A 72,089-nucleotide genomic window follows, 5' to 3' on the forward strand; every position below is an offset into this window, starting at 1 on the left:
TTATGGTTTTGTTTGCCACATCTGGAACAGTGCTGAAATGTGTTGTTGAATCTGACTCTGTCTTCTGGAAGGTAAGTAGTTAAATATTTCTAATTTAAGATCTTTTAAGGTGAGTAACAAGTGTGAAAATATAGAAAATGGAGTAAAATTCCTCTAGGTTTCAACAGACCCACTTAGACTCCTTTATTAGTCTTGATGGTGAGATGTAAATAGAATTAGGGTCATGAGCACTTGTGATCATTAAAGACGATTCAGCAGGTTATACTCATCAAATCTAATTAGGATAATTATTAACATCCTGCTCAAATGTTTTTTCATTATTTAAGACAATTTTTTTTTTTCATCCTATATTACTGTTGTGATACATATAGAGCTTGAGAAGTTTCACCTCAGATAAGCCTAAGGAGCTATTTCAGTTATTGACATCCTTCATGATGAAAGACTAGAGTGAAATAGTGTTACTCATTTCGTATATGTTATTGAACTGCTGTCAGTTGTTATTGAAATTAGGTCTTCAATAACCTATGCTGGAAGCTGCAGTCACCCACAATGAAACACGCAAAACCTCCTCATTACAGTTTCAGTAATGGCTTTCCCATGAATTAATTACTTTTATATGCTCTTTCTCCATCAAGGTTATTTCTAAAATAGTGGAACTTTCTTTCAAAAACAACTTTTTTTTTTTTTTTTTTAGTTTGTCAAGCAGAACAAATATACAGCTTCCTTATGAAAACTAGGCACTTCAGATGATAAAACAAGAAAATGAGAAACAGCTGAAGTTATTTCACAACACAGTACAAATATCAATAAAAGGAATAAGTGGCAAACCAATTTAAATACAACTGAATTTAACTAATATGACTCAGCTCACAGAAGGATAAGTCAAGGCCATGCTGTACTCATTATTAATACTCAAGGTCCAAGACTTGTAAGTGGTTTCACTAGTTCATCAAACAAAATGAAAAAAAATAAAACCGAAAGAGGATTAATTGTTGTAATATCAAAAAGTTCCCTTGGGAAGACCAAAGCAACCTGAAAATAATATTGAAGTGTTCCAAAGATGTACCGGTTCAAACACCAGAGATTATTTTGATGAAAAACTCTTAAAAATTAAATATAACTTTAATGAATAAAACTACTTTTTCATTTTTGTACTTCAATGGTTTGCAAAATGTGATGTTGCCCTACTTAAGGAAAGTTTCTTTTTAAGCACATTCTGTTAAACATAGGACCCACCTGGGAAGCACTTGGAACAAAAATACGCTGCTCTCAAAGACATTGAAAGGTAATTTTCAAAGTTTTATGTTGAATTTTTTAACAAAATAAAATGAAATAAATGATTTATATAACAATATTCCTTTCATATCTGCATACTAATCATTGCTATTACACGTACACTTCTTAAGAAAATTGATGGAAGTTTCTGGACATTCTTTTTAAATATTCCTGGAAAAAAAATGCTTGTGAAGACAATATAGATCTCTTTCTTTTTCTCCTGCTCCTCTTATATGAGATAATCTTACATACAAAGGAACCCTGGTGGAGCTGGGAGAGAGGGAATTTCATTTAACTGGGTGCTACAAATTGCTCTATAAATGTCTCCATTGGTGACCTTGGCAACAAAGGGTGATTTCAATCACTCGTTGAAAATGCCTATTTCTTTCTGATAATAAGAACTTCTCAGACCTAAAAATCCAATTTTTTAGTGTCTAAGATGGGATAGAAGTATCCCTTACTGTATTGACTCATACTGCCCTGCATTGTTAGATGTGCATGAGTGAAATGGCTGTTGGTTACCGTGTTCCCTGATTCTGCTCCCCCAGAAACATGGTTGGCTTAGCATGCAGACATTTCTCAGTGTCCACTCTACCCCAGCTTGGCACATAAGAAGAAGCTTCAGTTGGTTCCTGTTTACTTCATTGGACTAAATTGTAAACTGCATCAGCTTTGGAACTTGGAGAGGATGAACATGGACAGGTCAAGGTGATAAATGATTTAGCAATCCCAGTTTCAGCTGCTGCCTTATGTTAGTCAACATGGGAAGTTACAGGCTTGTAATAGCTGGAGTAAATAATGTGCATCTGTATGATCCTTCAAGTCCATGCAGATTATCCCTGCAAAAAATACAGACTTGTCTGTTAAACCGTATTTTCACTCTTGTACTGAGACCCAAAGCACTCCTGGGCATCCATCTGAATCCTGGCAATGTGCTAATAGTGACTGACCTGTTACCTGAGATCACATCAAGTAATCCTTCAAAGCAGGTACAGTAGTCTTGACTGCAGTTACCCCCACTATCCTCACATGAATGCTATCAGTCACTAGGCTATCCTCTGGATTACCTGGAAAGACGATCTTTTTCCAGTGAAGAAGGAAAAAGCAGATCTTATGCTGAGCACTGAGCCCTGGGCTAGTCCCTTCAAACAGTTATGGTTCAAGAGATGAACCTGAACATTAAGTCCTGCCTCGTGCTCTGTTTGACAATGTACAGAACTGCATGAGTGGACAGACTCTACCTTTTACAAAATAAAGTTATTTAAAGAAGAGAAGACACATTTCTGATCCAGATAGGTGATATGTTGCACCACCAGCGGACTGTCTGTTACCCAGTGCTAACGAGAGAGAAGCTTTTCTGCATCTCAGGAAATCCCTGCTTCTATATGCTTCAATGGGGAAGAAGAGGGGAAAGATTTGTCATGGTCTTATGGTTACCTCATGATAATAAATGAATGGCATATAAGTTCAATGTTCCTTATACACTTTTGTATTGTACAGGGAGGCTTATCTTTTTTATTATTATTATTATTTTTATTCTTTATCTCTCATGCCATCTTATTTGGACATACATGATTCCCCCCTCTCTTCCTTTGTAAGTTCAGGTATCTTCTGTTAGTGAGACTTGCATCAGTATTAAGAGCAATGATAAAGCTATCTCCTGAATCAATCTCAGTGTAGCCTGTCTCGGATTTGCTGAGGGAAGTAATTTAAAAGGAGCAAGTGTATACTGTTGGAGTGACTTGCCATTCAGATTTTAGAGCTTGAAAGACACAGAACATGGGGTAAGTCTTTTTATGTCTGAGCTTGGATCTAGCAGCCTTCCCCTCCACTTTGATTATTAGCAGTGATACATGATTTAAGTTTCCCAGAGAGATGAACATGGGGAAAAAAGGAAATTCCTTGATCCTTTTTTTCTTTATCCTTGGTAAAAGCCTTTCATTATGGAAAACACTGTGGAGAATAAACACAGGAAAAATGAAAAAAAAAATGTATACAACTTCTCTCTATTTTTCAAAATTGTCTTAAGCACTGTTGTCTTGTCCAAAGATCTCAATACTCCACAGCAGCTCAGCAGAGAAAAAGTAGATAAGTGAACAGTGTGGTCAATTTGAGGCTCTTCTGGTGAGAAAAGTAACTGGGCAGCTGTCAACATTTCTACCCTGGGATCTGTATTTCTAAGAGACAGAAAACATGCACTGCCAAAACAATGTTGAATACAAGGAAAGGAGTAAAGTGCTGAGATACCATTCATCTTGTCTAACTTGAACTTCCTAAAAGCAGGTATTTAGCCTAACCAAAAGCTTCCACAGCTGACAGAGGAAAATAAGGGTGCACCCCAGAGGTCGAGTCATTTCATCCAAGGGTATTTATACACAGGAATAAACTACCTTCTGGAATTGCCTGTTTGCACTAACTACAGACCCAATGATAATGTGCAAAATGCTTAGCTTCTAGATGGTTAAATTTAAGTGAGATTAATGTCTTTTTCAGTATTCCTTCAGATTGTCTAATTTGCCAGTCTTCATATTTAGGTATAAGAATAAATTACTTAGTCTTTCAAAAACTACTTAATTTGAATTATAAATTTATGTCCATGTTATAGTCTTGATACAGGTGACAAGTTTGGCATAGTAAATCTAATCCTGATTATAAATGTGATAGCATACCTAATTGGAAATATTCAACTGAATATTATTTACATGTAACTGTTGTGAAAAACACCCAATAGCTATGGCTATTGTTATGGTTATGGAAGGCAACACTAAAATAGAAAGACTTTTAAATAAGAATAACTTTTTGCAGAGTAGGGAAGATTATTCTGATGAATCGCCCATTCCATTCAAGATAGTCACAGAACTGATCAAGAGATTTATTTAGAAGATGTTTAAAGGTTAAGATCAAAATTGACCATGAAATTATCCAAGCTGATCCTAATATACCACATGTCCTGTAATCAGCTTTTTCCTAGCTGGTTTTCACTAAAGCAAACCCTCCTGAAAGGCACTTTTCATGATTTGATGTCATGAAGATAAATAAATCCACTACTTTAATTTCTTCCAGTTGTTAACCACTCTTATTGTTAAAAAAAAAAAAAAAAAAGTTGGCCTAATCTGTTTTCTGTGCATAAAACTCCAATATGTAGCTCTTGGGTAATTTTTTTTTTTTTAACCAATTTAAAGAGCCCTTCAGTATTCACTATTTCATGTCTTCAGAGATACTCTAATTGCTATAATCATGACATTTCTCTTATCTTTGCTCAGCTAAAAAGAATGAGTTCTTTAACTTTTTCACTGTATGGAACAGTTCTCCAACCCATGAATAATTTTTAATGCTATTTCTTCCTTCTTTTCAGCCTTTGACTTTTTTTTTCTTTTTTTATTTTTTTTTTTTCCCAAATGTGCTTCTTGCCTAACTTATCAGCTGAGAGCAGAGTTTTTGATTCATTCTGTCAAATGAATGAATATCCTCAAGCATTTTCTGGTGATTATTTATAAGTATTGCCACGTGAACTGCAAATCACTAAAGCATGCATGAGTAATTAATGCCCATTTTATATGAAATATGAAGTGTAAACATCATTAATTTGCTATGCATAAAAATATTTTTAAAGCGGATATGTATTTAATATATTTTCATGCAGATAGCATTTCTCTAAGCTTCTCACCTCTATATTTAGTCTTTCTACTATCTGTGCATAATAGAGCTATCAATAAAACAGTGACCACTCTTATTTTTTTCTTTTGCATTTGTAGTAATGGATTATTCCTCTGTAATCCTAATCTAGTAGAGGAAGAAACACTGCTGTTTTTCACAAAATCTGTTGATATTAGGCATATTTCATTTCAGAAACAATCAACAACACCCTTATAAAATAGAAGACAGTAGGTATAAAATAGTATGAGAAAATAACATTAGCAGAAAGATGGATGAAAATACAGAATCATGTTTTTCTTCAATTTTGAGAACAAGTAAAAAGATTTTCACTGTTTGCAGGTTATTTTAAAAGACATTACAAAAGTCCGGATATCTGTAGAATTGTTCTGAGAAAACCATTCCCAGTAGGCCTACACCTTTTATTCATGTTAAAAATCATATTGAAATGTTACAAATAGAGTTGATTATTGCCATCCTTGAAGAGCTGTAGGATAGGAACTATATTTCCTTTCTTTCTGATTACTTCTTTCAATGCTCCACCAGAAAAAGCAACATCCTTGAAGTGGGGAAGCAAACTAATCAGTAAGTTAGAATGATAAGTACTTGTACAAAATAAGAATGTTAGTATCTTTACTTACTTTCTCTCAGATCTAAAATACAATGGGATTTTCTGAAGCGTGGACAGTTTTTATAACTTCAGGGAGGTCGAAGACAGATCAGTTCTGCACATTTTGAAAACTGCAGATTCTTCAAGACTCTTAGCCACATTGAATCTTTTCTGCCTACCAGGTTAGGTAGGTATACAATATGATCTAAATGCTTGAACTTCAAGCCTTTTTAACTTCACTTTAACAAACTTATTTTTTGAGTGTGGTAGAAATATCACAGGAGCCTTGGACCTCAGTATCATTTCAGCCCTATAAGTAAAAATATGGATTAAATGTGGACTTCCCTATATGGACTGTTAAGTTGAAAGATGGTGGAAAAGGAAAGTAAAAACGAAGTTCAAAAAATAGCTTGAAGTTGGAGAGTGTTTCCTAAAAAAAATAATAAAAACCCCCTGTTTTCAGTGATAGTAGCTGTATTTTGCGGGAGTCTCTGCCTTTGATTATTTCTCAGCTACAGCCAGTAGTTCACCAGAGATGTAGATTTTGATTCTAATTGACACAGTATGCAAACGTATTAGCTTCAAATTTAATTGGAACTCCTATAGAATAAAGTCCAAAAATTAATACCATTCAGGGTTTTTCCAAGGTATGATAATGTCAGTCTAATTTCCATCACATCTAGACCTGTCTTACCCTCTCTTGGTAGCTGCAAAGGGACCAAATACTGAAGAAACCACTCAACCTTTTGACTTCATAAGCACGAAATCTGTTGAGTTCTTTAAGTGAATTACAGCCTTGTGTAGGTATGGTGGTCATCTCTTATTCCAAATACTGCATCCCTTTATTGCAGGATGCTGAATAAAATCCTGAAATAATAAGCTTAAAAATAGGTCATTTTAGTCTAAAATATGAAAAAGCCACAAGTATTGCTCTTCAGTCATTTACAGATAAATTTATTGACTAATATGTAAATGTATTCTCAATTTTATAATCTGCATATCAGTGCTCTAAATATTGATTTCCTAGCTGTTTTGTGTGCATGTGTGTGTTGTTTTGAAGCACATATAATTTCATCTTTTTTCTGTTTGTATTTCTGGTAAATGTCTGAATGTACTAATTGAACTGTGGAACTCAATGCTGCTGACTCAGTGCCTGGAGCACAAAATAGAGCCAATAACGGAAGAAACTAATGCATACCAAGGACTGGATGGGTAAGAGAATGTTTAGAATATTTATCTTTTGTTTCTGAAGTCCTTCAAAGGGCTAAGTGGCTATCTGAAGAACAGAATTTGTGAATGACCTACTTCAGACGATCTCATAAAGGTCATCAATCTGTCATGGTCAGGATATAATAGAACCCATCACAGCTCCATAAAGAACACTCTCTCCTCTCCAACTCTAATTTCACACATTTTGCTAGTGAGTTATTTATTTTTTCAGTCTTCTGAAACATCTGTTGTAAGAAGTTGCTGGAGAAAGTATCCTAGTTTTGATAGACCTTTCATCTGTTCTGATATTACTCATTTTATGCTCCACCTGCTCTGTCATACTGAATCACATTTAGAATCTCTTTGAAATGTTGCTTAAAAAAAAACATCCAAACGTTAAGCAAAATGTGTGCAATTAAGGTGTTTTCCTCACATAAAAGCAAACCTTTAAAAATGTTGTTATGCAAGATCTGGAAAGTCTTTTGTTAGATTTGAGAATGGTATATTTGTCTCCTTCTGACATATCCAATGGAGACTGCATGTTTTTCAAATAAGCAAATTCTAGTTGATATGTGGGGACATATCAGTATGCTAACTTTTTTTGTCCTGAAATAGGTAGAAATCAGGTGTAAATATCAGAGAATACAACAATGAGAAGGAGTTTTCTATGTAATTAACCAGTGGAATGATGCTTCCATTTATTCCAAAGAGTTACTAGCTCCTCAAGTTATTCTGACTTAATGGATTTCTTTTCAATGTAGACTTCTACTAAGTTGGAATAAGTACATCAGAAGTCAGCTCTAAATGTTTTGATCATTTTTGAAATGGAAGGGCATTCATTGTTGCAGGGTTATACTGAGTCATACACTGGAATAAAATGTCAGATCTGTACATGTGTATTTATAGACATTTTTATCCACGTTGACAGTATTTTTCATGTATCCTGTCTTCTTGTAAATTCTTTCTGGTACTATTAATGTAAGTGCCTGGTATTTATTTTTGCCTCTTGCCATATCTAGTGTCATATGTCTACATTGTTCATGTTCTGAACTAAGAAGGGAAGGAATGTAAAGAATTTAAATCAAAACTGAAAAAACAGACACAGAGAAGCAAAGCCAAGAATGAATCCTTTGTTGTTTTATTGTCAAGTAACAAATTATCACGTTGTTTTTTCCCCTCATTAGCTGGGCTAAATGGTGTTACTTTGCTGTCAATGGGTAAGTGAGAATGTAGTCCCACTTTTCTGTGAAGATAAAAAAGTAAACCCACTTTTTCATGACCCAAGACTTGCATCACACCGAATAAAGGATGAGATAAATAATGCAAGCCACCTAAAGTAGGATTTTTTATTCACCACATTTAAATATTCTTTGGTCTTGCAATCTGACTTCTGCTCTCAGCACAACATGAGTGGCTGTTTGGGAATAAAGCTGAAGCCATCCTCCTGAACAAATAGATTGCCATCTATGATTGTGGAATAAATTAGCAAACATAGTACTAACGTGAAAGCTTGCATGCCCTTTAGTCTACAAACTGCCACTGCTTACATGAAGAGCAGAGTGAACTGTGGCAGCTACAGTATAAATGCTGGATAGAAGAAAACAAAGAAGATGCAAATTGTTTCACTAAAGGTTTGGGTTTCCTTAAGTTGACCAGTCATGAAAATCTCTGTGGTGGGGTGGTTGAATAATTTTCTGGCTTGCTCATTAGTATGTGTTTACAACAGCTCAGTTTCTCACCTGTTTCTTAGTGGTTGGCCCTTCGGTTCTTACTGTTAGAAGATCTGTGCCATGAATCTGCTTGCAGGTTGGGCATTTTCTTACTTGCATCTGTAGGAACAATAGCAGCACATGATCCATATCTTCCAAGACCCGGGTAGCTTCATGTTCTCTTATTCTTCTGTAGATGATGGACATGCTGCTAAGTATACGGAGATGATTGTCTCAAGGAATATTCTTACAGGGTGAAATTTCACATTCTTTTCTCATGTTACCTCTTGTTTTGTAGACAGCATTTATATTTAGACTGGTGGACTGTTACAGAGATTATTGCGTTGAAGTGTGGTATAATGACAACAACTTGTATGAAAGGCTGAAAGAAATGAAGCTGTCATGGTTTCAGATGTTATATCCTCTCATGGATAAAAAAACTAGTTAAAAGATAAGAAAGAAGGATAAGGAAAAAAATGAGCTGCTCCCGAAATACTTTTTTCCTCGTCCTGTTAGATCTATTCATAAGTGACCTGTAGAAGGGAGTAAGTAGTAAAATGATAAAAATTAATAATGATACCAAATTATTCAGAATGTATTAATATTTGGTTTTTACTAGCAGTAAATTGTCTCTTGAAGCATCTACAATATTGAATAGCTGGAAGATAAAATGACAGATGAAACTTCAGTGTTGATAACCCCAAAATAATGTATATATGGGTAAAAAAGTAATTGACTATACATACACAAAGCTGAGACCTGAATTAGCTACTACCGTTCAGGAAAGAGATCTTGCTGTCATGGTGAATAGTTCTTTGTGAATGTTAGCTCTGTGCTCACTGACACTCAGAAAAGCATGCTAAGAATTATTGTAAAAAGATTAAAGAATACAAGAGAAAACAACAGTAGATCAGTGCATAATCCTATGATGAGTCCACATCTACAACTGTTTGTGAAGGTCTATTCAGGCTTCCTCTTCCTCAACTTCAAAATACATGAAACTTAGAAAAGGTACTTTGGCAAGGATGATAGGAGATATGAAAAGCTTCTTTATGCCAAGCAACTGAACAGACGAGGAGTTTGTAGCCTGGAGAAGAGAAGACTGAACAGATTGTCATGATGAAGACTTGTAAAATTGTGAATGGTATGAAAGCAGTGAATAGCACAAGAATTGGGGGCAATTATTATTTCATCAAATGAAATTAACTGACAGTTTTTGAACAGAGATCAGGAATTACTTTTCCATATAATCAATAATTACACTGTGCAAGTCATTGTCACCAGATGTGGATGTCAAAACCCTCAATGGAGTTCAAATGAAATATTAGACAAATTAATTGAAGAGTTATTACATACAAAGAGACCAAGACACATCAATCTCAGAAAATCTCCTCTTCTTTGCAGAAACTGACATTGTTAACGGAGGTGGTATACCAGGTTAAAAACAACCAAACCAAACCAACCCAAACCAAAATGAAAACAAAACAAAATAAAACAAAGCAAAACTCTATATTTGTCTCATTCTTATGCTTTTTTTTTTTTCCACAGGTATCTGCTATGTTGGTACTATGAGACAAAGCATTAGACTACAAGGATATTTACTTGAATCAGTACATACATTTCAGCATTTCGTAGTCTCATATGCCCAGTCAAATTTTTCTGACACTGCCTGCATGACAAACGTCTCTTGGAGACTCAGTATTTTGGGGTGGAATTTGTATATACTAATTCTCTTCACAAATGAAATGTATAACCCTATGACAAGTAAAGGCTTTGTGAGGCATACAGTGTTTCCAGGAAGAGATTAAAGCATCTCTTCTTGGCCTAGGAGAGAGCATTTCTTATCTCCTGTACTCTCTTCTATTTCTCTTCAGCATTCTGATATGACTTCACAACAGCTTGGGATAAATCTTTTGTTTATTTTGAGCTTAGTACTCATTACATTTTTCATGACAGTCTCTTGCCTCCTCTAAATTAAGGACAAATTAATTACCTTAGTATTTCAGAAGAACATTATATGTCCTTTAAGGATAGCATTAAGAGCCACCTCTTCTACTCCTGCAGGTTGACTATGTTGAATTTATTATGAATTTTTTTCAGAGGGACAGAGGAATTAGAAAGACGTCCTGGGTTTTGGAGCCCAGTCTGTTAAATCTCAGCAAAGGGAGGTCATTTATGCCAGAAGATACCACAAAATAAATGCTGGTGGCATTGCTTGGAGTACAACCCCCCAGAAACCTTCAGATCAGATTCACATCACGTAAGTTTACACTTGCAGTCATCTCAGGTTTCTGACAAAATCAGCCAAGAGTGATAAACTGCAGAGTTTGACTGAGTCCACCAAAGATGTGGACTTTCTCTGGAAGTACTTCTATCTTTACAGTGATTAGTGATGATGCCTTGTCAGTGACATCCTTAAAACAATTTTCTTAACTGCCAGAGCTCTTGGTGCATATATAGGCCTTAATAGCCCTGACCAGTCTCACGATGGACCGTGAGGTTCAGGATCCCACTTCAGCTCAGGTCTAGGACTCCAGTCCTTGGCTGAAGTATGTCATGTGTCTGTCTTCTATTCTCTGCCCTAATTTACTGAATTTTCTTCCTGGACTTACCTTATGGGTAACTTTGCATCCAGTCCTATCTCTGCCCTTACCTCATGGATGGATCTCCGAATTAGAGCACAGATAGGCTTGTACTATAGTACTCTGGCCCTGTAACCAACTGTTCCCGACTAGCCACCCTGGATGGCCCCTGGACGTGTGTCATGGAGGCACCCCGCAGGTCAATTTAAGGGACAACAAGGTCCAAAAACAACTTTTATTGAACTGGTGGAAAACAGGGTTTTAGCACTCCAAGAGTGACTTAAATACAGGTTCAGATATCAGTTGAGGAAAATTATTGAGAGGGACAGCCACTAATACAACAGGAGGTCCACAGAATGCATGCATGTGGCTTCACCAAAACAATGCCGGAGCCGTCCCTGAGTCCCAGAGGAATATACACTTGCCTGAACATGGTGCGGGATTATTTTTAAAGAGATACACGTACTCGTAGTGAGTACGGAAAGTGTGCACTCGCGATTCCGTGAGAGTAAATTTATAATACGCTCGCAGTCCTGCGAGAGTTATTTTACACGTGCAAATGTGCACGGAATCCTACAGGTGCTTATGTGGAAGCACGGGAGGAAAATACACTCGCGATTGTGCAAGGGGCTCTCGGCGGCCACTCGCGATTGTGCGAGGAAATAAAGTACTTGTGCAAATGTGCACGGAAAGAAAATACACCCGCGATTCTGCGAGGATTAATTTTACACACGCTCATATGGAGCGAGGAAAGTTATACGTGCATATGTGCACGAAAAGTATAAATATACTCGCAATCCTGCAAGAAGTTTTACTTACACCCGTGGCAGCGAGGCAAGCGGAATCTCCATCCCGGGGAGGGGGGCTCTCCTGGCGGCAGTGGCTAAGCTCGTACTCCGAGAGACCCGCACACAAAATGGGGCTTGGGTCTCGACGAGAGTCCCGTTTTTATCTGATCAGATCTGACTGTAGGCACTCTAGAAGCTTCTCTGCACCCCCCACACTGGCTGTGGGTGCCCCTGAAGCCTCCAAACATCCCCCACACTGGGCGCGGCTCAGTGTGCCTTGGCACTCCCTTCTTCTAATGTCCCAGGAGCCAGGGTGCTCTGGGCCAAACAAAAGAAGCTGTTAGCCTCAAGTAGCAGAGAAAGAGGGAGATGTGCCATACTGAAGGAGGGAGGGGGGGTTGCATTCTGCCACAACGTGACTGCTTACCTTGATCACTTGGCACCGTCAATGGCTTCTGTCACTGTCACCAGTGCTGCCCTGTTAAGATCCTATAGTTCCGCGCCCATCAGTGAGGGCACTGCACTGTGCTGCGGTCACCCTGGGGCTCTCAGCTTGTTGGTGAGCAGCCACCCTCCTGCTGCTGCTGCTCTGTGAAACCTACGTTCAGTGAGATGAGACTGAACCTTGCCAAAACCCTATTCAAATAAACAAACAAACAAACACAAAGCAAAACAACTCCCGCTCCCCCCCCAAAAAAAAAAGAAAAAAACCCAAACCACACCAAATCAACTAACCAATCAAACTAAAAAAAAAAAAAAAAAAAAAAATAAAAAGCAATTATTGCTGTTTGACTGTATTTGAAGTTCAGTGCTTCTAACATTCAATATCATCTTAATATTCACAGCTCTGGATTTCAGGCAAACAGACTTTGGCCCATTCAGGGTTCTGCTTGGAAGAATCACACTTGCTTTATGACACTTGTTTATTTAAAAATAACAGAGTATTTTCATATAATCATCATTTTCACAAGCTCACCCTCTAGAAATGCAGAATATAACACTTTTTTTTTTTTTTTTCTCTGCCTTTTCTGTTTAGTTTATGGGGGTTCAGCTCCGAGGATATGTATAGAGAAGACTGAAGTCTGATCTTGAAATGGTCTTTCAGATTTTATCACAAGCTAGAGCAGTAAGACAGTCTGAAGTCTTTAGTGTACACAGGCTGTTTAGAAACTGGTAATAAACTGAATAAAGATGACAGAGAGCAGGTTGATATGGGTTAGAGTTAACTGACCTGGTTCTGAACATTAGAAGAAAAGGGGAAGTTAAGAAGTCTGTAAAGAAAGCAATTGTGTATACTCAGTTCAAAATAGAATCAAAATCAAAGTAGAAATAAATTCTAACACAGCTTTAAATGTGACAAGAAATATGTTCATATACAAGAGACAGAAACAAGAAAAGAAATTTGAAGTAGTACAAAATGCATAGGACTAAGGAAGAAACTCAGGTGTTTTTCTATTTTAAGGAATGTAATAACCCTTATATAGTATGCTATTGGTAACAACAGATAAATCTAGAATGTGCCTTTACTGGAAATTTCTGCAACATTTTTATATGAAAGTTACAATATGATCAAAAATCCCTTTCTGTTCAAAGGAATTTCCCCTCACTCCATCTTCCTCTCAGTCTCCCTTTTTTTTCTCCTTTCCTTCCCCTCTTCTGTACCCCTTGCTATTATGATATCTTCCCGCAGTTTTATATTTCTGGTTTATATTTATTGGTTATCAGTGTGGAAGGTATTTTTGTGAATGACTGTGAATTTCAGTATTTTCTCAACAAAAAAAAAAAAAAAAAGTGGTTCAACTAAATTAATTTCCTTTTTATGCAACTAATCATGTTACCAAAATCTCAAGGGTGGTCAGGAAAAAAAAAAAAAAAAAAAAAAAGGATAATTGTTTAGTTTTAGAATATATTTTCCCAGAGCAATTTCTTTTACATTATGGAGTACATTTGAATTACTGTTTTCAAGCTGTTTTTAATAGAGCTGTTTAAGAGTATCAGAAAGAGCACATTAACAATACCACTAAATTAAGACTATAAAGACTTCAATGTTAGAACATACACAAGCAAACTCAGAGAAAGGATGTCTGAATTATTAAAAAGAAGAAAAGCAAGAGGGAAAGTTAATTTGTATCATAACCAGGTCACTGTGCTAATAATGATTTCAAACCCATGTAACACTACCTCTGGCTTTATTGGCCTGGTAATTGTTTCTGTTCATGCCATAGATAGAACAATAACGCCTGTCTAGAAATGTGATCAGTCCAGAAGTGATACTAACTACTTGCTGTCCACACAATTAAATAATTCAATGTAATTTCAGATACTCTAGTTTCCAGAATGGTTTGGTCAGAGGTAAGACAATATTAACTGCTCTGCAAAATCAGAGGAAGGGAAGGAAATTTTCCACTTCGGAGCAATACTATACAAAGACACTTTAATTCTCCTCCTCACTGGCTGCATCTTTACCAAAAAATACCCTCTGTTCAACTGTCAAATATATTATGTTTGCTTTAAAAGTAATGGTGGCATTTCTTGATAAAAGCTCTCTGGCTTTTAACACCTCCTACAAGTGCGCAGCAAATTAGGCATGCGTACCTTTTGGTCCTGGCATAATTTGCAAGCGTTAACAGAAAAGCTGAAGGCTGATGAATGCAAGAATTACACACTGAAATATATCAGGGAACATTTATCAGTCTTGAGGTGTAGATTTTATTTTCTGTTAGTGATATGAATGCAATGTTCTTGTAATTGCCATTGTGAAAGTTTTTGATGGGAAAAGTAAAGCCAACCCTGTATTCATTTTCATTGCTCTCTACAAATATGTAGCATGATTACTGGAAGTACACTAATGCAAGTGATAATGATAATTCAATTTGAAAAGCACCTTTCTCACCATGCTCTTCAGCACTACATAACTAGTTGTACAATGCATTAATTATGACTTTACTGTCTCTTTGTGATGAGAGACAAAATTACACTTTGTGTGTGATGCAGTATCTTCTACAATTACATTCCCTCACATCTAAATCTAAGGTCTAGTTTCACAAAAATGAAATGTTGGAGGTCAGTGGTGCTTGTGTTTCTAAAATATCATTTTAAAGACAGAAGAAATGCCCTATTTGAGAATTGGCACAATTATTTTAGAATAACCCTTTACACATCTGCAAAGTTGTGCAAATGAATATTTTACTGCTCTGAGACTCATCAGTGAATGATCCATTTCACTACCTTTCTGTGTTTCATATTATCATCTTCCCTCAGATGGGGAAGGTAGGATATCAGTAATTTATGCAATACACCAAAACAAATTCTGAGCAGAACTAGGATTACAATTAATTCTTTCCTCATCCTCTGTTTTAAACATTAGGTTATGGTTTTTTTATTCTTATTCTTCAGGAGACCTAGTCAGAAACTTAAAATGAATTTATGTGCATATAATGCCCAGCGTATCACTCAATATCAAGTGTAATGTTTTTAAAATAACAAAAAATAAGCTGAGTCATGCATTGTAAACCAGAGGTAATATTTATTTCAGCAACCTCTGCCCATGAACAAAGTATTGCTAGCACCACTGACTTCCCTATGGATTCTTTTTTCACTATTTTTTTTTTCCCTCTGTGTGTGTCTTAAGTGAAGAAAAATTTAAGCCCTTTTGCTGGGATTAACTGTTTTTTGTTTTATTTTGTTGTGGTTTTTTTTTTTTTTTTTTAATTTTATTTGAAAGGTGTCCCAAGTCTCAGATAGAATATCTGGCAGGGAAGAGAGAACAAGTGAGACCCCAGAAAAATACATGACTGGATAGGAACGGTATTTAACTGGGATGCAGAAGACCTGGGTTAAATTCCTTCTATGAGAGATTTAATACTTTCATACTTCACATGCCCTGTCACTTAGAGGCTGGAGCTATAGTGCCAGGTATCATTACCACCTAGGAATTTAAAAAAATTCCACATGCTCTAATGAATTGGAAAAATTATTTCCTACTCAGTTCTCCCTGTGAGGAATGAAGGTAAATTTTCTTACAGGATTAAAAGTGACAGTAGAACATATTCTGATAGTTTTAGTACATATTCTAAAACATGTAAGAACTTTAAAATTAAATCTGATTTAATTGAACTTCTGCCAAGTAACTGATTATGCAATGTTTTTTTTTTTTGCAAATCAAATATTTGTGTCATGGTTTCAAAAAAGAACAAGTGGAAGAAGAGACTCCTTTTTATTCATGCTGTAAGTACTAGATGAACTTTAGAATGAAAACTGCATGTTCCTGAAATCCTATGACTCGGGTGACATGTTGTTTTTATAAATTGAAATATATGTAATCAAAATAAATTTGTTTTGGTTTCAGGTAGCTGCACTACATTCCATCAGTGTAAGGAGGTCATGGTTGAACTTAATTAATTTTACATGGCTATACTGTTTCCTTTTTACTTCTCATTGTACTAGCATGTGCAAATAACATTGACAAATGATATAAGCAAACTTTCCAAACAGGCCAAGCAGTGAAGTTCAGTTGCAAACTGGCCCTTTAAGGACCAATTTCATTTTTAATTCTCAGACTAGTAGCAAGTTTTACAAAAAAAACCCCACAAACAAACAAAAAACAACAAAACCCAAAAACAAATAAAACCACCACAACACAAAACAAACAAACAAACAATCAAACAAAAAAACACAAAAACCCCAAACCCACCACCATTCCAAAAAAGAAAAAAAAAAACAAAAAAACCCCACAAAACACAACCCAACAGCTGAACAACAACCCCAGGGTAAAACCTGTAAAGGTGAAGAATTTGTCTGAATTTCTGAAAAGTTTTGGACCATTGAGTAGAAGATGCAGTTCATCCTATATGAGATCAGTATATTGGACATTGAAGACATTGGTGGATCCTAGTTCAGTGCAAGGATGTCACTTCCGTACTGATTTCATGAAAGTCAATATGAATTTTGTTATTAAAGAGTATCTCCTTTGTTCTGAACTTCTCTATCATCATTGCACTTATAAAACATTTAACAAGCAAAAAAATAATAATAAAGTGTTGAAAATACCAAATTTGAGCCCAGCTTTCCAGATTCCCATTTTTGCTTGTGAAAGGAATCTGATTTTTTCTGTAATTTTCAATGATCACTGCTATAGAAGGTAAGAATTTATGCTTTGACTATAAGAAGACCAATATATTGTTTAATACTCAGATTTCTGAAGGGCTGACAGTTAATTTCTTGAGTCTATTAATACAGGCTGCATAGGCACTCAGCTTGAAACAAAGGAATAAAATTGAATAGGATTCAAATTAAGATTTTTCTGGCAATTGGATGTATGGGTTCCAGGACTTTGAGACAGCTGGGGGAACTGAGTACAGCTTTCTCATTTCTGGGCACCAACTTTAATCATCACACTGCCCTTCACAGAATCACAGAATGTTAGGGATTGGAAGGCACCTCAAAAGATCATCTAATCCAATCCCCCCACCAGAGCAGGAACACTTAGATGAGGCTACACAGGAAGGCGTCCAAGTGGGTTTTGAATGTCTCCAGAGAAGGAGACTCCACACCCCTCCCTGGGCAGCCTGTTCCAGTGTTCTGTTACCCTCACTGAGAAGAAGTTTCTTCTCAAATTTAAATGGAACCTCTTGTGTTCCAGTTTGAACCCATTACCCCTTGGCTTACCATTGGTTGTCACTGAGAAGAGCCTGGCTCCATCCTTGTGACACTCACATATTTATAAATATTAATGAGGCCCTTGCCTCACTTCACCACCTCACCCTCCCCCAAAATTTGAGAACCCTTTTTAAACAGATTTATTTCACTCTAAAAGAACAATGGCAGCCTTGTGTTGTGTTTGTCACACACATGTAACTTTGATTTTGAACTTTTTCAGAACTCAGATAAGGGTGAATATACTACAATTAACTATGCAGTGTTTCTGTTTATATGCAAACATATGGAGGAAGTTTTGATTCAAAAAAATTTTATGGAATTTAGAAATTTAAGGTATTATTGACCAAACAGAATCTCTGAATCATTCTCTTTGACTTACACAACTATTTTTCACCAAAGACTTGCTTTAGTTGCAAAAATAAGTGAGCTAAATGTTTCCCTTAGCCCTAAGTCGACCAGTGGGTGCTATTGTAAGACCCTTTAACAGCAAAAGGGGAGTGCAAGGTGACTCTGAAAGGCAACCTAAAAAAAAAAAAAAAGTGACATATGTATCTGGGGTATTCATGTTACAGAAGAACTGAACCTTTGTCTACAGCTTCTAGAGCAAGTACTTTACCTGTTTCGTTGTTACAATATTACTGCGTCTCCACAGCCACATCAAAAAGCAATTCTACCAGAGTTTTATGAGGGTCTCATTCCTGCTGGTGTGTGGAAATCAGGTTGAAAATGCCTGTTGTTTTATGGACTCCAGTGGGAGATTTGCCTAAGGATTGTCTTCATTTGTGGAGCCTGGTAGGGCCTGTAGAAAAGCCAATGTTTATTTTCTGGGACTTCAGAATTTCTAAACATTTAGAAAAAATAAAGGGATTTGGAATAGGATTCACTCTCTGCTCACTGGCACATGTTGCCTGGAAAGGTTGTGGAGACTTCATCCCTGGCAGTATTCAAAAGTCACCTGGACACAGTCCTGGGCAACCAACTGAATGTGGCCTTGCTTGAGCATGGGTGTTGAGCCAGATGACCTTCAGAGGTCCCTTCCAGCTTCAGTGATATTGTGATTTTTTTTTTTTTGGGGCAGATTGTGGCTATTCCCTTTTATTGTCTTACTCAGTGGTTCTGTAAATTATTATATTTAAGATGTGAGACACCTGTTCTTGACAAAACATAATGATGTCAAAATTATCTAGATAGCATTCTACAAGACATTTTAGGATAGAATTCTCTAGCAAACTCCCATGAAGCTGTTAACTTTGTATGCACTAAAATTGGTCAAAGAAAACAAATGAGAGCAACTTGTTAGAGTCCATTGGTCAGACCACTCTCAGATCATTGAAGAACTGCTTTCTAAACCTGTATTTTTAAAATCTAGTGGACGGACCCATGGTGTCAAAATATTTTGGTCAGTGCATTCGGAACATACATTTTGGATTTTGATGGCTAAACAAAGACTAAGGGAGTGAAAGCTTTCAATATGTCTATCTATCATCTGAAGAATAAATTTGGAGTACACTTCATTTGGTTAACCACTTCAAAGGGAAATAAGTGCAGAAGCAAGCTACAGACCACCAAACACTGAAGAGAATTATGGGGCTCAGAAACTATGGTTCAGACCTTCAGTGCCTCTCTACTTATTTTTCTCTGCACACATTTGATTATACAATCTCTTATTATGTGCTCTTACATACGGAACAACAGATGAAGCACTTCACACCATCTGCAGACAGACTTGTGGGATTGCTTCCTCCTGCCTCTTCACTGTATGTGGGATTTACTGATTACGCAAGATATTTTTATTTGACGTAAAGGCTGATTACTACTGTGGAGGTTATTTAGACTTTAATTACTCATTTTCTTTTATTCCACGCTCTTAATCTTATCCTTTTCACTAACGCTTTCATTATTTCTTCCATTATAAAAACCACTTAGTATTCCAGTCTGTAATATAGCAACTATAAACGTATTCCTTTATTTATCCATCCACAAAGGAAGAACCTAATTTGATACAAAAATTAGCAGCAAATTGGGAACTTTCACTGTCATCAAACAAAGGAATGGAGACAGACAAGCAGAGAAAGAGCCTCACGGTTACTATTATTTCCCAGCAGATAAGACATCTGAACTCTGTTTAATATTTAATAGTTTATTCGAAGTACAACAGCAGTAAAAGAGATTAAGGACATACAACTACACTAAATAACGTAATAGTGCTAGGGTATTTTCTTTAGATATGGGTTCAAATATCTTCATGCAATGAAGGAATGTGAATACAGATCTCCAACTGAGAGAAAGAAAAATAAGTAAATGGGATAAATAATACAGAAGAAAGTGGTAACATCTTTACTTCCACTGGTACTCCCTTACTGCCTCACTTTATTTTAACATAACCCAAGACTTAAATCTTCCATGTGCTCTGAGATAATTCTTGTTGTGTTGGGATATCTGTGTTTGGAAAGTTGCCTTATAATTATAGGTTAATCCAAACCATTTTTTAAAAAATATTTTTCTTGGCTTGTCTTTCAAGACTTCAGGCAGATGCATAATTTTTATCACCACAGACATGGGACTAACTATCTTTCAACTCCTTTCTCCAAATGTATGCTTTCTTATTTCTAGGATTTTGTCTCCAGCTAATACATTCTTTGAGCATATATATATATATATATATATATATATATTTATTTTTTTTCCTCTGGAAGACCAGGTCTTTGTCTACAAGATAGTGTGGATTAAGTGCATTTATTTTAACAGTATGACTGCTTTTGGCAACTGTAAGTCTTGTTTTAGGGAGCGTATGACTACTGATAAGCAGAGTGACAAGATATTCTAAAACCAAATTAGTGTTCAATTTTCAGAGTGAACAAAGCTTAAATGAATAGAAAAACGTTATAAAAAACTACTGAAAGTCTGTGTTCAAAGACTTTCTTATTGTAACACAGCCTGATAAATTCTTGGTTTTCACATGGGCATGTACTCATTCAATCCCATCCCTCTCTCTAATGTGTTTCTGACAACTGCCCTCTTTCAGAATAAGAAAGTACCTATTAAAATTTATGCATAATTAACAAATATAGACAGTTGTTTCAGAAGCAGGGGGACACTAGTTGGTTGGTTTAGATTTGGTTTGGGGTTTTTTTGCAACTGTCCATTTCTAGTTAAGCCAAATTAATAGTACAGTGAGCTAATCCTGCTGTAATCAGGCCAATTTCTAGAATGCATAGCATTTCTTGCACATCACAGAGCAGCCTTATGTCCTTCACAGACCCAAGATAAACCAAGATACACACTTCCATTTGAAAGTGCTTAAGACCTTACTTCCTTGGGTTCTTGCCACATCTGCTAGGAAAATTAAAGTCCCACTGGTCACCTATAACACAAAGGGAAGCAAATTGTCTATTTCAGAGATCATGGGGGAGGGTGGCACTGACTGAAATGAAAATAATTAAAAGCTGGACTTCTACGTGAGCTTATTAAATTTTAAAAATCATTGTTATAATACCTCAATGAAAAACAGACTCAGTTATGTTTGATGTCAGTTTGGAACAATGATTTATCTGTGATGGATAATATGAGGTGAATAGGAGCAGGATTTTATTGTGTAACCGCAGTCATTTATTTCATTTGAAACTCTTGGGGATTATAAAAATATTTCAGAGCAGCTAAAGGGACAATGATAAGGCTAGTATATAACCACTGACAGTACTGCTTTTAGGAGGAATGACAGTCTCACCAGAGCAATAGCTGGATATTGCAGCAATCACTTCGGAGTTAGTTCAAACCAAACCAGGTCACAGTTATACAGTACTGCTTAAGTTCCTCTGTTTAATGTCCTCATTTATTGCTGTCATCTGCCTACTAATTACTGAGGATTAAGATCCAACTGGATCAGTGCTGCCAAATGTCCAATTAGATGCAGCTCAGCAGAAGTTTATTTCCTGCTTTAGTTGTCTGTGTGATATATCAGTTTACCTCACCTACAAAGCTGGGAAAGGGAAGCCCTATACAGAGTGCTTCCATCTGAATGATGGGCAAGAAACCTTGATCTGATCCTTCCCTCTTGGTGTGAGCTCCTCGTTGGCCTCTGTTTTGAATTCCAAAGAGTGGCTTCCCTCAGCTTAACCAGTGTTGTAGATGAAAGTACATGGCCAGGCTGTTCAGAAAAAATGATGAAACTACTGGTCAGTAGCAGGAGGCTCAGTGGTACAAGAGAAGAGGCTTTCAAAGAGTCTGAAGTAAGGTTGTACAACCTAATACTTAAACACAGAGTTGAAATCCATGTCGCTAATTTAGAATTCCTGTCGTATAGTTTTCACATGCGTCACACATATACATATGTATGCACACCTAAGCATGCATAAACATTAATGCCCATTCCACCCCTATGCTTGTACTTTCCATCAGCTAATTGCTGCAGGATGAGAAAAGACAGAAAGAAATTAATCTGCTTAAAAAAATAAATAGAGAACTTCAGTAAGGCACAAAACGATATGGATGCATTTGTATTCAGTTTACTTCTCTAGAAATAGTTCTACATATGGAGACTGATTATGAGTAAAGGTTATTTTATATGTTTAGAACAAATGATGCCCTTCATTCTTTTTCTGTCTCATCCAAATGAGTACCTTTTGGCCTGATAGAATCTGTTTATATTAATTTATTTCTCAACAGTAAGTGTACAAATATGCTGATGAAGAACAGTTTATTTTAAACTGTTTGAGAACTTCTCTGTGGTGAGCTGACCCTGGCTGTCCATCAGGTGCCCACCAAGGGTCAACCCACTGCACTGTATAGCTTTTTTAATCTTAAGTATTCTATTATTACAGCCATAGAGGAATGTTTAGCTAGTAAACATATCAATGAGTGAATATATGAAAAAAGAATTAATTTTTAAAAATCTGACCCTGTAGCTGAGAAGACCATAGGTTTTATTGAGATGATTGCTATAATTCAAAGTTCATACCAGATGCTATTAAAAGTGGTCCTGATTTACAATTCTTTGTAAATATCACTTGTATTTGATTTCAGGTACATTACCAGGTACTTTCACTTTGTTCATCTAAACACTTCAATAACATGTGGAAGGGAAGAGAGGAAAAGAGGTAAATATAGGTAAGGTAATATAAAATAAAACTATGCCATAGTTCTAAATACTATAGCACCACGTCACTACATCTAGTGTGCCTTCTGTTCATACTGTGTTACAAACCAACTATATTTAATCCAATGTATCTTTTGTTGATCTCAATTAATCATGCCTGACTTTGTTTCAGATTACCTTCCTGAATGTCATTCAGGTTTGATCTGAAGACACCAAAGGTCTACTCCAGTGGATCTTTTACTTCTTTATTTTTACAACAAAAACTGTTTTGTTTAGCACCTATTTGCAATGTAATTAGTTCATTCCTTTCTTCAAGAAAATGAAAAAGACTAATGATCCAGTTTTTCAAAGTAATTACTTATCTCTAATTTTCAAAATATATTTGTGACTCTTTTCTGCAGGATCTCCCATTTTTCAACGACCTTTTAAAATATGACACCAAAATCAGACACAATGCTCCAACACTGTTATGGCTAATGATGCCTTGTAGAGAATAACATTGCTTCTCTATATGTTTTTCCTTTTCTCTTTATAGAACAAAAACAACAACAAACCACCTAGACTTTTTTGTTTGTTTGTTTCTTTTATTTTTTTTTGGTATTACATTGCAGTTCATGTAGAATTGCTGATTCATTTGGGTTTTCTTAAAAAACAATAAAGTAAAAACATATCCGCAGAACCTCTTCAAAAAACATTTATTAAATTACATTTTCCCACTGAAGACTTTTTGTCTGACATCTGTCATGAAGGGGTACTAACTCCATTAACTTCAAAAATTACTAAAATTGCTTTATTGAAACCACATAGTGCTAACTGCTGAAGTACATTATTTGGTTCAAGGTCAAATATCTTACATCAGTTTGGCTTTACAAAATGTGTAACTTAATCAAGGAGTACAAGATGAGTTTTGCACAGGATCATTTCTACTTTCATTAATTTTTATCTTTTAATTCACTACCATCTTATTTCCAAATCAACTTTTTCTTTATATTGCCTAGATTTTATGGATTATTTGACTTGTAAATGTTTGGGTCATCCCATCTAGTCTTGCTAAGTACTGGTATAATGTCTGTACTCTTCTTCTAGTTACTCTGTGATTTAAACAAAGTAATCACCAGCAATCCTAGAAAAAATGTTCATCTCTTGTATCTGTTGTTGAGTATTCTGTTTGGTATGTGAAACATATTTTAATCCTCATGAAACAAAAAATATTTCTCCTTTCCCATTCATTCATTACCAGATGAATGCGAATTCTTCTCTCTACTGCAGTTCAGTAGATGCAAAATTCTTTTAAGGAGTAGCAGTAGTTCAACCCCCCCACATAGAGAGACTATGTTCAAAGGATGTAGATGAAGTGGATACACATTATTAAAAAGCTACAGGATTACCCTGGGGTATATCTGTGCACTTAGGTGGAAAGAAGAACCAGCTTCTCCTCTAGAATTTTTGTGTATCTGCGCCTTAAAAAGTATTTTTCAGACTAATGTGTTCAAGAAATTTGAGCTAAGTTCAAGCTACCGAGATTAGGCTAATAGCTGGGTATCCAAAGTCACTTTTTAGCAGCTAGATTTTCAAAGGAAAATGCAACTCACTGAACCTAGGAAATATATACAATATTTCTTTAATTTCATGGCCTACTGCAGTTTTCTTCATTGTCCAACATTAACAGTAATGGATTTAATTCTTATAGAAGCATCTTGATTCTATCCTAGATACATGTCTTACCTCTGTCTGTGTTAACTCTCCGATCTATTAATTTATTTTCTCCTTGAGTTTCAATTCTTAAGCATATGTCAGATATTTCAATGCAGCATATATTTATTTTGATCTTGAGCTATATTTATTACCTGGAAGAGATCACAAACATCTAATTAATAAATTATGAAGGACCATGTCACTATAAGTCAAAGAAAAAAACTTCCTGAGAAGTCAAAGAAAGGTGGACATATTAATGAACTTATATATAAAATGCCTGGAATTAAGCTGACATGCACTCAGAGTCATAGGTGGCAGCCCTATAATGTAGAGGGGAAAAAAACAGACTTGCATTTAGGCTTATCCTTTCTGGACTACTTTTTGTTGTTTATTTTTTACTAGTACAGCAATCTGTTTCATTGCTCCTAGCTACATCTGATTTCTTGGCATTCTTTCACATATTTATTTTTTTTTTTCTTTTTTTCTTTTGGCGGTGGGTATCTGGTTCAATAAGAATTGTTAATGCCTTCTTAAAAACATTGTATAAAGTAACCATGTGTCCAAATTTCAAGGAAAGATAACGAAATGCATGTCAGTATTTCCAATAGGTGTTTTGAGTTTGACCCTTAGAGGACGTTCTCAAAAGCATTTTACATTTCCTTTTATTGTCTTTAACATATTTCAGATAGTTAAAATTGTTTACTATGGTATCTTTTTGTTTTTAAGTTCCTTGAAGACGATGGAACATGACCAAAACCCTTAATACTGTGCAAAAGTTTTAAATTTTACAGTAGCTTATTGTCAACCATTATCTGAAAACAGTTTGTAAAAACTGCATGTCTTGCGAAGATGATTTCATATATCAAATTGTTTTTTTCACCTAGGTCATCTTGTAGAACACTCAATTCAAAAGTACCCTGAATTCAAGTAAATTATTTCTAAATAGTCTTTACCTTCAAAGTAAAAGGTCTCACCTAATTCTGCCTATGACTTTCTGATATTTGCTGAAGAGGTAATGATGCTATAAGCTGTTGTGCTCTATTTGACCTGTGCAACAATTCAAAATCTTCCCAGGAATCTGTGCATTTTTATTAGGCCAGATAGATTTTTTTATTTTTTTTTTCTTCCCTTCTGCATATTTTCACATCCCATTTTCATCATTTCTTGCCACATGTACAACTTCCACCTAAGAACTGCATACTCAGCTCAATGCAAAAAATCACCTTCAGACTCAGGAAGACAGAGGAGGAAGGGGATTTCTTTCATTGCCTCTATGTCTGCTATATTTCATTCCTTTTAAGATTTGTGGGTTTTCATTTTTACAAACAGTAAGTCACATGGCAAAAATGTGTCAGTTCTTTCAAATGCAGCTGTCCCCATCACTTCAAAGGAATTTGCTTCAACACTTAGAAGGACTGAAGTATAAAACAAACACACACAAACCCTTCAATTCTTGGAAAAGAAAAAAGGCAGTTGCTTCAATGTGTATAGAACTTTTATAGCCAGCAACATTTTAGGGGTGCTTCCCATCCACTGTAGCTGGGAAAGAGAAATACAACACCTGTCTGTCTCTTACTGTAGTACACAGTCTAGATTCACTCTATTTAATTAGAGATATATAACTGAGATACCTTCGTGAGGGCTCTACTGTAATGTCTTTCTAAAGTGAATTGGGAGCAATGCAGGCACTGTCATAAATCATCTGCCTTCTCAATAAGTGACTTCCAGCGTTGCCTTGATAGAGAAGAAATATTAGATGCATGTGTTTCTATAGATGCCTGAAGTTTAGGTTGTCTAAATCTGAGCCGGGAATCACTTGTGATTTGGTATTTCTGGATGTTCTTAAAACATAAAGCTCTGCCTTCAGTAGTTTTTAATTTCAGTAAATTTCAAGCCAAAATTTAGAAGGGTATTTGAAAAAAAAACACTACATACAAGCAGAGACTGTGAAAAAGATATGAAGAGAAAAGTCTTTGAATGCCTTATGAGGCTGTATCATAACTGATAACAAGCAAAAAAAAAAAGAGTATTCCTTTTTAATAATGTAACTTTGTTATTTCAAAAGATAATATTGTGAAAAAAAAAATCTTGGGCATTTTATTCCAATATTTTGTAAATGATCAAAGTGTTGTTGATTAAGCTATTTGTTCAATGCATTTTGTCAAATAAAATTACTGTTAGATTGATGTTGCAAGATTCAATTTCGATATCAAAGGTAATAGAAAATGTAATCTATAATCAACTTCTGACCCTTTAACATTTCTTTTTGATGACTTCAGAGCAGCTGTAATGTGGCTGGATAATATTGGTTAGGTTGAGTTTTCCATATTGCACTATCGTTTAATATGAAGACTTGAACACGTTTAAACCGGATTTACATTAGTAAATGATGAGGCTACTCACGTCCTGAAAGGAGTGCAGCAAAGGCTCTGAAGATATGTCTTAAGTACACACAGGTGAAGGTATTGAACTGTTTTCATTGTGCCTGAGCATAGTGAAAAACACCATTGAGGAGCTTAGTCAAGTCATCTTGAACTTTCGAGACTGAATTATACTCCAAAACATTTATTTTTCCTGTGTGTTTTCTTCCTTTATTGCTTTTTCAGATATTTGCATATCTACCATATAGGTGCACAACCTTATATATGATGTTTCTGAAAATTAAATTCACATTCAGAGAAAAGCCAGTTAAAGATGAGCATACTTGTGTTTTCAATTCAGCTAAATTTAGCCTGGTAAACAGAAATACATGAAAGAGAACACATAGACAACTGTGTGGCCTTTGCTTTTCTCTTGTGACTTATAAAGAGAAACAAAACAAAGATATCTTTAAAACACGTAGATGACTTCTAGATAGATAAGCAAAGCAGTCGTTTGAATATATTTCAACAGCAAGCATCTACAGGATCCGTACTGTGTTAATACAGTGGTATATCAGAACCCTTTCTTACTACTGTTTATTCTTTTACAAATATGAAGAGGAAGGTTATCTTATAATTATGCATTTTAGGAAAGTGAGCACAGAAGCATGTCTGGAATTTGTGTATTCTCACAAAAAAAAAGATCTCATTTAATTAACAGCATTCACTAGGAACATTATGACACAGTATCAGCTTTTATTTTGGCTGAGAAGATGCAAATGTTTCTGGTAAGATCTTTTTGTCCTGAGTTAGCATAATTGAATGCATCCAACATAATAACACTACAGAAAATCACCATGAAAGGAAAATGCTGTTATCATAATGAAACAGACACGTTAAAGATATTCTACTCAAAGCTTTTATTTCGCTGTACAGCTTTGACCTGCTGACAATGAGAATCAGCTTTTAATGCATTTTGTGTTAGTACTTTATGTCAGAAAATCCCAATGCTCTGCAACAAGGTGTTATCCTTACAGGTTAAGAAAAGGAATGAGATACTGCTGAAAGGGGATGATTAACACTGCTGATAATACACAGTAAATCCAGTAGGTCCAGAACAATTCTTTATATTGTCTCTAACCAATTCTTTTTGTTTTCCACATGCAGTCTTTGTAAAAGACCCTTTCCTTTTGACTGCCTTTATTTATCCTTGTTGTCTTCTGTTCTTTTCTACTTCAGTCTGTCCTGAAGTATAACACATCCTGAGAAGCAGTTCTGCTTTGTAGTCTGATTGGCAGCCAGACTCTTTATAAATACATTCCTCAGAAAATAGAGCCTTAGGCAGAGGAAGATCAACTTCTACCACTTAACTGTCTTGAGATTGCAATTCCAATGGGATTATAGCACAAGTGAAGAGAATAGGATTGAAATTATTTTGACCTATGAGAAGACTAACATCTCTGAAAAAGATCTATGAGGTAACTGTTTCAAAGCTTAAAATTACTTTTTAAAAAAAGCTGCTCATCATGGATGGAAGAGCACAGGACAGTGTTTTCCCTTGTTTTTACCCCCCTCACCCTCCATCCATTTTTTAAATAAAAGTTTTGAAAGCGCTTGGAGCACTATTTCAAGTTCGAGTATCTCCAGTTCCTTGGAATGCTCCTCTAATAGGCATACATGGTTGTGTCTCCTCAACCTCAGAGGATTTTGACATTTAAGTCTTTGTATTAAACACAATAGCCCAGTTTTCAAAAGAAGTTTGGAGACTGCCCTTACCAAGAGATGTCTTTAGCATCCCCTTCAAATACACAACTGAGAACACTCTTTGAAAAATAACAAAATTTTCTCACCTCCTCAGTGAGTGTTTTGCCATCAAATAAATCAAAGGTTTATCTTCTTTTATTGTGTTCTATAGGAGTGACTTGCATGCAACATGTCTTTAAAAAAAAGAAAAAAAGGAATTACAAGAAAAAAAAAAAAAGAAAGAAATAAAAGGATAAAGCCATGAGAACCTTTGGGCAGTCAAACCCACATGGATGGAGCCTTGCAGCCTATAGCAAAGTGAAAGACAGGTTTAAAGTCATGTGAGTTTCAGATACCTGCACTGACTGCAAATAGCTTCTTCAAACAGCATGCTGGCTGTTCTGGTGCTATCTGAGACTCCAGTTTTACTCCATGCATTATAATGCTAGTGCAAGTGCCTAGCGCTGTGATCTGTAGTTTGCTTCATGGCCTAAATTTCTTCTGTTTGACTGAAACACGAAGTGAAATCTTAGTTACCCTGAGTTATCTGCAAATATATTGGAGAGAAGTAAAGAACTCTAGTGTTTCCAAAGACCTGAATTGACTGCAAAAAAGGATACTTTATCTCTCTGCTCACAGCAGAGGGCACAGATGGCTCTACTAAATCACTAAAATAAGATGGGGTGAATTTGGCTTCAGAGCTTATCAGTTAGGTATGATAGTTGTTACATTTTAGACTTGTAGGTCTTTTTTTTGGCTCTGATTCTAAGGATCAGATGTCTGTATCATCTGTGTTTTATGTTCCCTTTATAGTCTTTCAAGCTCTACCCAGTGGAGGTGAGAGGCTGATACACTTGATGTGTTACCACCAGTGGGATATGCAGGCCTATCCGTACATATCTCATCTAATTTTCTGGGCTGCTTTGCAACCTTGGCATCTAGCTACTACTCCAGAAAGGTAGGAGTTTTCCTGACAGCCCGGTGCAGAAGCTTGAGATGCTCAAGGGCATTCTAGATAGCACTTGATATTAATTTTCAGAGCAGTTAAATCTTCCCCTGAATGCCTACTTTAGACCAAACTGAAGCACTCTCTAGTTCTGTTGACTGTGTTGATGAGACTCACAGATCGTAACGGAAGTGTGGACTCCTGGCTCACCTGTCTGTAGACATTTCAATGTAGACGTGTAAATATGGAGCTGAATCACATCAAAGACTCACTTTAACACACACGAATGCTTAGTGAACCCCTCCTGAAATATCCAGAGCATCCACACTGGGCTGGCAGATATGACAGTTCAGTGATGGAAAACCTGCTCTCTTCCAGACTGGCAGCTGGGGGCCAGGTGGGATACCTTAAGGCATCTCATGTAGCACTAGATGCTGACAGACTGGCAGAGGAATCAAGCTGACACTATCTTTGCTCCTGTCCTGCATAAAGAGGTGAGAGCTCTCACCTCAGTGACTTGCTCTGAAGATGAATACTTAACCAAAACTTTGAAGATGAAAAATAGGTCAAAATAGTTAGGAAAGAAGATTGAATTGACATTTCTAGGGCTGCTGGGAGTAGAACAACATCCCACTTGATGCTTAAAATGCAAGTCCTCTCAATTTGAACACACTTTAAATGATGTCATAAAATGTATTTCAGTTAAATGCTTACTACTTAGCAGCAGCATTAGCTAGCAACATGAAAACCTGCAACTCCAACACTTAAGCATATATTTGTTTTAACAAGCAGTGGAATGAATGACTGAATGCATCATAAATGATTCAATATTTCTTCATTCAGAATGATGTTTTCTTAGCACCTGTTCAAAGTACTCTGTCATCAGAAATATTTAGGAGTTGAAATGTGGCCTTTAAAATTCACTCCCTGATGAAACTGGAATGGAAATAGAGCAGAAATCACTGAAACATTTGTATACCGCCTGTTAGAAAGAGTATGCAGCCTATCAATCTGTGCTGATAAGACTGAAAGGATTTTTCTCATCTGTAATGTGAAAACAGAGCTGTCCAACTTTACATTTGTTTGCGAGCCAAAATCTTTGATTCCCTCCATCTCAGAATGCAGATGGCAGTTTTATCTTCTTATCTGCTGTTTCAGTCTGATACAGAGACTGAAAAGGAAATAGCAACACTGCCTGCACAGGTATTCTTGCACACGCTTTAATTCATAAAACTGTAAATTATTACTTGTTGCCAATCATTTGAAGTTTCATAACTCTGAACAACCTGCTAGGAACCAATTAGTCAGAAGCCTTCAAACAATTTCCTCAGAACATTTCCTACACTGTTAAAAGAAAGCATAAAATTAATTCCCACGACTTTTATCTGTTTGAGTAACTATTACTCATACAGAATGTACAGTACTTGACTATAGGAAGTGGAGATGCTGAATACCTTTATTTCCACTTAAAATTTCACTAGATGTCTCCTTTAAAATCAAATCAAGTTTAGTAAGAAAGATGAATGTGCTTAGCTCCTCAAACCCCAGCTCTGAAGAAGACTTGTCTAAATCAAGGGTTTGTATTTCAGCTGGTTAATATTCAAATATTGTTTTGCTTTGTTTTTTTCCCCTGTAAATTACATGAGTGAGAAGGAATATATACAGAAACTAATGGCTGCGAGAAGGTGGTGACAAGCCCAATGCAGGGAAGGTGACGGTCATCTTCCTGCATGGCTCTGATAACACACCTGAATCATGAAAAGAAACATTCTGCATATTCAGCTGATAATTTATTTGCTGCAGAGATGCTGTGCCTCTCCACTTACACGGAGCTGCTAAACTGCTCCCCAAGAGTTCACTGCTTTGAATGAGGAAGTGAAATGTCAGCTATGGATTATCCATTCTCTTCATGTGTTTGAGTATTTCAATAAAAGCTTCCCAAAAGAGCAGTTGTGGGCAGAAAACTTACAATGAAATCCCTGTCAGCAGCCAAGGATTTGTGATTGCTTGCAGGGAGGACAAGTTTTTCTCTAACACCGTACCTCTCCTTGGACATCCTATTCAGCTAGTGGGATCTTTTTTACATTGTCCTCAGTGGACTCTGGCACAGTTGCATGTTTGAACCTTGGTACTGGAAAATGGTCTTAAAAGGCCATAAGATTGTTTTCTGAGTCTTGACATAAGAAAAAGAAGTGTGCTCTAATTCCTCTCCCACATTTTGATATCTCATCTTTTATTGATATTCAGCCAGGTCTTAGGTTAATTTTGCACCAAAACAGTGACTTCAAAGAATAATGGGGCTCCAAGATCTTTTAAAAAGAATAAAATGAAACAGAAAATGAGAAGACTGAGCTGATTTTCTCTGGCCACTGCCACTGGGCCCTCTGCCCATTTCTTGTCTTTCATTTTTAATTAGTTAATTCTAGTGAAAAAGTGTTTGCATGGCAAGTTTAGGAGGCTTTGGCAATACAAAGCTTAGGATAATCTAATTTTTTATAAAAATGAACAAAGAGCACCCACTCACTCTAAGATTGTTCAATGGATACTGTAAATGAATGAGACATTTATTTTTGTGCCAGCTCAACAACCAGTGCCGACAAGATTTGCATACATTTTGGCAAGTGCACTGCACAAGGTGGTAATAAAATAGGCCCTTTATTTTTGAGTCTTATTTACTTTAGTTATACTCATAAAAAGTATGTTTTCATGGGAAAGGGATTTCTTTAAGAGATACTTTGGACACTGCAACATCACAGAAATGTTTGCTATATAGCCAGCACCATTTTTCCACTGAGAAAGAACTTTTTTTTTTGAGAAGAAATTCCCACATCCTATGAATTTAGGATTCCTGGTGGTTTGGGTTTTTTTCCGTTTGTTTGTTTGGTGTTTTTTTGTGTTTTGTTTTTGTTTTTTTTTTTTGGGGGGGTTGTTTGTTTGTTTGTTTGTTTGCTAATTTCAGGTCACTGCTAGGCTTAACATTGCAGGCTTACATATCATACTTACTACTTACTGCTACAAGCTATGTTTTTTTAAGTATTGTGAAATATGGAATTAAAAAAACAAACAAACAAACAAAAAAAGCAAACTCACAACTAACTCTTCATATTTTGCCATCCTCAGTGACATTACCTGCCCAAAGACGACTCACAGGAAGGCAAAAATATGCTCTTACTCTATGAAGTATTATTCAGGGTAAAGTCTGTTTCACAAGTAGCAGTGCTGGTATGACTGAAGGTGTGATTTCATACCAATTTTCTTTAAATGTGCAGAAAATTGTGTGAGTGAAATGCTTCATGAGCAGTATTTTGTTTTAACAGACTCATACCATTCTCTTTTATTACACATTAGGAATGTGCTTGAACTAAACAAACCAAAGAAAGCAACAAGAATAGCACATTTAAACTCAGCAATCAAACAGGTTCAAGACTACGTATTTGTCAAACCGGAATAAAAATATCTGCCCAGTGTCATACGAACATAGACTGAAAGAATAGGTTTATGGTTTTATTGTATTTCCTAAAGTCTTGAGTTTGCTCCTGTTTAGATTTTTCTTGAGAAGATAATGGACTGTTAACTCAAATAAGAAAAGGGCAGTGAAAAGAATCCTGTCTTTCTTTCAGTTACCTTGCCTCCTTACTTAAGAAAAAAATGCAGAAGATCGAGCTTCCCCACCACAGCAAAACAGAGCATCTGTAATGCTGAAGCCATTTCTGAAGAATTAATGTCATTTTTCTTCAGAGATAACAACGTCTCTCTATGACAAATGCATTTCAGGCATACATGCCATTTTCACATTTTATTAATACGAAAATAAACCAAAAAGAGTGATTAGCCACAAACCTCTGTCAGGCTGAATTAATTTGTCATGAAACTCACCTATCAAATTGTGCATAAACAGAAAAAAATCTTACCTGAAAAAATGGCTATTTCTTATAGGTAGAACAGCAAAATCTGGGCATTATATTAATATTCCTGCTTAGGCTAAGGAGAACCAACATCTATATGAAGCTCCAACACCTCAATAGGCTCAGGGTGAGGTAATGTGCCAGTCAGAGAGAGAAAAAACAAAAACTGCCCCAAATTGCATTCCTTACTTTTAAAACAGGTATCAGCTGCCACCTCACTTACACCAGCTGAAATACAATTGTCTTTTTCAGTAATTTTAAGAAGTACAGTATAAGCTCTCATTTATGGTTTGGAGGTGTACTAATTTTGAGCAGTATTATGACATGTCAGAGAAGACAGACAGCACCCAAGCATTTGCAAAATATGCATTTCTTAAAACTAATATTTAGCTTTATAATTAAAATTCTAGGACACACAGAGAGAATAAGTTATTATGAAAATATATAGCTTTAATTTGCAGACATATAAACACTTTTGGTACATTACAGACATATGATGCCAGCAATCAAAGTAATCAATTTTAAGCATAACACTAATTTATCTTGTTCACACAGAGAAATTTGATGTAATCATCATACAAAAGATAGTTTTCAGCTCTTAAAATGAAGTGAAAGTGATACATCACTGATAAACCTGCTGCTTTGTTGCAGAGGATACAGCAAACAATAAAATATCAAGAAAATATGCCACCAGTTTTACAAGTCAGATTTTGGATCTAATCCAAAATCAAAGCTGATGAAAAGGAGCCAGGAATGGTTGTCAAAAGTCAGAAACAAGATCTTTCACAGGAAATACCAATCCAGAAAGAAGCAACAGTCAGAACAAACTAAGTCCTATAATTCCTTAGAATATGAAGTGATTTTTGTTTTCATCTGGCTGATCAGATTCAGAAGTATCACATGAAAAAATCTATTACACAACCAAACTGATGGAGTACTACTGACAGATTGCTCAAAGTACAAAAATATCACTGCTTCTGTGACAACTAAAGATTTAGCCATTCCCTTGCTTCCTTGCATCTGGCATGTTTACGAGGATGAGCATGGGGTTCTGTCATTATTTGCTGTAGGAAATATTAAATATTATTTTCCACAAAAAAATGACCAGCAGATTGCTGGAACAAATGATAAATGTAGGTGAAAGCAGGAGCAAATGAAAGATGATACGTCACAGCAGTTCAGATTCTCATTACAATATCTTGCATTCTTGCTCAACAGGAATTGCACTTCTTGTTAATGCCTTTTCTATCCTACTGTATAAGCTTTACTTGTGAGGTAATAAACATTCTGTTTTTTCATTTTTCTTTTTTATTATTACTAGTGCATTTTAATGTCTTTATTCTTCTAATTACACATACATTGGGACAGACATTTCTTTCTTTGTGTGTGTGGTTAAATGTCTGTATGCCAATGTGCATTTATATTAAAACCAATATATTTAAAATATACTCTGTGTTTATCTTATGGACAGTACCTCGAATACTTCCCTGCTCAGGAGCATCTGATGCCCTCTTGTGGTTAAAAATACTTCTAAAACTTGTGTTTAAATAATCATCTTACCTTCCACTTTTTTATGATCACTGATCTTATTGATTTATGAAAGCTGCAAATGATGTCCATGTTTTTATAGACAGGGTGCTATCTGTTAGTACTAAGGTTTCATAAAAAAGCTGTACACTGAATTTTAATTTAAAAAACTGTAAACAGATATTTACAATTATAATATCATTAAGTTATAAATTAGCAGTCCTTCATTGCAACCTCTGTCAATACAACCCATGGCTAGTTGTTTCAGAGCTGTCCAAGGTTTTTCAGATGCTGGATTTATCCACAAAGAAACGTCAAATGTTAGATATCTCCATTGGTTTCTTCTCCAACATGTGCAGATTAATTCTTCCATTTAATGGGATTTGTACTTCCAAGTTTTCATCTGCTCTGTGATGCTTTTTGCCTTTTCTTAAACAAATGTAAATGCCCATTCCTGTTACTAAAGCAATTGAACCCAAGCTTATTATTGACAGAGCTACCAAGGTAGGCATGCAGGATGCTGACTCCATTTTCTTATGTGTAGGCTCTATGGATATTTGCGGCTGCTTTTCTTCTATGCTGATATCAGGCTCCTTTCTTAACAAACTTTCAATGTAGCTCTCATTGCTAACGGTGTCATTGACAAAAAGGTTCACCATGACAGTGGAATGGAGAGGTTCTGGATAGCCGTGATCACTAACTTTTACAAGAAGCCGATACAAGCCATAGTCATTTTGCATCAGTGATTCTTCCAAGGTGATATTACCAGTTTTAGGGTCAATCCTAAATGACTCTGGTCGAGGGCCTCTTCTTCCTATGATACTGTAAGCTATGACTGCATTCATGCCAGTGTCCTTATCAACAGCATAGACCTCAGTGATGGGAGAGCCAGGAAGAGTAGAAGGAAGGACCAACAAATAGGACATATTAGACTGAGGAAACAAGACCAAAGGGGGGTTATCATTTATGTCCAGAAGAAGGATAGTTATTTTTGCAGTAGAGGAGAGGGCTGGATCACCGCCATCAACTGCTTCAATCCACAGAACATAGGAACTTTGCTGCTCCCTGTCCAGGGACACTTTAGCTCTCAAAACTCCTTTTCCAGTATCTATGACAAAAATATCACTTCCATTCAGAACTGAAAGGGCAACCCATCCATTTTGCCCTGCATCAGCATCTGTGACACTTATAACTCCAATTTCACCAAAACCTGGGAAGTTTTCTGGCACAAAAAAACTGAAATCCTTATTGATAAATCTTGGACTATTATCATTTTTATCCAACACAGTGATGGTGACAGTTGCTATTGATTCTCTTGGAGGAAACCCAGAATCTACTGCTTTGACAGTGTATCTGTATTTCTCTTTTTCTTCTCTGTCCAGTTGGGTTGAAACTGTAAGAACTCCTGTGGTTTTATCTAAAGAAAAATAGGAAGGGGCATCAGGCCCTAAAAAATAGGACACTTGCCCTCTTTCTCCACTGTCAGCATCTGTGGCATGCAGTTTGGTCAAGAAAGCATTGGGAACATTGTTCTCTTCAATGGATAATTCTACCAGCTGTTGAGAGAAAACTGGTGAGTTGTCATTGTCATCCAAGACCTGTACTTTGATTATTTTGTTGACACGAAATCCTTCCGAGTTCCACGCAACTACAGAGATTTCATACAGCTGCTGTGTCTCATAGTCCAAAGGCTTTGTGGTCTCTAACAGGTATTCATTATTGTACGGTTTGTATGGTTGAAGTCTGAAAGGTCCATCACCATCCAAATGACAATTGACTTTGTATTTTTCATCGGGGTCTTTGATGGTAAAAAATGCTATCGGTGTGTTGATAGGCTCCAGTTCCTTTAAGTACACCACACCTTCTGCTTCATTAGCTATGAAACGAGGGACAATTTCAGGTGGTCTCATCATGACTTTGATGATGGTCACTAGCACTGTGATCACAGCAGGGATACAACCAGGACCGTTCCCCAATATGATCAGCCTATGGAGCCTCGGAGCATTCCCATCAACTTTATTGGAGAGTGAGATAGTCCCTGTGCTTTCGTCTAGATGGAACAAGTCCCTGGACGGCTGAGGGACCTTCTGGCTGTAGGAGTAGGTGATCTGGGCATTGGATCCAAGGTCCATATCTACTGCATGGACAGTGGTCACACGTGTCCCTAGACTGGAATTCCCATAGACAGTGACGTTGAGCTGCGAGTCACTGAACTGGGGACAATTGTCATTGATGTCGCTGATACCAATAGTGAGGGTGGCACTGCCCACGAGAGGAGGAATTCCCCCATCCTCAGCAATGATGACTGTGACATACTCTTCCCGTGTCTCCCTGTCCAGAGCCCCCATGACAATCAGGTAGGGAGTCCTCTCCCCGCTCTCATTCTCCTCCACATCCAGGGTGAAGACACCATAGTTATCTCGCAGGCGGTAGGTCTGGACACCATTGGTGCCCACATCAGGGTCAAGGGCAGGGTGCTCAATAGCTAGGCGGGTGTTCACAGGTGCATTCTCGGGCACTGAGAGGTGGATGTGGGGAACAGGGAAGCGGGGCGCATTGTCATTGACATCCCGGATAGCAATTTTTACCTTCACCAGTCGGAAGTACTCCTGTGGCAGCACCAGCACATCCAACAGCAGCAGGCATGACTCGGATGAGGGTGAGGAGGAGGAGACAACAGCTGCTCCCTCAAAGACGGTGGCCCCGCTGCTCTCCACACATAGAGCTTCTCGGTCAATCTCCACGGCCGAGGTATGCAGCTCTCCAGAACGGTTGTCCAGATGCACATACTGTCCCCCCAAGCCATGGGAGGCCAGGGTGAAGGAGAGTGGGGGCTGGGAGGCCGCAGGGCGCTGCCCACCAGCTGTTGGCAGCCGTAGGTCACGGGCCAGGCTGCCGATAAGCACGCCAGCGGGCAGCCCCTCGTTGAGGCTGTAGAAGAGCTCGGTGGCACGGCTGTAACTAGCAAAGCAGTTGAAAGGTCCAACGAAGAGCAGGAAGAGGAGCAAGTGCTGGGGAGAGAAAGGCACAGGGGTGTGGGGAGGTGCTGGTGTTAGAGAAGGAGGGGAGGCAGGAGGCAGGCTCCCCCCACTGCCTACTGCCTCCTCCACTGCCACTTCAAGCAGGGAGTGAGGCATTTGCAACATGAAGCCATCCTCCCACTCCCCCCATCTTCTCTCCTCAGTACAGCAGCTACTTCCAGGGCATCACCATCTGTACCTCCAGACAACAGGGGCTGCATTGCCCACAGCAAATACACACTGCCAGGGATGGGCCAGGGGCACCCTGCCTCCCTCCCACGCCCGAAGCACTTGTGCTGGACATGCCATCTTCCCTCTTCTTCCTTCTTCACCTCAAGCTCACACCAGCAGCACCCAGCCTCCTCCATGCAAGCACACCTCAAGCAAGGCATCCCCCTACACACCCCCAGACGTTTGCTTGCCCCCCCTTCTTTCCACAGCAGCAATGTGAAACACATCTCTCCTCTTCCCTCCATCTCTCCTCCGTCCTAAAAAAACCTGTTCCTCTCGCATGCCCACTGGCCCTGTGGTGCAGCGGGGACGCGGGCCGCACCGCGCAGCCTGCGCAGGTCCCAGCGGAGCCCCGCACCGCCGCCGCAGTTCATGCGGGTCCCTGCCCCCCGCGGCCGCCGATCCGGCTGCCCCAGACCCGCCACCACGGATCCCCGGCCGCCTCCACGCCGCCGCGCAGCCCCGCCGGGGTCCCCCTCTGGCTGCCGGCTTAAAACACGAGTTGAACAGATGAGCCGCGGAGAGGTTGCGCGAAGGAAGTTGCCCGCGTTAGCAAGCGCGTCCCCAGCCCGCTGGGTACATAAACGGGCTCTCCGAAAGTAGCTTCAGGCATCGTCTCCACAAGGGAGGGCGGGAGGGTGGCTGTGTTCCTCCTTCTCCCCTTTTAACCACCCATTTCCCTTATCCGCGGCTCTCTGGTATAACCCGCGTCGGCAGCAGCAACAAAATAAAAAAACAATAATAAAATAAAACTTTTCACGGCTGTTCTGATCTGTGGAGATGGCAGCCAAGAGAAGAAAAAACAACAAACAACAAACATATATATATGCGTATGTATATATATGCGGTTTGCGTTGCCTGTTTTTTTTTGCCAATTTTGCTGCTGCGTGCGAAGTCGGGCTCGGGGGCCGGACGCGGCGCTTCCCCTCCCGCCGCCCCAGCCCTCACCTGCAGGCTGCCGCGGGCGGTGCTGCTGCCGCGACTGCCCGGGGGCCCCATGCCCGGCCGCCGCTGTCGCCGCTTGCTGCGCCCGAGCAGCCCGCCCGCTCCTCCGCCCGCCCGGCTCCTCTCCTCCCCGCGGCTGCCCATTCCCCCGCCGCCGCCGCCACCGCCGCCGCCGCGCTGGGCTGTTGCGCACCGCCCACGACACTCCCCCTCCGCTCGGGAGGCGCCGCCGCCGCCGCGGGGAGGGGAGGAAAGGAAAGGGGAGCGCACAGCCGATAGTCACGGGTACGGCGAAAGGGCTGCGGAGGGAGCGCACGGGGAGGATGCGGCAGCGCCGCGGGCAGGCGGACGGGCAGCCGGACACGGGGACGCGCTGCTGAGCGCACTGGCGCGTCCGCGTCGGATAGGGATGTATGTGTGTGTGTGCGCGGGAAACACTTGGACCAGAGGAAGAAGAATACTCCCAGTTAGAAACTATAAGAAAAAAAAAAACTTTCTTCTGTGGAAAGATGTTGTGTTGCGGGTGTTAGCGGGGCGAAGCAAAAATTAAAAGCTGCCTGGGTTTAAGGAGCGTTGCCGAGCCCTGTTGAGAAGTAAGCGACTTGTGTTTCATGAAATGAAAGTAATGTTTTGAGTAGTTTGCAAGTGTTTGGTTGGTGGAAGGTGAGCGTCCTGCCAAATTAGAGCAGTAACTGCAATTTCCTGCTGGCAAGCAAGCTGAAGGTCCCCTGCAGCAGAAAATGGTGTGCTCTCATTTTATAGTCTTCAGTCACTGTTGGCTGCACTATAAGACTGCCATAGAACTAGACATGAAATTAGCAGCGCTCAGGAAAGTTTAGCTAGCTCAAGTCTAATTACACACCCTTAACATCTTGGACTATCAAAAGGATAGCTAACCTGCCCTGCGTTCCTTACAGTGTCTTTCTGCAAGATCTCAAATGGAATTTGAGATGTCTGTCTTGAGCCTTAAAGTGTTCGGTGGTCTGGATCCAGGCTATTGCTGTGAGTTCTGGGACTCTGGTAGGCAGTTGCATTTGTCAAGCACAGTGGAGCTGCCTTTCACAAAGGTAAAGTTTGCACAGGAGATTGAACTTTCTAAGGCACATGGTCTGAATACCACCTTGAGTGTCTCCACGTTCCATGGCAAGCAGAGTGTGCAGGCATTTGATCTCAGCTTAGGTACTATAAACATATAGGACAGCAAAAATTTTGCCTTCAGTCAAAAAAAAACACTCTTCCCTTTTCCTTCTACAGCTCTTTGAGGCAAACTTCATGTCCAATCCAAAATGGAGTAACAAAAAACCCAATAATTAGAATCCCAATCCAAAACCAGTCTTATGCTCACGTTTGTTGTAATACTGAATCCTTCAGAAGAAAAAAAAAAATAGTGAAAAATGCACAACATATTGTTCTCTTGGGATGTTCTTGGATGTTGTGAGGATGAGGGCAGTGGCACAAGCTGAATTGAATAGGACAGAACAGAACATAATAGCAACAAAAGCTTCCAAGACTGACTTCCTCCAGGGCTGTAAACAAACCATATTAATTCCTTTGTCTCATATCCTCCATCTTTGAAATATAAATAGTGTTATACTGTTCGAATTAGAGCTTTACTCCATTCTTGCTGAAGTCAGTGTCAATAGCATCAGGCTCTGTTTTATTCAGTGGATCTCTTTGAAACTTGCTATGTTTTTGATGTCCATTTCATCCCCAAAATGATGTTACTACAATAATCATATGTGAATTAAAGAACAGAGTATTAGGGTACTAACAAAAGGCCCAGTTGTATTTATTATTCACTGATCTCTAGGGTTTTGAAACCACTCAGTATGTACTGCCTTTATAAATTGTTTATATCTCTACCATTCAATTCTGGCACAAATAGAGCAGGCAATACAGTATATACAGTTCAGAGCAAACATGTATAATTTAAGAGAGAAATCAAACTACCCAAGCCCTTTACTAAATTCTCATCCATGTGCACTGTTCTGCAGATTGCTCAGTGTGAAAGGTGTCCATATACTCAGTCTTATTTAAGTTAGCTTAGCTGGACATGACAGATGCTTTTAGTTGACTCACATCTGCTCTAATTTATTCATTTCAACAGAGAAATACTGACTCATTTGGATTTCAGTCAGATTTTGTCACTGATTTATGTCGAGTTTGAATTTCATAGACTGATTATAATCTTATTTTTAGTGAATCAGTCTTCTTGCAAATGAATCTGAAGTCCCTATAAAATTCTATTTTCAACTTTTTTTTCCCCTCATGTCTCAGTTTATCTCCTTTTCCTCTTATGCTCTTGAAATTACTGACCTATTACTATACCGTTCTTCTTAACCACTGCAGCCACTGCATTTCCTGAAGCCTCTGATATGGTAGGCGATGGCTCTACTATTATACTGTTGAGGTTTTCATTACACCTGATGAATTTTATTTGATTAAACCACTGCACTAACAGCAGAACTGAAAGTTTTCTGAAGCACCTGGTGCCTCTATAATACTTAATTTTGTTAGACGTCAGCAACACCTAATAAGTCTTAAAGGCTCCTTAAAGACTAATGTGTCAAATAAATCTCCTGTTTAAGAAGGAATACTCCACCTGTGTATGTGATATAGAATGAGGGCTGGTAGAGAAGGAGCAGTGCACATTCATTCTTGGCTTTTTTTTTTTTTTTTTCCTGTGGGGAGAACCTTTTCTTAAGTCCCAGGAAAATATTAACTCATTCCATTGTATTTCTTTATTCAGTTATGCTTTCTGGGGATAAGATGTTAGCAGTTTATAAGCCCAGTCCCACTTGACCACATTTAGCTAAATATATCTTTTTACCTTGTATTTTACTATTATTATCGCTGAATATATCCATATTCCACAATTACGTTGCTCTGCATACAGTGGTACTGCATCCAAGATTCTGGTTGCAATTAGTGAATAAGAAGGAACAAGAAGCATTTCAGTGGGATTCCCCATCACTTCAGATAAGTTACAAAGCATGAGACTGAGATCAAGTGACCAGCCAGCCTAGAAGTGTTATAGTTATTTATAAATACATTAGAAGAAGTACATTATCGCAATGGTAAAATAGAGTATATATTTGACTTTATTAAAGTGGGCATAGCAGGTATTGATACTTAATTGAAATGCCTTGGTTTTGTGGGCAGTGTTCCAGTGGCAGATGGAAGCATTTCCAGATGAATCATCCAGTACCATCACTTCTGAAAGGGAATCTCAAATATTACTTTGGCGTGGCTGGTAACCCTGACCAAGTTTTACAAGAGATGGGGATACAGGTACATGTTGTCCCCCCAGCCTAGCAAAAAGCTGTCCTTGCTATAGCCTGTGCTTCTGGAGAGAAGGTTTGTCGCGTGACATTCCCTGTCAGTGAGATTCCCTATCAGTGAGATTCTACTTATTCAGCTGACAAACTTCTAATACTTTAGTCAGTGTGACTTTTTGAGTTAAGCACTTTTCAGTAGGGAAGCAATCAAACTGAATCAAAGCACTGGAGTTAGTTTTGTTTCCTAGTCACAGTGAAACTGAGAAAGGCACAAGACCAACAGACTGCAGCTTCTCTGAAGAGTTTAAACTGAAGAGATATAGAAAAAGTAAAGGAGATTCTTTTAACTATTAGCAATATAAGCTTTTTATTGCTTTGGTGCACACTAAGGAAAATGCTTTATGTCCTGAACTTCTGTGCAGGGTAGTGGATTACAGTGTGAAAGACTCCATGAATATTAGATAGTGACCTTGCCTGCAGAAGTGCCGAGCATCTGGTGCTCGCGTTTGTGCTGAAAGCTGTGATCATTCCACGTCACTGTAGATCAGACCTAGCATGATCATCCTGTTCTCAGCACTGAGCAGGAGAGAGGTCTTGGCACTGCTTTCCCTTGTGACACTGAAAGACAGTAAATATATCTGGGTTCAGCTTGAATAAAGCAGCAGTAGAGCTGGAAAATGGATGACTTTGGAGTTTATATTACTAAAATCTCCAGTCATGCTTTCAAAGGGCTGGTTCTTCCAAGCTCTTGCAAGGTGAACTTGCAAGGTTCTGCTCAGCGGGCTTTCATGAACAGAAGCCTGGTGCCATCATGACAGCCATTCAAGAAAGTAGCTAACATGTGGAAGTGGTTTCTAAACTTAAGAAGAAATACCCTGTGAGACAAAGCCAAGTTTGATAGGAAGGCTGGCAAGGGTGGATGAGATTTTCCTCTCTAGTTAGCTTAGCATCTTTTGGGGGCTACTGTGTTGAAGTATCACAAATCTGGGCTGTTAAACACTGGCAGAGAAAAGAAACTTGGAAAAAAGCCTCCTGCAGTGTCTGAACCAACTGCATTTGATACATCGAACCAACTTCTTCCTTAAGTCTTCTGAGATTTCATAAAAATATGAGTTTATGTTTATGATGTTTTACATATGTCTCCCGTACATTTTGGGCATGTCTTTTTTTGTCTGGAAAAACGTAAAAATATTCCAGTAGTGTGAAAATTGCCTTCAATATATTTCTAGTCTGATAACAACTACATTTTCAAAAGAAAAACTTATTTAAAGTTTATTAACTAAGCATAATTTTCTAAAAGTAAATAGAAAGGAAGGATTTAACTCAGATTGTATTCCAGTGCATCTTTTTTACCAGTGTTTTTTACATTGTATTACACAGTGTATTAACATTCGCTTTCACTGACTTCTTGTGTAAGGCTTAAAATAATAATGTTACAACTTTTGTTTCATACAGGCCAAAGCGCAGACTGAGGTACAATACTAATATGATACTGCTAAAAATTATTAATACCGTAAGTCTTTTCATTGCAGTCCTTATCACATTAGTTCAGGGACAGCATTTCAGCTTCTACCAACTCACTTCATAATGCCTGCAAGTTATGAGAATGTCATGAATATGTAGATTTTTTTAATCGACTTCTCATTGGCATTAAGCCATGGCTTCTGAGCTGAAGCTACAACCTCTTGATGCCAGAAATCGGGTCTGTGAGGAGCACACTGCTCCCAGCAATTGAGCATGATGTGTTGAAGAAGGCCTGTGGTATGCCAGGTAGCCATCAGATGCATAGTCATGTGCCTATTGGGCTCCCTGGGGGCTGCTGTGTGTCAGGTAGTTCCCCAAAGCCAACCAAGCACAGCCTGCAATCCCACTTCATTTTCTGAGGTGAAAATGGTTAGAGAGTGGATATATGGTGGTAAATATGGATTGCTTTTCCTATGACTAATACAGATCCAATAGTATTCCAGCTTGACTTCTCTTAGTTCCTCTGGAACAGATAGTTTTATATATCTTACCTTGTCAGCTGAACTGCCTGACTTTGCTCTGAAATACATATAATATATTGTAGTTTCACCTGATGTCTTTGGCCATGCAGGACCAATATTTGCTTCCTTGACAACAAATTATTTTGAATCTTCCAGGGACCAGATTCTGTCATATTCCCTCATTCTATATTCAGGTAAGTTGTTCTAATTCCCTAATACTAACTTATTCCTTGCTCACTAAAATTCTTAAAGAACCCAATAAGTTTTTAACTGAACACGGGATTATTACTGCATGATCTGGGATTTGGGCTAAACTGCTTCTGTTATTTGGACAAGCGAATTGACCAACTCTCAGGCAGATATAGTACATCTTCATGGTTTTGATTAAAGGAAGATAGTGAAACCAAACAACTTAATGTGTAGTCAACTTTTTACATAATAGGAAAACATATTGTCTCTATGCTTTAGAAATTTTGCAGCTGATAGTGGCTTTATTGTTCATATAGTTGCTCTGTTCACTCAGCTCCCTGCTGAGATACGAGACAATAGTGTTTTCTCTGCAGAGGCCCTGGGTTCACTTGGCAGAGCTGAACAAATAGTGAGAGCCAAACCTACCCTGCGGTTCATCCAAATGCAGATTTTCTTGAGTTTGTGAAAGCATTTGGTCACATCATAATCATATTTCAACTTTCATATGTAGTAGAAAGAGAGGATTACTCATTAGAAAGAATGGGGTTTGCTTGCCCTAACTTTTATATCTGAAAACCAGGCATCCAGACTAGGATTTTTTTTTTTTTTTTTTTTTCTCCCTGTGATATAGACATTTACAAGGTATGTAACTGAAAATGATAGATGTCTAAAACAAGTGAAACAAATTGCTCTCTTGATAGGTCTGTTTCTCTCACAACTAGAAATGTGGGCTAGAGTGAATAGCTCTTTTGTCTGTTTAAAGGTAGATTATAGAGACAGTGCTGAATGTGTAGCCACAAGTTACATTGCAGATGTGACTTTAAACCATACTCTTTGAAAAATTAGTAATGTACTTTGAGACTAATGTTGAATCCAAAAAGCCTAAATATTAGAAGCTAGCAGCACGCTTCCTACAAATTACCAATCAATAAATATTTACATAAGTTACTTCACAATCATTTTAGAAAATAATTACATTGGCTAGGAAAAAAAATAGCGATCTATCCCTAATATAGTTTCAGAAAGTTATTAATTCTTATTCATTCTTATTATTCATTCAACTTCAGAAAGTTTCAGAATTCATTATATTCATGATGCACCGCTTTGTCTTCATACATACACAATTTAACTCAGGTAAGTGAAGAAATTAACTTAACTTGCACGAAGATGATGTTTAAATTTTTTATCCGCAATAAGATAGCACTTTCATTTGACAAATTTGAGATTTTTTTTAAGCAGCATTGAAAAGTCAAGTTTAGAGTTAAGCTGCTTCTCTCTTCTCAGTGCTGCACATCTCTGGGGCTCCATATAATAATCATTTAATTCAAGAAATCAGAAACTCGGCAAGCAGTTTAGTAAAAGACAAAAGGCATTTCCTACAGCATAGAAGAAAATTATCTAGTGCTTTACTTCTTCATGTAGTGAATTTCTTCAGGGATTTTTTTTTTTTTTTTTTGTTAAAAAATTAAAGTATATAACTCATGGAAAAATGAGCAGCCGCTACACAAGGGTAAACCCTTTTGCTCCTTATTCAGGTTAATGTGTCATTGTGAATGAAACAGCAATTAATGTAAATGTCTATGTAAAACTTTATTTTAGTAAAGTACCATCTAATGTGGCAGTGTTAACAACATAACCAAGATGTTATCCCTATACCTTAGGGATATAAAAAGCTTGATTTCAATTGTCTAGCCAATAAGCAAGAGCACAGAACTGCTAGCTGGGATAGCTTTTACGTGGTAGATTGCACTTCTTGTACATGTCTCTAAAAGCAGATATATGCATAAATAATACCTCTATGTATAGAATTTCTATTGTAAGTAAATTGACTGCGAAGGTCTTGCAGCACAGCAAAAAGTAATAATACAAGGAACCCTAAAATAATGAAAACTGAATACATTCTGATTTGAATTGTGTACATCGTGCTACAAAGACAGAAAAAAATAAAATGTCCCTATTTTTTTTTCTGCATATTATTTGAGGTAGTTATCCACATATGGTTGTTGACATTAAAATACTTTTGCTGAATGAGTCTTTCATTTGATAATAAGTAATCTTGATTAAATTTTAAAAACATTCAGCAATGGGAAGATAACACAGGAAAAAAGATACTTACTAAGTGGACTATGGAAAAGCAACATTTTTTTTTTCTATCCAATATTAACTCAGATCTCATTCTAATCACCCTGAAATCTTAAGGATTGCCTCTGTTCTTACTGAAAGAAAGTAGAAAGATAAACCTCTGAAAGAAATAGTTGGTAGTCTGCTAACTACAAATCTTACTGACACTGAAACCATATTGTGGATGTATAAAGATCCTCAAACAGAAATATGTGCCATATATATGTCTGTGATATGTTACTAATTATTAGTAAGAAACTTCTATCTTTGGACCTGGTTTGCCATTCTTGACCTTCTGAAAAGAGCAATATCCATCTTTCACCTTTCATCTTCACACAACTCTGTACTAGTTTTTGTAGATATAAACAGAGTCATTTCCACATATCATAGCATACTTTAATTGATTTTTTCAGACATAAAATTATCTTTGATTTTCTGCACAATCATCTATTGATTTGTATTTAGTTATTTGACATTAATTACCTTCTAGTTCTATGACTGTAGTTTTATTGTCACTAAAAGCATAACCAGATTAAAATCAGGACTGTCTGATGTAGACTTATATTTTTATGTGTGTGTCTTGGAAAACTGAACAATAAAAAAATTGGAAATGTGCTACTGATTGTTGCTAGTTCCAGTCAAGGTCAGTTGTTATTATGGGTCAATGAAAACAATAATAGTTATTACAGGTCACTGAACTTTGTAACATCGGTGATTTTTCACTTTTCAGAGTTTATTTTTACAATTTATAAAAGGTGTTCAAGTTCATGAATTTTTTTCTTCGGTAATTTGTATCCATAGCTAGTTTCAAGGTTGAGGTAATTTTAAAAAGAAAGCTAAACATAATGTAATTTGTTTTTTTTTTTCAGACAGGGAGAAGTGTACAGCAACAAGAGCTCCTGCCAACCTAGAATGAATGCTTGTTCACCCTTTACAGTGCTTGAGAAGAAGTTCATACTACAGAGTAGAATTCAAAACAGCTTGTTGGTTGATCGGGGAGCCATTTAAAATTATCATGGTCTCTGTGAAGTGCCTAAAGCTCACTCAAGAGAAACACCACACTGTTTTACCTACCAAATATTTTACATCTGACCTGGTTTGCTAAAAGCTACTGACTGTCATGACTATTCACTGGACAACACTGAAGGCTCAAAAGAGTCCTTGACTCAACAAAGAGACCTCAACTTTCCATGAAGGATCAAGGAAGAGGAAACATCTTTTTTTTATTAGGACTTAGCTAATGACAGATAAGCTGCCACTCTGTTTTGTAAAATGGGCTGATGTAAGAGGCTTTGCCAAGGAAGGTACTTTCAGGAGTTCATTCTGCACCATCTGTTCAAACTGAGAGAATGCGTTTCCTTGCAGGAAGCTAACAGGGATGCCTGAGGAGTGCTTACCACTCATAAAGGTCTTAAATGTTACTTTTTTTAGTTAGATTTTGCTGGTTCCACATTATATGGCTGAATTTAGGCGATTCTCTTCTCAATGCAGTAGTCAGGTTGGATTTCATTCTGAGTTTCTAACTTTCTACTGGTAATGTGTATTCCCCACATGTGGTCGGAGCAGGCACCTGGTCGTTACATTTCTTGATCAAGATGTAAGTACCTCACATGGCTATGTATTTTATCTCAGAGCTGGGTCTTACTGGGTTCCCAGGAGGGCCAGCAAGTGACCTCAGCATTGCACTCCCTGAACACACACACACACACACACACACACGCACACAATTTAACTGCTGGCACAGCGTCTCGTCTCTGCTTTGGACTATTGGAACTAAAAACATAAATCTGATGTTGCTGGGACTAATTAATAAAAAGTATAAATGCATACTCCTTGGTGGTGCATGGTGGAGGACAAGATGTGGATTGCTCCCTGGTCCTTCTATATTTATCAGTACAGATGGAGGCTCTCAGTTCACTTCCTCTTAAGAAGACTGTGGGGATGTGGAAGGTGGAATGGCTCCAAGCTGACTCAAGGCAGCGTATGTGGTATTCCACAGACTGCTGTATAAAGAGATGGAAATTTCATATGTTGGGAAACAGTCAGTGAAACTTCTCCCATTAGGAGTAAGAAGAGGCCAATTAACTTCACTTGCTACACACAAGTAAAAAGGCTGCCATCTTTGCAAATGTGTCATGCTGTTTTACAAAGTAGTCTGGCCTGACAACAACCTCAGAAGAATTCCTGAGAAAGAATGGGTTTTAGCATCAGGTGAGCCAAAAATTTTGCTACAGTGTTAATATACCTTATCTGAAAATAGCCAACTCAGTATCTTGCTGTAGTACTGAGTTGATTGAAGCTCACTAGCTTCAACAGTTTGTTATCCATAAAGAGACTTGTCAGTATCAAATAAAATATAACTGGCATAGGAGTCAAACAGAGAGAAAGAGAAGCACTACACATCTTTCTATTACTGATATCTAACCTTTGGTTCTCCTACTTATGAAAAAAAGCAAAACTACAAATCCAAACCCTGCAAAACCTCCAGCTTTCCCAAGCTGTTATCTTCCTTTCTGAAGAAATAGCACCTTCCCTTGGCCTCCTGCTGCTTCAGTTAATTTTTGGTGATTTAAATATAACTGCATTGTGTTTGCAAATATTATTTGTTCTAGACAAAACTAAAGTAATTCCTTCCCAGGGATAACAGGAAAAACCCAAGAACAAAGCAACTTCAGAAAAACAAGATTATTTTTGATTGCAGCATGTGATGGCAGAAGAGGTAGACACCAGAAATGGGCTGACTGAGGGATGTGCCATGTTGTAACATGCATAATTCATTTTCCAGATAATGTAAAACCTCATATATAATTTTTCTTGAAAATAAGTATGAAGATAAGGAACATACTTAGGTAATCCACTCATGCTGTACACCAGAAGGAGAAGAGAAATCTATTCCTCTTTGCATGGAGGGAAATGTCTTTGGTGGATAAACTTTTACTAGCTACATACCCTATTAAATTAAACTGTTTTGAAAACTTTTAGTTATATGTAAGAAAGTATTGTGGCTTTCAGAGGAAGATTGTGACTTCTCAAAACACTGCTGTGTTTATTTCTATATATTCAGTATAAAAATGACCTTGGAGATTACCATTCAAAACCAGTTTAACCGCTTGCACTTTGCTCTGACAGCATGGAGCACTAGATCTGCCCATCTAAAACATCTCTAAGTTAAAGTGATCAGAAATGTGACAGTATTCAGTTTCAGTTATGAATAAAGCAATAGTCTTTTACATTTTTTGTGTGTCTCTAAGGCTCACCTTATTTTGCTTAAAAAAGGTTACAGAAATTGATCATATCTCCTGACCTCAGATTTAACCTGTAAAATCTACCCAATATTAATTATATTTACATAACAGGACTTTACACTGTTCTATGATTCATTCAGCACATAAAGGTAACAGATAATGTTTAATATCCACAGTATTTTATGTCATTTCTTATCTGAACATTCTTGTATTAATTTTTTAATTTATTCTGCATGTTCATCAAAATGAGTAAATTTAGTCTCACTTATTGTTGTAAATCACAGTAGAAATTCCAACAGACAAGTTAATTTCAACTTATATTACTAATATGTAAAATACAAGTTTAACAATGTTCTCCATAGGCTTTATCTATGAGATGATGAGCTCATGGGTAAGTACTGATGTTTTGACTCACCTAGCATCCCATTCTTTTTGATTACATTGCACATCTGTTTTCTTACAGTATTTATGTACTAGGTGTAATGCATCTAACAGGCTAAGAGCTTGAAAGGTTAAAGATAAATATGCATTTTAAAGTCTTTATAAAGACAATTACTAGTATTCTACTGTTTACAGCATCTTCATGTTAGAAGAGCTTTAGTGCCTAAATTACCCCAACAGTGATACAGTATTCTTTTTTATATAATGGGAACTTGTGGCACAGCACTGTTCTGAGATTTTACCAAGATGTCTAACTTTCAGTGGTAGGATTCCTCTCTCAGAACTTTTCACCTCTTAAGCATGACCCATTTAGCCTGCTTTAGGAATCATCCAGAAACACACATACACCTGGGTTGTTCTGTTTCTCTGGTTTGACCATAGAGATGACTTGCCTAACTCTAAACATCAGTGGTTTTGGTGTCTGGACATAAATTTGGACAGATAAATTAGAAGGCAAACCTTTCAATTATTGTTCAACATTTTTTCTCCACCCTTTCTTTGCATAAGTTGCTCTGCTTCCCCTGACTCTGCATGTTTCTTGAGTTTAAAGAATGAACTACTATTCCATGATACCACTTTTCTCTTCATTGAAGTTATTTATTTGTTACTTTTATTAGTACTGATCTACATGAACTTTGAGGACTGTTTTGTTCTATTAAAACTTAAAATTATCTTGATGGACACAGTTACACCTCCCTCCAGTACCTACATAAGTTAGATCATTTTAACATGGTCTAAATTACTGAAATCAAGTTTACCTGTGTGCAGCTTACCTGTAAGCTTCCGGAAGACGCAAAAAATTTCTTGGAGTTGCTTTTGCAACTTAAACTAGTCTATGATATAAACCTGACCAATATGTAACCAGATGCATATGATGCTTTACATGTTTAAATAAACAGAAGCAGGATTTTGTACTTTTCTTGCTATCAAAATCCAGTACATCAGTCATTCCTTCCACAAGTCACCTCAGACAAGGAAAAAGCAAGAATAAAGATAATAACCTCAGGCCAGTTTAACAACAATAGGTTATAGTAGGATCATTTTTCTTTGGAATAGTCTTTTATGTCGTTTTCTTTCCCCCAATCTCTAGGCATATTTCAATACAGAGATTGAAATCCACACCCTTTCCTTTTTACATTCATAATTTTGTTTTATAATATTTTAAAAAATGTCCAGAAATGCATTGCAAATTTTTTCCCTATAAATATTAAGAATAATGCCTTGTATTTTTACTGCTGCATGATCCCAGCCTGTGGCAAAGTAGTCTGATTTTACAGACTTTTATTCCTGTGTTATTGGCTATTTTGATGAACATACTGATAAACACTCTCATTGAACTGTTTTTCTGTCAAAATGTCACTTGAATGTTTGCATTAACCTATATTGAAACTCAGGGCTAGGTTCTTTCCTGAGCACACCCTGCATGAATCCACTGATATCAAATTATACCATAGGTGGTGTTTCGGTGGCATTTAATGATCATATAGAGATAAAGGTTATTTATATTAGTGTCACTTACTGTCAGTTATTTTTGCTGTCAGGCATGGTTTTGCTATCTAGCCATTTTTTGCTGTTTCAATTCCATTTCTTTTTTTTTTTTTTTTTTTTTTTTTCCCATTTAATGATATTGCTTTTTACTATATCAGCTCCTAAGGTTATTTTTTTTTTTTTTTTTTTTTTTTTTTTTTTTTGCTTTAATATACTCTGAAACTTCAGCTGTATGCTTAGGTATTTTTATTTTTACTTTTCTGAATGTAGTCCCTCTTGAATTTAGTATTTTTTTTTAGATTATTTATAACATATTTGACTGTTTTGTTCTTGTATTTTTATTCTTCAATTCTTTAAATTTGTTTTATCTAATTATTCTAATTTGTGTTCTTTTCCTGTCTTGAATAATTGTATTAATGAATTCTTCCTAAGAGTTACTACTTTTTCATGCCAGAGTCAGTTTATTTAAAGCAGTGGCAAAACATGCTAATATTTAAATTTTGGGGATAAGCAAAACATCTATGCTTTTAGTCTATTTTGATTTTAATTTTTTGGAAAATGATATTTGCCTAAGAAATAGTTTTATCCCATTTGTTGCATGAGCTACTTACTTACTTACTTATTTATTTACTTAGTTATATACTTACTTATCTATCTATCTATCTATCTATCTATCTATCTATCTATCTATCTATCTATCTATCCATCCATCCATCCATCCTCTGGCAATTTCTTCTATCCATTCACAGCACCAACATGTCAGACTGGGGAGATCTACATGTAGACATTCTGAAAATGATGCCTTCCTTGGCAGATGCTATTTACAAAGCTATGTTTAGTAGTGAATAATGTAATATATACTACTTTTAACTGGATCACGGCATAGGCAATGCCAGTTTGTATGAAACTTCTGTGACCATCTGAGCCATAGTGAGCCACTTTGAGAAAGACCCATTAATTAGAAAAAAAATGTGAATGCCAGGTGTAGGTATGGACAAAATTTTATTTTATTTTATTATTATAAAATTTGTTTTGCAAAATGTTTTGTCTTACTTGATTCAGCGCACAATACCTGGTGCTGTGCTGAGAGTTTTGTATTTGCCTACATTTAACATTTTCCAATTTCTTGTTGCTTGCAGAACTCTGTCTTGCTGTCACAGTGATTTAATAATAATTGCCTTTGGCCTTTTGTCTTTCAGTGTCAAGGAGCTTGTCTTTATATATCTTTTCCATTTCAATGTGTTACAATATGGACTGTCTCCTGCAATTCACATTAAACAGCTCTTGAGCACAAGCAATCAAATGCAGCTCCTCCTTTTGCCCCAGAAAACCCATGATTTGTAGGTTGAGGACTCTTCTCTCAGTCAAATGCTGAATTTCAATCAATCTACATGATTTTCCATTTACTTTGAATAGGTAATGTATTCTCTTTATTCCGTGATTTTAGTGTCTACTTTTCCTTCTCAAACAAAAATGCAGCTTTGGCAATAAAGGGCTGGATCTACAAATAGGACTTATGTTCAATGCTGAATGATATGATACTTTTTAAAAGGTGGATCTTGTGCATTTAGCAACTAGGTGGGTTCTACACATTGACCTCTGAACTGTCTGGGTATCACAAGGGGACAACAGACTTTCAGGAGTACAACTTACATTACCCGTTGAGAAGTGCTAGGAAAATATTCAAACCTATTCTTAGTAAAATCTCATATTTAAGTGTCTCCTTAAAAGGCAGTTATTTTTTACACACAAACAGATTTGCCACTCTTCCTTGGCTTCTTTTCTCCTCTTCTTTCAGAACATGACAAGGGAGTAATCTATTTATTTCAAAGACAGTTTCTTCTCTCTCCAACTAGTTTAAAAATGTAGTAATAGGACAGAAAATTATGGGTCACATTTTACCTGTCTACTGTTTTCCTGCTTCATACAATTGAGGTTGTGGATTAAAATGTTGTTTGATATTAAGATATTTTCTGTTTCTTCTGTGAAAGCTGACCCTCACCGGGCAGCATAAGGAAGGAAAGAAAGAAAAAAATGGAAAAATTAGAGAAAAAATATTCTGAAACTGAAAAGTAAGAGATAGAAAAGGTAATGAAATAAACTTCTCATTTGCTCAGCACAGTGCGCAGACCACAAGATTGTAGATCGTTTTCTGCCTGATTCCATTACCATTTGATTAGTCCATAAAAAGTTCAGCCTTACTGTGAATACTATTGCCTTCTGGTTATAGTGGTACCCAAATTACTAGCAGCAGGAGGAGAAATTTAATACATGTATCCTACATTCTAGGCAAGTATTCAAAACAGTGATCCTCAGATACAACAAAGTTTTCCTTCCATCTGTTTTTCAACTGCAGGTACTGATGTTGTAGAGTACCAGACCGGGTGCACAAGCAACAGAGAGTGAGGCACTCCTAGCTTGCAAATCCTAACAGGGCTTAGTTGTGAGACTTCGGTCAGGGGAGTACATGTTTCTTACTTTGAAACAGACTTCCTGGTCCTTGTAGACCTTGTTGTCACAAATTTGACTTAGTGTGCTTTGAAAGATAAGTAAACATTGCAGGAAACTGAATAAAGGAAAAGGATGAGCATCCACATTTTGGATACAGACAGCTAATGTGGCAGCTGAATCTCTTTGCAGTCTTAGCCCTTTCTCTAATTTCTTTATCAGAAGCTCCTGCTGTTTTCTGTAGCCACATTTCATTTCTCTTTTTCCTTGAGGTTGTCGACCACTATCAACTGTGTGTATCTTCAGCTAACATTTATCTACAGAGTTTCAAAAGCAAATATTTTAATTTTTGCTTGATTTGTAAGCTTGTCCTCTGGATTTTTCAGAAAGTTATATCATACCTGAAACAATGTGTATAATTAGATAAATGAAAAATACAGGTGAGCTATCAAGAAGCTTTGATTCCTTAATGCACATCTACTTTTTCTATTGCTATATAGTATTTTTCAAATCTTATGGTTAGACCACAGATAATTCAAGGGCAAAGTGATGTAAAAATATGTAAAAACTAATCTCTTAGACTTTGATCCAAGTGTGATTTACATTTTTCTTGGTATATCTGATCCCTTCTTGTTCTGTTCTCTGACAGGTGTTTCCTTCATCAAATTCTCCACACTCCTGAACCTTCATTGTCAACAGAAATATTTTTAACCTCACATCTTTTTCATCTGTATTTGTCCTTTGCCACTCTCCACAGAATGCCTTTTTTGTTTTCCTTGATTTTCTAAGTGAACATTCACTATATTTAACACTTCAAGTTGGAAGGAAAAGAAATGATGTGGAGCCTTGAACTACTTATGTACTTAAAAAAAGAAAATGACTACAAAAGACAATACTAAGTAAAATGCTTCAAGAAGTGAGGATAACACATTGAAAATAGTAATCATTTATTTTAGAATAGAAAAAATGCAATATGCCTTCCCAAACACATGATGGAGTGGCTAAAAAGTGGTAAACCATTATATTAGGAGTTTTCCAGAAAGAATCGACTGGAACTGTCTGTGGTTGCACATGCTATGAGATTCTTGAGCTCTGGAGAACACCCGGACATTGCAAATACTACATTGGAATTTTGGATACATTTTCTACTCCTACCACTTTCTCTGTGCTGTATGATCATGAGCAAGTGATGTTGCCTTTCAGTGGCTGGGGTTCCTTTGTTGTGCCTGATAAACAGGTCAGGGCAAATTGGATGGGAATCAGTTGTCCTAACCTTAGATCACTGACAATGTCCCCTGTCTTCTGCTGCTGCATCCTGTTTCATATCTTCCTCATGCATATCTTGGATTGCCCAGAATACCTAGGTTTGGGTAGTTGACTAGTACCCCTCTTACCGAAAAACTTTGCTATTATATTGCTGCTAAGAATGGCAGTAGCTCCCAGACACACACACGGACAAAGAATGCAGCTCCCAGACATACTTAGGAATGACTGTCACAGAGGCACCCCAAGGTTAGTTTAAGGGACAACAGGGTCCGAAACAACTTTTATTAAACCGGTGAGAAACAGGGTTTTAGCACTCCAAAAGTGACTTAAATACAGGTTCGGATATCAGTTGAGGAAAATTATTAGGGGGCAGCAACAAATACAAGAGGCAGTCCACAGAGTGCATGCACGTGGCTTCACCAAAACAATGCCGGAGCCGTCTCTGAACCCGGAAGGAATACACACTTGCCTGAACACCGTGCGGGATTATTTTTTAAAGAGATACATGTACTCGTACTGAGTACGGAAAGCGTACACTCGCGATTCTGTGAGGGTTAATACATGTGCAAATGTGCACGGAATATTACACGTGCTCATGTGGAAGCGCGGGAGGAAAATACACTCGCGATTGTGTGAGGAAATAATTTATACACGTGCTCGTATTGAGCATGGAAAGTTACACGTGCAAATGTGCGCAGAAAGTACACGTGCTTATGTGGAAGCACGGGAGGAAAATACACCCGCAATTATGTGAGGATTAATTTTACACGTGCTCATGGAAAGTTACACTTGCAAATGTGCACGGAAAGTAAATACACTTGCAATTCTGCGAGGAGAAATTTTACTCACACCCGTGGCGGCAAGGCAAGCGGAGGCTCCACCCTGGGGAGGGGCTCTTGGCCGCAGCATCTCGCTCGTGCTTGAGAGACCCACGACAATGGGCGGAGTCTCATGAGAGTCTCATTTTTATAGGCTGATCAGATCTGACTGTAGGCATTCCAGAAGCTTCTCTGCACCCCCACACTGGCTGTGGGTGCCCCTGAAGCTTCCAAACATCCCCCACACTGACCACTGGTGGCCAGCAGCTCCCTGGTGCCTCGGAACTCCCTTCTCCTAATGGCCCTGGCCAGGGTGCTCTGGGGCCAAACAAAAGAAGCTGTTAGCCTCAAGTAGCAGAGAGAGAGGGAGATGTGTCTACTCCTTCTGTGATGAAGGAGGGAGTGGGAGAAAGGGGGTTTTGCATCCTGCCACAGTGACAAAAGTATTTCTCTATCAGCTTGCTGAGGCATGAGTATGTCTAGTGATATGGTTACTCCAGGCTTAGTAAAAAGGAACACAACATGACCTGAGCAACCACAGTACCATTATAATAATAGTTACAATAGCACAGCCTTATCTTTCCCCATACTTGATGCTAGTTATATTCTGACCTAGTTGGCTCTGTCTCTTTTGCTTTGCTGACCAGCTCAGTGACCAAGGAATGTTAGTCTGTATTCAAGCTGACTTCTGCTAGTAGAGTCATGATTAATTCTCTCTTTCCCTGTTCCGTGTAGCGCATCCTTGATGAAGTGATTGCAATACAAGTCTCAATGGTTTACTGAGTAATGAACATTTAAACGATTCAGTCGTTTGTAGGAGTGAAAAAGCAGGTGCTATCTTGTCATGAAAAAGGCATAAATTCTGCGGGCATCAAAACACCTGTTTTTTCTGCTCTTTATCAGCTAAAATGGCACATATAGTTTTGTCTCTGACTTCTCTAAGGAATGCACACTGTTTACTGCAGATGGTAACTGAGTGAGTTTGGAGCACTCTGTCACATCCCAAAACTTATCTGAACACAATAGAGAAAATCTGTTTGAGACCCGCTGCCTAGACCTTGTAAACAGTGCAATTTATATGAAAACACAAGTGGCTCCCAGAATCAATAATGATGATCATCATCAACATCATAATCATCGTGTGCAGTTCTGTAGTCCCTCTTATCTGAGATCTCAAATAATTTTATGAATAACTATAACTAAACTTCACCAGCTCCTTGGACATTAGTGTGCATCTCACTAGACCCATACACCATTCTTTTAAAATAGTGAGCATCACTTTTGGAATTTTAAAGCATTTTTATGCCTGAAGAAAAATATAAATAGACTATTTAGAAACTAAGGATAAAGAATGAGTGTTTTAAAGCTGCAGAGAATGGATATTTATTTCTCAACAACACAATTTATTACTAGATTGTTAGTATTTTCATAAGTGTTATGTTAATGTAGGAACACAGGTCTACTTTCAGAAGTTAAAATTAAATTGGTCTAACAGAGAATTCTTATTCTCTTGTACTTCCTATTCTCTTAGAGATCTCACTAACCAATCAGCCAAAACTAAAGATATTTGAGTAACTTCAAAGATATGGCCCTTTGGAACCTCAGACTAATTGCAATTCAATTCAACCTGGGTTTCTAATTACATAAGGTACTTTTGAAAATTTAATGTCTAAGTCATTAATGCCTAGGTGCTTACAATTATAAAGGCCCTTAACTGCCTCTGATGTGTCTGTTAAGAGCCCAGATATCTCTCAGGTTCTGATGTTAAGCATTTTTGGCCAATGTCATATAGTTATATAAGTTGGTGTTGTAGTACGTAAGTTGATAACTGGGCAGTTTTACAATGTATGACTCTGTAAAAGAAATTCTATTCATTATTGTTGTATTGTGTAAAAATTTACTTCACATCTGTCCTGGCTTTGTTAAAAACAAATTTCTCTTTTAGTGAATTTTCCTGTCAGCTAAAGTCTTCTTACTAGCTGCACTTTTCTGAAAGCTAGATACATGTTTTGTTAGACATAGCAATGGAATGCAACATCGCCGATAACGATGCATATCCTGTGAGAGGTGTAAGCAGGAGGTGTATGAAACTGACCAACTAAGTATTCCATCAGATTCACATGATGCTTCATATAAAAGTGGGAGATCACAAGGATCTCATACCTTTTCCCTATGGTCAACATTAGGAGAAGACCTTATGAGGCATCCCTGTGAACTGAGGCCTAGTGACAGACTGAATCCAGTTCTGGTTGGCTGCAGAGTCCAGTCCAGGACTTTGGGTGCCAGCCCTACATCTGCTGGAGCCATCGCTGGGATTTTCAAGATTGGTTTTGTATATTTCGTATTATTTTCTCTGTTTTTTTATTGGTAGCATTAGTAAAACATTTTTAATTTTTCCAACTCTCTTCTCCTGGTCCTTCTTTACCTCCCGATCACCTGTCCTTAGTTGGAAGCGGGGAGAGGGACTGAGGAGAGGGGTAGAGGTGGTTAACAAAACATCTGCCATGGTTTATTGTCACCCCGCAATCAAATCTTGACAACATCAAAATGTATTCATGAGATATTTTCAAGAAGATAAGTGAAAGGTAGGTTCTACATCATCACTTTTTTTTCCCAATTCTAAAAATATCTAGGCCTGCTTCAGGTCTCTATGTTGTGTGGGAAACTGTATGATGTCTTCGAGATTTAGAAGAATGTCATATGAAGAGCATTTGTGTATTTGACCATACATGAAAAGAGTTTGTTGGAGCCATCTGTTTCTTCAGGACAGAGTTGAGTCTTCTCGTGAATCAGCTAGTAAGAATCTCTCTTTCCCTGTCAGCTCTCCTGAAGCAACTTGAATAGTGGACACAGAAAGGGAGTCCTGTTTTATATTTGCATCAGATGTTTTGAAACATTTGAACACTAATACAGCTGCAGCAATGTTTGGGAGAGGAAAACATGACAAGGAAAGGAGCAGAGAACATATGGGATTTGTCATGGAAGTTGCTTGGAAAAGGTGGTTAATTCTGCATGACTTTCAGTAACATTGTTCTATGCACCAGTGCAAAGAAACAATTTTTTTTCTTTGTTTCTAAATGAAATATATTACTGTTGTATTTAAATCACTTAATCACATAATACCGTAGGAACAGGCACGTGCTTTTCATACATACACACTCAGTTTTTATATATTATGATTGTTGATGAAGCAAAACTCCACTCCTGTAACCAGTGAAGCTGATAAAAGCAGTATCAGAGAATATTTGCCTTGTCTTCTGCAGAAAATTCTTAGCTCAGCTTCCAGCACTGTTGCAGTTCTAGAACAGCTGATAATGTTTATATGTAGGCATCTACATATGTATATGTCTATTTTTGTTTTCATATAATCAAGTTTTTGGTGACTACATAGACCTGATCTGTATGTATACTGTTTCTTCTTATTAATCAATTTTATGCTAATAGGAGGTTAATTTCTATTAGAATAGAAGGGAAGTATGTTGTGGGAATTGTTATTTTAAGTTGCCTGAAATAAACTTTCTTCCTCCTCAGATGAAAGCAATCACCTTGTCATACTCTGTGAAGAAATCTACTTACTTTATTTCTATGTAGCCAGTCATCTCTCTCAGTATCCAAGAAATGTAATCGCTAAATTGCATATTCTAAGTGGTATATAGCAATGTTAAATGAAGGTACTGTCCGAAGACAAGAGGCCTGCAGCTGTCTTTAAAATGTGTATTGTCCACATGGACCTTAATCTAAAGCTTTAACATACTGCATTTAATGGAACTGAAGTGTTCTGCAGCAACAGCAGGAGGTGTTAACAGCAACTGCTGTATGTGATGTTGCAACATATTTCAGGAGACAAAAATAATATTTGGCAACTCACATATCTGTGATAAAACTGAGTTAATTCTTCTTTGTAACCTGAGATTTCATTCTTCCAGACAAGAAATTTCGTAGAGTTTCATAATGACTTAAAAAAACCCCAAAATAACAAAAATCCCCAACAAATTGTTCATCCAACTAATTAAGAAATCCTTTTGTTTAATTTTTTTGTTAAATATAAAGAAGGAAGTTATGTAGCAGTTGACTCCCAGAGACCTAAAGAGTGAATAAAAACTAAGGAATGAAACCCAAAAAGAAATGTTTCTATTGTCTTCACAGGCTTGAATAAGACAATCTTGAAAAGCCTATGAAACTCCCTGATCTTGCTTATACCAAAGAAAATAAAAGTCAATGGCAGAGACATCTTTTTAGTGGTGACAGTAAACATCCCATCTGTTTTTTCACTCATCCAGCAAACCAAATTTGGAGTTTATTTCAGAGGGAAAAACAAACAAACACCACCACCACCACAAACACAAAAAAACCCAACAACTGTTTGTTTCTGAATTTATTGAATGTTAAATAAGTTCCTTTTCAAGGGTAGTGTTGGTTGGATTAGCTCCATTTTTTTTTCCTCTGGAGCGTGAATATATATATCAATATGTTATCTGAGCATTCTACTGTTTGTAAGGATGCTCCTGTGATTTTCTCGTGTTTGAGTTATTGTTTACACAGATGAAAAGAAGCAGCAAGACAAAGTGTATTTGTTTAGGTGTATATAATATAAAATTCTACTCTGAATAGCAGGCATGATTCTGGTTTATCACTTTTTTTTTTGCTAGGAGTTGGGGAGTGGAAAAAATGAATATAACCAGGGAAATTAGGTCATGCCTATAGAATGGGAACATACCTGATCCTATTTAGGTTTGGGATGTTTGTGTGCTAGTGAAGAGATTCCCCAAGAACAGGAGACTGAAAATGACCTAAGGGACTGCTGACTTTAGTCCCCAGATACCCCAGGCAACTACATTTTATAGACTTTCTCATAAGGAGCTATGGCCCTTATATTAGGCTTTTTTTCTTTTTTTTTTTTTTTTTTTAATGTTTTCATTATCAAAAAAGCTTGCAGTTTTCAGTTTACAAATAAAATTGACTAGTAGAGATGCATTTAGCATTGTGATGTTGCTCTCTTTCACTTTGTGGTTCTTTGTCCTCATGTTTCTCTCAAGCTGTTTGTATAAGACAGAGATCTTTCCTCTCAGCTTTTTTATTTTTTTTTAATAGACTACGTATATATTTCTGTTTGTTTCTTTTTAAATATTTTTTAATGAACACACAGTGGTATGGAAGAGGTTTCACAGTGAGGCTTAAAAATGTTTCATGTTATGAAATTCATTAAATGAACAAATGACATTGGGCTGATAACACTTTCTTCATTGTGATGTTCTTTAGCTGAAAAAACAACCCAAATCACCAGTTAGTTTGTTTAGTGACAAGAAGGTGGCTAAACATATGGCTGTTACTGTTCTAAAGCACCATTGAAGTTGACAAAAGAACATTGGTAATAGTTTATTTTACCTAAGAGATCAAAACTTTCTACAAGTGCCTGCAGATAATTTTCAAACCTGGACTCTTTCCTAAGTTACTTACCTAAGGTGCATTTACATAGCTGTCCAAAAGAATTGCTTGCTCTTTAACTGCAGCTCACTTCCCACAGGCCAACAGAAAATTATCCTTTACACTTAAGGGACTGCATTTGGATGAGTCGATGGTCTGCTGGAATGTTGCCTTTTAACTTGACTAGGCTGGGTAGATTGCTGTAGGCTGATAAATGCTCTAATTTAATTCCTCATGTTGAATTCTCTTCTTTGAATCTCCTTTACCTTTTCTGTGCATGATGTTCTATTTATTTCTAGCTGTACTTGAGTAGTCTTCCCCGTTCCCACGTTTATTTTAAGGCAAAAAAAAGCAAGAAGTTCAAACATCAGGCACTGCAAAGGGAGCATCAGGGTCTGTTTAGTGAATTGTTTAGTGGAAAACCAGACTGAGACTGCGGCTTTGAAAAGGCCACGTTTTGTTAAGGTCTTTCCAAAACAGTATTTCCAGGCTACAGGAAGGCTGCTTTTTGCTTCATAGACTCCTAGTGACTCATTAATTTCTGGACATCATGCTCTGACAGTGTCACAGGTATGTAGGCATGCCCAGTCAGTGAAAATACTTTCTGGCCTGTGGTAAAGACTCAAAAAGCCAGGCCCTATAATTTTGGGGTACAGTTCCTGTACAGATCCTTACACTGTCCACTTTTCACTTACATAGAAACCGCTCAGAGAGAGGGTACAAAGCCTGACATCACCACAAGAAGTCCCATCACAATAGCCTAACCAACATCATTAATTTATGAAAATTTACCCTTTTAAAATTAAACCCCTTTCTTCCAGATCAAGTGTTAGGAAATTAAAATAGAAACAATCATGTCCACATAGACCAGTTAGAAAATCCACTGCTGCTCATATTTTCAGACTCGAAGATGTCTCCATGCAGCAGGCATCTACTTTTGGCCAGTGCCGCTAGCATTGCACTATGTCCCTGGAGAAGCTGCTAGTACTCTGTATTTATTGCTCTGACAGGATCTTCAGATTTTGTCTGACTGATTATCTCCTGGCCACTAACTCCTTATTTCCCTGTAAGTTTTTTTTTTTTTTTTTCTTTATGATCTATTTTCATTTTTCTTTACTCTGAAGCAGCCAGTGGATTATTTGATCCCGCTTTTCTATCTTATTTCTACCTCATTGCTATAATATATGTTGTAACTATAGAAAATTAAATTGAGTAAGTGCACTATAAAGACATCAGGATTATTGTCATGGAAGCAACTTTAGAAGTTATATGGTCCTGAGCGTTTTTAGAAAATGATAGTAAGACTTTGAATTTGACTCAGAGTTCTGCACAAATGCAGAGAACTGAGTGGAAGACTCCTGTAATTATTTTGCCATAGACAGCACTGATGATGAAGAAAGTAGTTTCATTCGGTTACATTCAGATGGGAATGCTGGTTCTGAATCCAATTCATCGAGCACAGAGGTCATTAAAGCATGAATAATCAACCAAAATGATGGAACAAAATCTTCTCGAAAGCTACAGGTGAAATATTTTTTTTTGTTCCATTTAGTTACTAGCTGAGAGAAATTTGGCTAAGCTGGCAGAAATGCAAATATTTTTGATGAAGGAAATAGTGTTTCTAAGACCTATTTTTGGCAGAAAATGCTTTTTGCAGTCAATAGAACTTAGTAAATAAATCCATGTCTTTCCCAAGCTGCACTTTTCTCAAATCCTTTCATGGGCAACCATAATGTGGCTTATTACTCCTGCACCAAGATACTAACTCATCTCCATGCTTTTCTTTATTCTTCACTCTCTTCTTAAGGAAACAATTCACAAAACAGTATTAGTGTGAGGCATATGTACAAGTTAAATATTTTTAAAGTTCTTGAGGAATATGTACATGTCAGTGAAAAAATATGATCGACTTTTCCACTGTTCTGGCATGTATGACTACAAAGTTGTATATAAACATCTGCCTTTTCAAAATAATAGGCTTTTTCTTTCAAATTATGTACACCAGTTTCAACATCAGAATTTTTCATGAATGAAAGCAAATGGTTGTACATCTGTATAGCTATACTGTACTGCCTGATTTTTATTTAGTTAAGCACAGATGTGATGCTGACTACATAAGTACTGCATTTGGAAACAGAGAATTTCCTTGGTTTGTAAAATATACCTAGCTGCAGTCTCTTTCAGTGACTGGAATAAGCTAATTGTTTATTTAACTGAGTTTAAACCATGCTAGTATCTTTGTGAAACACTACAAAAGAAGGGAGATTGTAGACTTCAAAACCAATGAAGCAGAAGCTAATATTTTAATGACTAACTGGTTACTTGAAGTAACTGACAGGCAACGTTTACCTTATAATTGTCACTACATTCACATAAATAGAAAAATATGAAAATGAATTTAAGAGAGTTTGTGGTAATGTTGAAAATTTCAGAAACTTTCTGACATCATCCACTGATAGCGAAGAAGATAAAGACACCAGAAAACGACGTTTCCTGCCTAAGCTTTAGTGTTATAAATAAAATAGAAATCCAGCAAAAAATAATAAATGTCTATAAAGAAAATAGAAACTAATATACAAACTGCTCCAGCAAAACAATATTTTAAAATATTTAAAGAATATTTTAAAAGACAAAGTAGTAAAAATCCAAAGTACGTGTCTCATATTTTTTTAAAGCCTAATGATTTTTTCCTCAAAATATAGAAATTATTTAATTAAAGCTTTTTCTTATACTCAAAGCATAATGATGTAATTCATAAGATGAATAAGCACTTTTGCTTCAAAAACTACAGAAAGTCTAATATCGGCATGACTGATTATGGGGTTTATAGATTAACAGAGATACACTGTGTTCCTATGTCAGAATATAAACTCCCCTAAAAGTATGACCTACATGGATCCCTTATGATCGCAATATCCTTCATAGTAAATTTATGTCATCACAGTAACTGTGGTTCAATTGCTTTACACTTCTTCTTTGAAACTGAAGACAAAGCTAGCATTGAATTAGCTGTCACAATCAAATGTTTGTGAAATGATAAAAGCACATGTTTTTAATTGCAAATAATGAATGCTGATTAGCATAAAGCAAAAAGCTTCACTGTGAAACATTACAGACTCATTGAATAGTCACAGTGAGGTCACCACAGCCTCAATAGAGTGGTCATCTTGTAACAAGACTGAAAAGTAAACTTGATTATTCTTTGAGATATTTTTTCTTTGAGATGGTTTTCTTATAGACTGCATTAATATCAAAAGAACAAGTCAAACCCAAACATTTCTTGGACTGTGTTATAATGTTAGAAAATAGAAACTTGATGTGGGATGAATTTAACACAGGCAATTTTTCAGTACTACTTTGCAGTGTGAATATTTAACATCCATGCAATTACTATGCCTATAAAAAGGCACATTGGAACATTTAAAATTATAATATCAAATGTTTTCTGTCTTCTCCTTTTGGTTATCAATGAATTAACTAAGCTTTTCCATTACTGGGGCAGTTATATTTGGTTTCTTCTGATATAAATTATTTGATGAACTAAACATAGTAGAAAAAAATGCATCATTTGCCACAAGGAAAAAAAAAAAAAAAAAAGAAACACTAAAAAAAAACAGAGCCTCATACCATATCTACAGCACTTTTTTCCAGATGCTTATAAGAAGATGTTTTATTTTAATGGCAAAGATGATCAAATATGAATGAACGTCTCTTATTTTCTTTATGACGCCTGATTATTTTGATTTGGTATTTCTGTGGGTTTCTTTAGTTACATCTACTAAAATCAATGAGATTTAATAATATATTTTATTATTTGTAATGCAATAATTAAAGAAAAGAAATTAAAGAAAAAAATCCTACAATGTTTAGCACCTGTCTGTAACTGCTGAGGACGGCACAGTTCCTGTTCTGAGGAATCAGAGTTTATCTGCAATGGGTGGAAAGAGTAGAAGCAACCATGACGAAATACAGAAGGAAGGAAATAACAAGTCAGTGTTGTACTCTTAATTAGATCATGCAGTTCGGGTAGTTATTGCATAGCACATTGATTCCATGGACTGTCCCCTAAGATAAACTGTGATTATACAAATTACAGGAAAGTCCTTTCCAGATGAATGACAAAATCAACTCAAAGTTATAGTAAAAGTGCCTTTGTATTTGCAGGTTGGGGTTTTTGTGTGTTTGGGTTTTTTTCATTTAGAAAACAATATATCCCCAAAGCATGTATTACCTGAACTCTCTTGACACCTAGTCCCATGTCTTTTTGACAAAAAATCTGTTACTGACATTTACAAGATCATAATAAAAAAATAATAAAATCCTAGTACTCTTTTAGTATCCTGTACAGGTGTGAAAAACAATAGTGAAATATTTTTGTGAGGGAAACTTCATCTATTTTCACACACATTATTTCTCCAGAAAACCATTATAATTTGCTCAAATATAATTTTGTTCAGAATAATGTTAACAATTGACATGAATAACAGCTGGCCTGGATCTTGTTCATAAGCAATCATTTGTAGCTATTTGTATGCTATCTATGTGTAGCTATCTATGTAAAGAAGTACATCTACTTTGATAACCCGGAAAAGTCATGCAGTATATTCTTTTTATTTTTAAAGTTCAACATAAGTAATGGAAAGAAATTTCCAGACTGATGATGAGACTGATGATGAGACTGGTGATGAGACATATGGGCAGCTGGATGATTTATTTTAGGTGGACTCTTCTGGGTATTGCTTTTTGGAAAATCAAAGTTTACTGCTCCTAATAGCTGAAGCCAAACTGAAAAGAAAACAAAACAAACAACCAACAAACAAGCACCAAACCACAAAAAAATGCCAAACAAACAAACTAGATATATAGATAGGCAGACAAAGCAAATTTGTGTAAGATGGTTTCCTCATCACCAGTCCCAATCTATGCTATATTACTAGCTGTTGCAGCTAGAGACTTACAGAACAGAACTGCTCATTGTCATTCTCCTGATTTACCCTTAGCATTTGTCAGGGTCACAAATTTACAAGATTAGTATACTTACATCCCTTTCAAGTGAGTTCTGTCCAGAGTGTAAAACCATAGTATGCTTGGAAACTTGGCATAATGTGTTTCTCAAGGCATAGTGATTTGAAAGGTACCTTGAGATAGCATCTAATGGGATTTACAAATAAAACTTTCAGTCTTTGTTTAACAGCAAAGAAACAGAAACATCAATAGAAAAGACCAACAATCTACAAACCACTATGGGAGAAAGTGTTTCAGTAAGTAGGTCTTTTCCATTAATGTTTACTTTGCTGTGTTATAGGCTTTAAGTACTTCCAGCATTTGCTCTGTGATTTACTGGCCATGTAATTGACACTTTACAAAGGTCTTTTCAACACTGCCTCTTATTTTCAGAATCACAAAACAATTTCTTTGTGCTAATGATATTTATAAACCTTTAAGAGATTTGATATGTGCACAGCATGTTCATAATGTGTCTACACATATCTGAGTGGAAAATAAAATGTTCTCTTGTCTTGTGTAGGAACTGTGTTTTTTTTTTCTTGATAACTTAGTTCCGTTTTCCTGATCTCCTAAACAACTAAAATTATTGTTCATTTGGGAAGACAGGTACAAATAACATGCATATATATGTGTATACGTAAATAAATACTATGATATATCCATATACAGATGCATGGAGATGCATTCCTTGAAGAGAAGGTTAGCTTTGAAGAATTACAAAAGAAAAATGTTCAGAGAAGTTATAATTAACAGTTAAATTGAATGTAAACTCTAATGTGATTATCAGTAGTACTCTTTATTGATTGAAACGTTACTTAATGACCTACATGTATACAACAATTCTTAAACCAGCTCCAAAAAGTGTGAGAATTATTGTTGTTTATGCAGATGAATAACTTTTTCTAAACAGCCAACTTTTTATCATATAAAGGCTCTGTACAGACTCTCAGTTCTTTAGGGAGGTAGCTGCTTGCTCTTTTAAACTGCAGCTTGTATTATGGAGTCATTCTACGCTGACTTTGAGGTGATCTGACTCTTGAAAGAGTGAAAAAGTCGTTATGAGTTAGAGTTTCTACTAATCCATTTAGAAATGCATAGTCTCAGAATTCATGGTCTTCTTAAAACACCCAGACAAGTATGTTACTCGGATGCCCAAGGTCAGGTTGATTGCACTCACTTTAGATGTCTACAATATATATATGTCTACTTTTAAGGTAGTTTTCTGTGCTCCTTGTATAGTTGGTGGAGAGAAACAAGGACTTTCATAACAGAAATTGTCAAAAGCAGATGTCTGCATTAGGTCAGGTAAAGCCTATTCTAGATTTCTGGGCACACTTAACTTTTATTCTCCTCTAAACTTCCTGCTCAGACTTGCAGTGGATACTCTCAATTCCCTGGGTTTAGGCAGATGATCAGGGCTTTATATTCACACAAACCATCTGAATTTAGTATCTTCTCTGTCCATCAGTACCTGATCTTTACCATCATTGGTATTTCTATGGTGAATCACGTCACTGAATGTTTCTTCAGGAATTATTCTGTCCATCAATGTCCAATTTACAACCACAACTTCAACACAAACATTTAAACTATCTCTTACTTGCTGTAAAATGATCAGCATTTGGACAAATTGTGGAGGATGTCTGATATAAACTGCACACTTTGATGTTGCCTGGAAAAAACTGGAGGGTAAAATGTATTTTGAAGGTGTCTTTTCAGCTTTATTGTATTACTAAGGCGAAGCTATGCAGTTAATATATACAGTAATGCATCAAAGCTACTAGGAATTGCTAACCAAATAGAATTTATTTTTCACATTGTTATGTATTGATGTATATAAATGACAAATGAAATACACAATTTCAAAAGGCAAGGAAAAGCAAACAAATATTCAAGAAAAAAAATTACTGTGTCTCTATTACTATTCAAATGGGAAAAAAAGTCTGCTCAGGAAAACGGAACTGTTTCTTGCTTTATTCTTTTTAAAACACCTGTTATAAGTTAGGAAAAAGTGTATAGCTTAAATAAATGAAAAAGATTGCCATTTATGTCATGTACTGCAAACATTGCCTAGGTATCAGCTAGAAAGTGCTTCTTATTTCAACCAAAAACAAGAATACTAGCATTACACAGGTTCTTGAATCACTGGCATTTGCAGCTTACTGTCAAATCCTGCCTGCTGTGTTGATAAATGTAAACAAATTATCTTCAGACATGAATATTCAAGAAATAAATATGTGAAGGTCAGTTGTTTTTCTTCCCAGTGAATTTCTCTGGATTGATTAGGGCAAGTACACCACTTTGATTCTTTGATTATAGGGTCCATAGATAGCCTCCAACATGGCAGGTAATGAACTAGGTCCAACATGCAACCATGGGATCTAGAGAAGAGCAAAAGGAGCTAATATCACAATCAAGGCTGGAGACAGGTACACGTAGACATTAGCTCAGGTCAGGTTTGATGCCCGGGCCCGGGCTTGTATGTCAGTCCTGAAGAGTTGGACAATGGTAGGGTCCCAACATAGCTGAAGATCTGATGAATAAAGCAGTCTTTTATGAAGTGGGCAACATATTTTGAATTTCTTCATAATGAGAGAATTAATATGTTATAAATTCTTAAATTAAGCTCTGCATCCAAAGTATTTCTTTGGGGTTAGAATTTGAGACCTATTCTAATTTGTTTACCCTTCTTTCTGGGACTGTAAGAGAAACCTTCTCTTTTCCTACCTGTGCTTGGCCCTCGTGGCTTTTCAGCCAAGTGACAACTTCTTGACCACAACCACAACCACAGTAGGCTGGAAGTAATGGGTGCCTCCAAAGAGGATTCAGGCTGATGAAGTTGGGCACCAGTCATTCTCCATTGTTTGTCAAGGCAGCTTAGGAGATTTCCTTTACTGGATCTAGCTACTAACCCATCATGATTTGTGACATCCATGTTGAATGGTCAGAATGTGTTCCAGATTCTACAGCTTCCTTGAGTTTCTTAGAATTGTTAAATAATGAATGAAGATTATTTGGAAGGTCATCTCTCTTGCCTGTACAGATTTTTTGTTTTCTTTTTAGCAAAATCCCTTTGGTTTCCAATAGCCCACTCCTTTTCTCTGTCTTATTCCGGATCATTCTAAACTGGTCGTGTTATTGTTCTATTATATTGCTCCACCCTACAAAAGAACATGCTATTCCTTTTCTAATTTCCGTGTCTTCAGAAAAATGAGCTGCTAAGACAAGATATTTGTTCATAGCTGTTCCAAAACTTTCTTCATTGAAATCAACAGTAAAACTCCTATGTATTTCCGTGGAGTCAGGGTGTTATCTATTATTTCATATTTCATTCAGCTTGACAAATTACACCCTTTTATTTCCTACAATGTTTCTTTTCTGTTCAAAATTATTTAAGGACTTCTGTAAATATTTTGAATAAATGAAAGTCCTGGAATACTGTTTTGTCCATTTTCAGAAATGCTCGGAGGAAAACTGAGAGAATATTAAGACTCAGAATGGGCAGAACATAAAGGCATTTTGCTTCTGAAAATGGAAGCAAAAGGAAATAAATACTGAAAGAAACAAATGCTGGACAGGTACATTATGTGGTGCTTAGTTGCCTGCTGAGGTTAAACCATGGTGTTACTTTTTAGGTGCCAAGTATGGGACCTGAAGGGTTCAAATCAACAACAGATTTAATTGGAGGGTGCTGAACCGAATTTATAGCTACCATAGCTATTTATCTACTAATTAGCATCGGTTGCTTGCCTTACAGTATATTGAGAATCTAGTGCTTGTTAATGCTTTTTGTGTTTGCTGTTTGCAGCACTCTTTCTCATCTTGCTCTGCCTGTGCCTGCGAATATTTTGATAACAGTGATGGACATGGACCTGGACTGGATGATGGCCAAGGCATTGTGTCTGTTCATTTGCTGCTGTACTGGACATGCTGGAACTCCAGTGTGAACTTGAGCTGAAGGGCCTGTGATCCGTGAACAGGTCCACCTGGGAGCAGGACACCCCAAAGCATCTGTGGTCATGGTTAAGTCCACACCAGGGCAGATGCAATCCTGAAGGAATTGTGGCCCAAGGAAAAGTCCATGCTGGAGAAGGTACATCTCAAAGTGTCTGTGACTCTGGATAAGTGCATGCCACAGCAGGTAACACCTTGGAAGCATCTGTGCCCATGGACAAGTTCACAACGCAGCAGGTACATCCCTGAAGAGACTGTGGCCCTCATATAAGGCCACACTGGAGCAGGTACACCCCTAAGAGATTGTGGCCTATGGATAAGGCCATGCTAGAGCAGGAGCAAGAGAAGGAGTTCATTGCAATGTTAAAACCTGTGGCCTTGTCCAAAGGGATCAAAGGGTGGTGACTGTAATGGAAATACTTTAAAATTGTTGTAACCTGTTATTTCAATGATGCGTCTTAGGAAGTACTATAGCAGTAACCCCTTGCTGCTAGTCAGACTAGGGAGAAGGGCATGAATTCATTATAGTGTTAAACCCAAATGGACCAAGGATTGAGATGGTAATGGAAGTACCTTTAAATTCTTGTAGCTCATGATTTGAGTTGTGTGTTATAGGAAGTACTGTAGCAGGAAACAGTTGAACCAATGGAAGATGAACATCAGAGGAAGCAGTACAAGTGCAGCAGTGACCCGACCTGAGCTCAGGGCTGGTAGGTGGTGTGAGAAATGATGGTTCTTAGGACACTGTGAGAGGTGGTGGTTGTGAAGTATTGTCTCAAACTTGCTTGCTGAAATAATATAAAGTACTGTCTCATGGCCTGCTTGTTCTGAAGAAACAACTCCCGGAACTGCTTACTGACATTGCTTGCTTGATTTGGCTTAAATACAGTGAATTAAAGCAGAAAAGGTGTGATCTATGTGAGTTACTAAAACTCAAAAAATGCTTGAAGATGCGTAAGCTCAAGCAATATCAACCAGCAATGTCTGGGACCAGGCCTGTAGTGTGCTCAGGCAATGCCCACCACAAACTGCCATAAAAGCTGCATGACAAAAGTCCTTGATGTGGCCATCTACCACTGGGACCAAAACCTGTCACCTGAGTCCCAGCACTGCCAGCGCTACTGACACCCGGACTCTGAGACCTGTGTGACCCGAGCCCTGCAAACTGCCAGCACTACCAGGACCTGAGAGCTGATGGACAGAAGACAGAATTTGGATCCTTGGCGGTGATTGTCTCTTGCATATCTCTTGCTTATCTTCTCACATACTTGCTTAATTTTTCTCCACCTTTTTCCCACTTAAATCTATAACTCCATCTTAAAGTGTAAAAATGAAATAGATTGTTTTGTACCATCTGACCTTGTTTGTGTCTTAATCTTACTCCTGGGGTCATTTTGAAGCCTTCCTGAGCCCAAAATCAGACTGGGACCCCACAGATAGTTAATGAAGAGGTATTGGATATCTCTTAATCTA

General features: G+C 37.2%; 1 protein-coding gene and 1 long non-coding RNA gene across 2 annotated transcripts; one reads left to right on the top strand and one right to left on the bottom strand.

The window, feature by feature from the left end:
• Positions 1 to 33,658: 33,658 nt before the first annotated feature.
• PCDH20 (protocadherin 20) lies at positions 33,659 to 39,159 on the bottom strand. Its single transcript, XM_065055263.1, has 2 exons — positions 38,956 to 39,159; positions 33,659 to 37,767 (listed from the first exon to the last, which is right to left on the bottom strand). Exons 1-2 carry the CDS (start codon positions 39,094 to 39,096, stop codon positions 35,071 to 35,073), a joined length of 2,838 nt encoding a protein of 945 aa, XP_064911335.1. The 5' UTR covers positions 39,097 to 39,159; the 3' UTR covers positions 33,659 to 35,070.
• A 5,139-nt stretch (positions 39,160 to 44,298) lies between these two features.
• Positions 44,299 to 49,757, top strand: LOC110358411 (uncharacterized). Its single transcript, XR_010471007.1, has 2 exons — positions 44,299 to 44,409; positions 47,395 to 49,757. It is a non-coding gene; the product is annotated as an uncharacterized LOC110358411 (long non-coding RNA).
• The last annotated feature ends 22,332 nt before the right edge of the window (positions 49,758 to 72,089 follow it).

The sequence above is a fragment of the Columba livia genome, chromosome 1 (assembly GCF_036013475.1).
Source record: "Columba livia isolate bColLiv1 breed racing homer chromosome 1, bColLiv1.pat.W.v2, whole genome shotgun sequence".
Lineage (NCBI taxonomy): Eukaryota > Metazoa > Chordata > Aves > Columbiformes > Columbidae > Columba > Columba livia.

Coding starts and splice junctions, on each gene's coding strand:
- PCDH20 (XM_065055263.1), bottom strand. CDS start 39,096: ATGGGCAGCCGCGGGGAGGAGAGGAGCCGGGCGGGCGGAGGAGCGGGC. Junction 37,768..38,955: donor CCGCCCGCGGCAGCCTGCAG/GTGAGGGCTGGG, acceptor TTCTCTCCCCAG/CACTTGCTCCTCTTCCTGCT.